Below are 56651 nucleotides of genomic sequence, written 5' to 3' on the forward strand. Positions count from 1 at the left end.
TGAAAAAGTCGTAGAGATTGGTTGCACAACAACCTGAATATACTTAACACTACTGACTGTATGCTTAGAAATAGTTAAGACAATAAATTGTATATGTTTTTTATCACAATTACAAATTTTAAAAAACTCATTAAAAATTTTAAGTAATACATGCTCACAGCGAAAGACTTACAGAGACAAAGGGAACGAGCTAAAGAGTAAATGTTCACCTTCCCTCCCTCCCGGGCCCCCCAGAGGCAGCCATCCTTGATAGCACCTTCCGTATGCTTTCAAAGTGTTCTCTGACGCTACGAGCGAGTAAGTATTTACATCTATATTGACTTCAACTTCAGTATAGATTTCAGTTTAGTTTTTTACAAAATATAGCATCCCACTAAACAGTTGTTCAATTAGTCTGTCTCAGAGAGTTTTCCAAATCAATACATATGGATCTGGCGCGTTATTTTCAACAGTTATATCAGAGCCCATTTAGTGGACATTTATAATTTATTTAGTCCTCTATTGATGCACATTTAGTAGTTTCCACTTTTTCATAATCAAAAAGCTGCAGTGAAATAGCCTCGTACACATGCTTTGCTCACATACGCAAATGTTTTGCCTTGATACATAGAATTTAACTGGGTTAAAAGATATGCATATTTACTAAGACATTGCTGTTTGTCTTTCAAGAAATCTGATAACTCACTCTCCCACCTACAGTGGGTGAGAGCACCCCACATTCTTGACAACCCTGGGTCAATGAACATTTTTAACCTTAGCTAATCTGATGGGTGAAAAGTAAATCTTATAAGCATGTTTCCTATAGTTGTTGACCATGTGTATTTATTTTTTCTTTGAACATCCTGCTAATAACATTCTTTGCCCATTTTTTCTTTGGGGTTGTTCATCTTTTGATGAACAAAAATATCAAAATTATATATAATTTTAAAAATGTTTTCTACTAAGGAAATCATTCCTTTGATACATGTGTTATTTGATTTTGTTTTGATATCTTTTTGCCATTCATAAGTTTTCATCTGCATGTGTTCAGTTCTATGGGGATTTTTTCCTTCTTAAAATTACTCACTGCAAAATTATAAACAGAAACTCAGAAGACAATGGAACCTTTGCAGTTACAGGTCCATTTTGTGTCTCTCATCTTTCCTGATCTTGGACTTGCTGCCTGCCCTTCCCTGAATCTTCTCTTCATGAGACCCATAGAATGTTCTGGAATTGTCTACCAGCTTCCTCATTCTGCCTTTTTAGGAAACGCAACATTCTTCTAAATGCTTTTCAGCCTTCTAAAACTCATCCCCCTATTTGATAACCAGGAAAATCTCCTGTTCCTCCAAGGTTTTGAAGGGATGTGTCCCAATCATGAATCCCTGTGTCTTCTGCATAACCTCATCAGATTTTTTTTCAAACTCTCCTCAGTTTGTAATGTGAAAACTTACGCATTTTTTCATTTTCCCAATAAAAATGATACCTACTTGTTTTTTTCAAAGGAAACCTACCTCAAGATTCTAACACACTTACTACCTCAAATTTACCCCTATCCTACCCTGAGTTGAGAAGTACTTTGCAGGTAAACTTCACTGTTTAAAAAATTTAAGCAGAATGACATTAAAATATTTTTTAAATGACTGACTTGGGAAAACAATCTAGAGGCAATTTCTTTTGAGTAACACATCCCTCCCTAAAGATAGATTTCAAACCTCATAACACCCAACAAAACCTTTTAAAGACTAGGGTGAAGAGAGTGAGTTGGAAAATTATCTTTCTTTTACTTCTTTGTCCCCTGTCCAGAAAATTTCCATTCCTCCCTTTTTTCCTTCTAGAACTATAGACTCCTCTCTATTCTTTCAACAATTAATTAAAGCTAAGAGACAGTCTCTTCTTCCACTCCCGGAAAGTTGATTTCTAAGCCTGGAAGAGAACCAGTGGCTGGAGACCAGATCTCTGGTCTCAGGAAGCGAATGGAATGGAGAAGAGCTGGAACCGGCTTCCGCCGCCAGAGCGAACGCGGTTTCGGACAGCTGCTCCAGGGCGCTGTAAGTGCTCTCTGCAGAGAGTGCTGAAACGTTACATGGAGAAGCAGTGGGCTCCACAAAGAAGCAGTCCAACACGCAGCTCTGTCTTCCTGAAGCCACACTCAAAGACTGGTTAACTGGCAGCTTTAGTGATGGTGGGAAGGCTGAGCCAGAGAGACAGCAAGGCATCTTTCTTTCAAGAGAGGGAGACAGGTACTCAGAGGCATCACAGACTAGAAATTCAGCATTGGGGCTATGACTTACACATTCTTATATTCCTAGTTGCTGGCACTTTGTAGGTCCTCAATAAGTGTTTAATACATGAATGAATAAATAAGCCAACTAACGTACTAGGGTTGAGAACAGTGAGAGATATATATCATCAACCTTTAACAAGACACCTTAGTTGGGCCATCGCCCTATCAGGCAGAGGCAGATACAGGCACAAGCGCAAGAACATCAGAATTTCCTCTTAATGTTTCTGGTAAACAGTAAAAATACCAGTTTAGATCTATACAAATTCAGGATTTGAATGGATTCTGACACAGGCTGGACTAAAGTTTTACCTGCCGTTAACTAGTAAGGAAACTTTGAGTGAATCGCTTAATGTCTCGGAAGTCAGTTTCCTTATTTATAAAATGGGGATAATACTGCATTTTTCAAATATAAGGTGTCATATTGCAAAACATGCCTTCTTTATGTGAATGTTAAATACATATCGATACATAACAAATTACCCTCAAACTCAGATGCTTAAAATATTTATCTTACGCAATTTCTGAGAGTCGAGAATCTGGGCGCGGCTTGCCTGGGTGGTCCTCCCTCAGGGCTTCTCATGAGGCTGCAGTGATCCTGGGCAGGCCTGGAAGATCCCATTCCAAACTCTCACTCACATGGCCATTGGCAGGAAGCCTCAGTTCCTCACTAAACAGGTCTCTCCAGAAGGTCATCTGAGCGTCTTTACGACATGGCAGCTGGTTTCCCCTAGGTGAATGATTCAAGGAAGGGAGCAAGGTGGGTGCAGAAGCCCAGCCTTAAAATGTCTTCGATAACCTAGCCTTGAACATGACACACCATCACTTCCACTGTGTTTCATTGGTCACAGACACCAATCCTGATACATAAGAGCACGAACCTAGGAGGTGGGATCGTTGTGAGCCATCTTGGAGGCTGGCTACCACAACGTGTCACTAACGAAAAAGAACCCAGATAATTAAACCATGACAATGCTTTTTTTTACTTGGAATTACTATTTTATATTGTATTAGCCATGCCTTTTACTTTCTGTTGCTTTGACATCCTGGGGCCTTGCTGAGCCTGTAGGGACTAGCCCCTCCCAGGGTTAACTAATTCCTAGAGACGGCAAACAGCTCGCCTGGGAGGGCACCTTCATGTGCAACAAGCCAATCCAGAGCCAACACCCCACCCACCTCCTTTATGGGAGTCTCACACTCTGGGCCACTATCCAGTTGCCCTAATCCCCCGAGAGCCAGGGATCAGACAAGTAGGGACAGCCCCTATGTCTCAGAGCCCACCAAAATTATTGAAATTAGTCAGTCCCAAGCCTATGCCCCCTGCCCTCCCTGCTCCTTGTAGAGACAATAAAGGCTCTTCCCACACTTGCCCTCACTCCCTCTGCCTCTGCATTGACCCAGGTGCTTTCTCGCGTGGCCCTGCGTGGCTTGCTGTGCCTCCTACTGCTCGAGACTGGTGAGTACAACAAACTTCTTTCTTCATGACACTCATTTCCTTGTCTGTGTCTTACCATGTCCAGTTAAAACAAATCCCAGTATCCTTAAAACATATACTTATCCAAAAAGCACTTTACACCTTTTCTAGATTCAGAGGCATTTGAGGCATGTTTTGGGGGGGGTTGTTTTGTTTTGTATTGTTTTGCTGAGGAAGATTCACTCTGAACTAATATCGGTGCCAATCTTCCTCTACTTTTTAAGATGTGGGCCACCAGTATAGCATGGCCGCTAATAGAGCAGTGTAGGTCCGTGTCCAGGAACTGAAGCCGGGCCAGCGAAGCGGAGCACGCTGAACTTAACCGCTGGGCCGCAGGGGCTGGCCCTGAGGCACGCTGAAGAGCACCCAGTTGCATCAGCATTTCCATTTGGACTTCAATTCGAGTTCCATTTTTTTCCTGTATTGAATCACATCTCCCTGGAAGTTAATCAGCTTCTGTTCAAAGTCAGCATGGAGTCCCTGGCCAACTGGTTCCCGCCTTCACGATTAGTCCTGTGCTCCGCATTGGTCACACTAGGCCTCTCACTGCATTAAAACTTCTTCCATCTATGCCAAGGGATGCGACAATTTCCTCTTCATTCATTGGTCTCGTTTGGGGTTTGATAGGCAATCCTTTTGCACGAACTTCAGTATGTTGGTAAAACTTCATTTACTAGTGAGGGTCTTGCTTTCCTAGTTCTGAAAAGCACTTGGTTGCTGCTTTGCAAACAATATGGCCTCATGTTCATTCCTCCAGTGGCAAACGTTTGCTTCACTCATACCAAAATTAACCCCCACTCTGCTTCTTTGCCTTTCTAAGTACAAAATAACCTTTCATTACAATACTGAACCATAGTATAATCTTTTCGAAGACATCGTAAACAGCATGTACATTTAACGTGGTATCAACAGTGCATATTGCTCAACAGAAATGATGACAATGTGAAGAGCGTGTTCAATTTGCACATGCACAAGCGATGACAGCAGTGATGTCACAACTGCTGCGTGGCTGACACTGACGCCAATTTTAGATACACTACAATTTTGAAAAATGCTTCTCAGAATTGATGAGCTGACGGAAGTATCTTCCTACCTAAGGTGCTTAGCATAGCTTCTGGCCCATAGGAAGCTCTTAATAAATGTTCATAATCAACAATAACAAACTCTCAGCAAACAAAGCTCCTTTTAGCCAACGCATTTGGCTGCAAAGAGGGTTAGGAATGTTCTAGTCTACTCAGACCCGGGTATGAGAGGACAGAGACTATGGCAGCAGAACGGCACCACCTGGGATGCCACTGGTCTCCAGTGGGTAAGCAGGGGCTTGCCTGGAGAAGGGGCCAGCTTTTGCTGCTTGGTCAGCAGAGAATGAAGAGGTACTACCAGGGCTGGTTGTAGTCTCTGTGACACTAAAGAGGTAAGAGAGCCTCCGGCACAGGCCAAGAGACCTAGAGGAGAAGGGGCCAGCTTTTCTCAAGTACTTACTGGATTAAGAGCTTTAATTAATAGTCACTTAGTGTTCAAATCAACCCTGCAGAGTAGAAATTACCCCCATTTTACAGAGGAGAAACTGAGACAGTAAAGTTCTTATTATCCTAGCTAGTGGGTGACAGAGCCAGGCTTTGCACCGGGCCTCGTTTGCAAGCCTGAGCTGTTCCCACAATCCTGTCAGGCACCCGTAGGTAAAGAATCTGAGTCCTACTATGCCTCCCTCTCCTCCTGCATTATTTCTGCCTCTGCTAATCAAATGTTGTAGGATGGAGGGAGCCTTCAGAATTCTTTTTAAACAACAGAGGGTTACGGCTATAAAGGGTATACACTGAACAGATTAATGTTTTAAACAAAATTGCCCCCAGAACATCAAAATCACTTAATATGCTCAACTGCTTTCGAAGCACGCTTTGCAGAGAACATTATGCTGATTACCAATAATTATAATCTACTCATTAAGGAAAGTCCCGAAGGGCTTCTACAAAGGAACACTTCACGGCGGAGATGGAGTTACTCTGTGTACTTGAACATAATGAAGCTACTGTTCTTTTAAAAATTATCTAATTTAGGCCTTACACTCATTTATGCTGTGCTTCTCTGCAAGGACTCTGAATGAAAGGGTTTTGCTAAATCTAAATGGAGCCTTTCTCTCAAAGGTCCAGAGCAGCTTCCCGCGGATGGCTGACATGTCAGCTTCCTGCAGAGGAGGGAGGTGAGGAGACAGGCTCAGGAAAGAATTTAGATCGGAAAGATAGATCCCCTGAAGTCCCTATTTTTCTTAAACATTTTGGTTCCAAAGAACTTGTTTTTCCAAAGATTCTTGAGATTCACTGGACATTTGTGGAGAGAAGACTCTAGATTTACTGAGAGAAGCCTTAAATCCTTTAGAAACAAAGTTAATATAAACAAACACATAGGGGTTGAGAAAGTAACATGGGTCAAGTACTCAATGGGCTGAGTTCTTTTACCTCCCATTTTAGTTATATCCTTTTAGTTACAAGAAACTGTCAGGCCAGCTCAGGTATGCTGCGAGGGCTATAGGAGAGCCAGGAATCTTATAGAAATCCAAGAATAGGAATCATAGGGTCTCATGGAAACTGGAACTGAATCTAAGAAGGTTCCCAGCCATCAGGAATTTCACGACTCTCCACAGGGGACCTGCCTTTCTCTTTGCATCTATAAATTTGCTTTCAACTGCAAGAAATAGATAATCCAATTCAAAGTGGCTTAAATAGTAAGGATACGGTCTCACAGAACTGGAAATCCAGGTGCAGGGTGGGTTTCAGCATTGTGTGATCTAGTCAACCAACTACGTCATATACAATCCAGGTTCTTTCCTCTTCCTTCTGCCATCCAGAAGGTCAGCTTCATCCTAAGGCTGATTCTTTTTGAGTGTGATCATAGGGTGCTGGAAAGTGGAAATGTGAGCTACATGTTTCCTGACTGACATTTTCAAAAGGGAAATGTTCCCCTGGAAGCCCCAGAAACCTTTACCTCATAGTATCATTGACCTGAATTAAGTCACATGATATACCTAAACTAATCCCTTCTAGTTCTAGTCACAAGCAAGGAGTATAGGCTATTGTGATTGGTTCAGACTGCTCAGGACACATCCTCAGAGCAAAATCAGATATGTGGGTGGTGGAAGGAAAGGAGGGGGACAGAAAAAAAGAGAAAGAATAATTACTAAGTTTTTGGCTCAAGTAAACAGGTAGATCCAGAAGCCATATGGGAAATCTCAGAGGAAAAACAGGTTGGAGGTGGGGGTGGGAATCAGGAGCAATGTTTTGAACACGCTAGTTTCAAAATGCCTATGAGATACCCAAACAAAGACGCCATGTAAGCCATGGGATAGATGAATTTGGAGCTCAAGGAAGGGGTCAGGGCTGAAGTTATAACTTTGAGAAACATCAGCATATAGCTAGGATCTAAAACCAGGGGAATGGATGAAATAACTAAAGAGAGAATATATAGAGAAAAAGAGGTGAGGATCCAAGGCTGAGGGCTGGGGCACTCCAACACAGAAAGGTAGAGTAGAGGAGAAGAAGCCAGCAAAGGAAACCAAGAAGTAACAATCACTAAGGAGGAAGAAAACCAGAAACATGCACTGTCCTGGAAATCAGGAGAAGCAAGTGTTTCTTGATATATAGAGAAATCAGTTACATCCAATGTTGGGAGGCTAAGTAAGAGGGACAAGAGGTGAGCACTGTATTGGCAACAAGGACTCACTGGTGATCTAGACAGCTGCAGTTTCAGTGAAGTGATGGGGACAGAAACCTATCTGGAGTGGATTTGGGGAAGTGAAAACATTTAATTTAGACAAGTCTTTCAAGAAGTTTTTCTGTGAAGAACAGCAGAGAAATGGGCAGTAACTCAAGGGGAAATTGGAGTCAAAGCAGTTTTTAAAGAAAGAAGATCACAGAGCTTATCGATATGCCAATGGAAATGGCCCATCAAAAGAAAGATGATGTAGGAGAGAAAATAATCACAGAAGCAAAGACCGCAAGAAGCGAGAAAGACACAGGCTTCAGTGAACAGGTGGAGAAGCTGGCCTTTTATAGAAGCAGAGACATCTCATTCAGAAGGGCAGAGAAGGAGCACAGATGCAGTCATGTGGCTGATGGGGGAAGGTGAGGGGATTCCCACCCGATGGTTTCACTTCTGCCACGAAGCAGGTGGCAGGTGATGGGTGAGAAATGGGAGGAGGGGTTTTGAAGGGAGGTAAAAGTGTAAAACAGCAAGTTCAGGGAATGGGAAAGGAAACAAACAAGGAAAGGATATGAGGATTGCCCAGCAGTCTTGAGTGTCCACTTTAGGCTTGTGGTCCTGAACTGAAGAACAGACGTGGGTTTTCTGCAGCAATTTCCAGCTGTTCAGACACAGACACGTGTAGAGTTGCAGTTTTTCTAAATTAGCATGGAGGAGGTGGAGCAACAAGGAAGTTAAGGGCAATTGCGACACACTGACTACAGCGATAGACGATATACAACCCGGGCTGAATAAGGAAAGAGGAGAGGACCTGAGGGGAGGCGACAGCCAGCTGTCCACCAAACTCATTCCCCCGCATGTGAACACGAGAGGACTCCTGGCACCTGGCAGGCCAGGCACACATTTCCCAGGTTCTCTAGTTTGTTCTAAGTGGCCAAGTGATTACGATCCCTCCAACATGAGCGGCAGCGATGTGTGCCCCTAATGGACAGGGGCATTAAGACCAGGCAGAGCCTCCTCCACACCCTTCCACCACCCTCTCCCCAGCTCAATCCAGGAGGATGCCACAGGACTCGGGTCCCTGAAGGGCTGTGTGTGGCAGAAGCACTCACTGACTGTGCACATCTGCCCTGTGCTGTTCCCTGAGAGAGAAACTGCTATGTTGGTCAAGCCACTGCGTTGTGGGGTGTTTCAGCTGGAGCAGTTTAACTTCCCTACTGGTCCAGATTGGGCAGGGGGTGGAGGCTTCAGTGAGGTCAAAGACCGTCTGTGGAGGTAGTAAAGCAAGGTGAGGTGGGTCAGAGGGGAGTGTACTAAATTGAGACTTCAGGGATGGTAGTTAGAGGTGAAGAAAAGACCTAAGATACGACCAAGGGAATGTATGACTAACGGGGAGGGAAGCACATATTAGCCTCAGAAACGCTAGGAAATCAGCCCACAGTCACACAGCTAATGAGCCGCAGGGCCAGGCTTCACACTGAGGCCTGAGCAACTTCACCCTCCAGGCTCCTTCCACTCTGCCAAGTCTTCAGGTCCCATCAAGCAACCTGTGACAAAGAGAGAGCTGCAGGTAAACCGCTTCTCCAAGAAAAGGGTGGTTCAGCCCCCCAAACACGTGACTGCTTTGGGTCCTTGATTTTGTCACAGCCTACTTAGAATCTAGGAGAACACCTACTGTTTCATTCCCCCAGATGCCCAGTGATGCCCCTTCGTATTCCCACTGCTGACTTGCCTGGGCCCCCTCTCTCTCATCTTGATTCCCTCCAAGTGATCTTCAGACTGCTGAAAGTTACCTTTGTGGAATTCTCTTATCCCTTCCATGTGTAAAACCCTAGCACCATGCCCAAGACTTCTCCTCATGATTCAGTCACATTTCCCTGCCCCTCCCAGCTCCTGCTGAGGCCATATCAGACTGCCGCTCACAACCTCAACAGCCCTGTACATGCCTCTACGTCCTTGCACATGCTGGGTCTCTCCTTGGAATGTCCTCTGCCCTGGGTCACACAACACACTGCCATTTATCCAGTTCCACTGTCCCTTCCCCAGTGGAGCTTTCCTTCTCTGCCTTTCCTTCATCCCTCTCCACCGTTCCCAAACTTATACTTTTGGAGCTTTTACCGTTTTGCATTATAATTCTCTTTATTTCATTTCTTTCCTCATCCTTCACATCGTGGCACAGCATCTACCGGACTCATAGTAGGTGCTCAAATCCTGTGTTGAATGAGAATGGATTTAGCTGTTCAATATTGAAGATGATAAAATGAGCTGAACTGTTTTTGTTGGGGCTTGGTGTCTCATGTCACATTTCTATGTTCCCAAAGGAAGCCAAGTCTGGACATTAGAGGGATATAGGATCCAGCTGAGTGCACCCATGGCTCCTTTCACAGCCTGCTCTGAAACCCAACATTTCAAAGCTACCTTCAAAGTCAGATGTTACTAACCAAGCTCACTACATAAATGGTGGGGATATTATGAAGATGAAACATAAACAGCCTGACAAGCCCTCTGGAGGGGACGAGCTGAGGATGTGACAGAGGTTGCTCGCTGGGGGCCAGCAGGTGTTTGCAGAAGAGCAGTGATGGCTCAGCCACCCAGGAACAGCCAGTCTGATCTCTTTCGGGACACCTGGAGCTTGCCAGCTCCCACTACCCAAATTACAGTACGTGCTACACAGTGTTTATTTCTGCTCTGGCCACAGAGAACTGCTCACTCTTCCTCCTGCACAACATAGACAGGGCAGATGGGAGCATGCTTCCACATGAGCATGTGCAATTATGCCCCGCTCCTCCAGCTGGAACAATTTCCAGGAGAAAACCCGAGGGAAGGAAACAATCCTGGCAGCTAACTGTCTGCCACTCTGGCACAGACCACTCAGTTCTCCCAAGAGCAGCTGCTGGATCCATGGCCTCTGGTCCCTTTCAGAGTCCTTCCTGGAACCCATGGATTTGGTGAGATCAGAACATAAGGCAGTCATCCAACAGGATATATTTAAGTAAGAAAATACCAAGGCTTTATTTTTTTTCTTATAAAGATAGCCCTGCTTGTTGGCTAAGTGCACAGGACGTACACAGTTCTCATTGAGTAAACAAGATTTACCTGCTTCAGGCTGCAGCCCATAATGCCAAAGAAGTGACAGGAAGTGGGTAAAGGCATAATGCTCTCATCTTCATGGCAATAAAATGCAAAATAAAACAAAAACTAAATGGACTTAATTAATGCTGGGCATTCCCAGAGGAAAAAGCAAGAGGCCTCTCAGTCAACCAGTAGTTTTTCGTATACAATAAAAAACTCCATTAGCTGAGCCACCCTCGCTCCTCTCTCCGGCTCTCCCACCTGAGGTTTACGAGTCTGGAACCACACAGCTGGTAGTGAGGAGCTTTTGCTTGGCAGTCCACTGAGATATGAAGGGGGCGAAGTCCTGGAAGCCCAGATAGCCTGGCTCTGGTGAGGCACCTACGTGCAGCAGTGTCGCATGTGGAAGTTGACAACATACTCAGCATTAGTCCTCTGCACGGAAATAGCAAAAGGCTCGAAAGGATGGAAGGTGAAGGCAACAAGGCGTCGCACGGCGTGGTTGATGGGGCGGCCCAGCAAGCCCGCCTGGATCTCAAACTTGAGTAGACCAGAGTCCCGGGCATAGAACCTAAACAGAGCAAGGGGAGAAAGAGGACGGTACAGACATTCATCACCATCTTGAAATCTGAACATCAGGGAAATGTGGCAACTCATCTTCATCCTTACTAATGAAAGCCCCTCTCACACCAGCACCAGGTTATCAGAACTAGAAAATCACCTTTGTCTGCACAGCTCATTTTACAGGCAGGGTGATTATGAATTGTACTCTGCTGTCCTGAGTCACTTCTCTCCCAAGATGACCCTTAGTTACAGCCTTAACCACAGCCTCCCCTTTTCCAGAAGCTACCCACCACAAGATTGTCAAGGCCAGGGCTAGAAAAGAAAAGTAAGCAACAAGTGTAATTTTAAATTTTCAAGTAGCCACATTAAAAAGGTAAAAAGAAAAAGGTGAAATTAATTTTAATAATATGTTTTATTTAACCCAATATTGGCATCCAAAATATTAGCATTTCAACCTATAATCATCATAAAGATATGGAGATACTTCACATTCTTTTTTTGTACTAAGCCTTTGAAACCTGAGGTGTATTTGACACTTGAGCACATCTCAGCTTGGACGAGTCACACTGTAAGTGCTCAACAGCCACTGGTGGCTCATGGCCTCCACAGAGGACAGTGCAGATCTAGGCCCAATTTTAGTTTTTCTTTTTTTTGTGAGGAAGACTGCCGCTGAGCTAACATCTGTGCCAATCCTCCTCTATTTTATGTGGGACACCGCCACAGCACAGCTTGATGAGCAGTGCTAGGTCTGCACCCAGGATCCGAACCTGCGAACACCAAGCCACCAAAGCTGAGCGTGCGAATTTAACCACTCCACCCCCGGGCCGCCTCAGTTTATCATTTTTAAGAATAAAGTCTTTTGGAAGGTTCTTCTTTTTCACACACAAAAACAAAACATTAAGAAGTTTTTAACTTTTCATTTAATACCGTAAGACTAAAGATGCTTCCATCCATCCCAGTACTTCAATACCTCTTCCCATACACAAAATAAGTGCCCTGTGGTATTGGGAACTAGAGATGATCAGCAGGGTTGGGGCTAAATTGGGGAAGTTCTAGCAAATGAAGAGCTCTATAATTTCTCTTTTGCAAAGCAAATATATAGTAGATATAAAGATATTCACAATCCTTTGACTCAATAATCCCGTTTCCAAGAATTTATATCCTCAGAATTTATCTTAAATCAAGTAAATAGTGATATGAATAACGATGGCTACTACAGCATTAGCTCTAATGTAAAAATCCAGAAAGACAATAAATGCTTAGTAATAGGAGAATGGTTAAACAAATTAGGTACATCTACTGGATGGAATAATATGCTGTCATTAGGACTCTAACTATGAGGACTATGTAACAATGTGTTTATAAAATAAAAGCAGATGACACAGTATTACCCTAACCATGATTACAACCATGTAAATGTAAACATGCATATCGACAAAGACTAGAATGGAATATACAATAAAAGTGTTAGAGTAATGGCATTAGCTCTTCAAATCCCTTTAATATCCTTACATCTCCTATTTTAAATTAAAAATAAATACAAATTACAAGAAAAACCCCTTTAGTCGGGACAATGGCATTTACAGATTTTGTTACTTAGATGAATCGTTTCAAATGAGAAAGGCAGGGAAGTCAGAAAGGAGAGAAACGTATCTCATGCTACTTTATTATGATATCAAATGAGGCCCATTACATGCTTTTATGTGTGAAAATCACATTCACCTTACTACGTGGTCCCCAACGCACAAAGGGCCTGTGACTTACAGGGAGCCTTTGAGCTTCTAAATCTACCTACCAGTTTACAGGAGATACTGGGGAATGAGGAAGGTGGTAAATGCCACTCCAAGAGTGCAAGGGCAAGATCTAGAATGTGGGGAACGCTACAGGACCAATGACCCGGTTTCTTCAACAATTTCATTGCAAGGAAAATAAGAGAGAAGCAGAATCTACAGAATAAAAAAGACTTATGGGAATAGTAACCAAATGCAACATATGAACCTTATTTAGATCCTGACTGGAACAAACTAAAAAGAATATTTACAAGACAATAGGGAAATGTGAAAACTGACTAGATATTTTGTGGTCTTAATAAATTGCTAATTTTCTTAAGACAGCATAATGGTACCGAGTTGTATTTTTTAAGTCTTTATCTTTTAGAAATTCAGACTAAAATACGTACAAGCAAAATTTGGTGTACCTGGGATTTGCTTCCAAGTGATCCCGGATGGCAATCAGAATGGAGGGAGTAGTGGCAGTGGAAAGAGATGCCACAACACTGACCATGAGCTGGTAACTGTTGAAGCGGGGTGATGGGTACACTGAGGTTCGTTACGTCTTCCATGTTTTATATGTTTAAAACTTTCCATAATAAAAACATTTTAACTGGTTTTTGGAACTTGAGTGCAATTTCCCAAAGGCAATATTATGAATGGTGATTAACTGTACAAAACATGTTACCTAAGCCTATTTACTACACAACGAAGCTGGACTATGAAACACTACCTACTACTGTTTCTATATGAAAAAGACCTTCCACACTCCGGCTCAGGGCTCCAGGAACACATCTCCCTTGAAATAACCCCACCAGTGACAGTCCCGCCAGTGCCCGTGACAACACATAGAACAACACAGGCTCCCGACACGGAGAGACAGGCAGGTCTGTGGACCGGACATCTGCAAGGGAGAGACTGCTTGTGAGAGGGGAGTTTCAAGCTTCTAGCAATAATACAGTCATCTCCATTCCAAACGCCCCAAGAGAGGAAGCATGAGTTTCTCCAAAACCTGCCTGTTCCCCAAATTCTCCGTGCTGTCTTTTCTACTAGGTAACATGGGGGGAGAAAATAGTTTGAGCTAGAGAAAACTGAAGTCTCAACTATAAACACTAGCTTGAATTGGTATTAGATCATTAAATGGAAAAGAACAGTTTCCTTTCCTGGATACCTTTAAAAGGGAACAATACTTATCTGAATTGGTGTTGTGATGAGAAGCACAGAGAACTAGTTAATTTATCAGACTAGTGCCCACAGGAAAGCACTCAGCACATGAGAGAAGCAGCCTTCCCTTTCCCTCCTCTCCCTGAGCCCAAGTGGACGCAGTCACAGTGAAGTGACCTCCAAGAGGCAGAGAGAGAGAAGGCAGCCACCGTCAGGCCGGAGGTGGCTCGCGGCTGAAGCAGGGCCAGTACCTGATGGGGTGGTCTCCACAAGTCTTGGGCCGCTCCATGACCGACACCCACTTGTCATCGTAGCTGAAGAGGGACAAGTCGAGGTAGGGGCTGCCGCTGTAAGACTGGGCGCTGATGGGGAGCTGGCCGAGCAGCCGGCGCACGGCCTCGGTGTGCCCTCCGTACTTGGCATTCACAATAGTGTCTTTAAACCTACAATAAAGCACCGGTGAGGAAGGTGCTGTTAGCAGGCATACAGAGCCGCCCTGGGTTTAAATTCACAAACATACGTCTAAAAACAACTCACTCTGTACACAGAAATGGAGACACTGAATGAAGTCAGCACTCTCACACATCACAAGTCTGCCTAGCTACAAATACTCTCAAAAAGCAGAAAACAGAATTAGCAATGGGGAACATTAAGTTACCACAGCAAAGTTAACAATGACTCCACAAACAAGTTTAAAATAAATATAAGCAATCTGTGACAGCTATTTCTTCTCAAACTTACTTTCCCAAATTAACAGCCTTAGACGCATTAGAAAAGTTATGGAGAGCAGAGAACTCTCAGAAGCAGCCTCTCTCTGACTCTTCTTGGGATCAGTTATGAGCCAACTTTAAACCTTTTGACAAATTATTCATTCTTTATTTAAATAAAGTTTGAGAGCTCGCTACTATATTCCTGCAGAAACATTAGTATCTAGAAGAAGAGTAACTCGGACACAAGTCACATACCTTTTTTTTTTTTTTTGAGGAAGATTAGCCCTAAGCTAACATCTGCCACCAATCCTCCTCTTTTTGCTGAGGAAGACTGGCCCTGAGCTAACATCTGTGCCCACCTCCCTCTACTTTATATGCGGGACGCCTACCACAGCATAGCTTCACAAGCTGGTCCATGTCCACACCCGGGATCCGAACCCGCGAACCCCGGGCTGTTGAAGCAGAACATGCCCACTTAAACGCTGCGCCACCAGGCCGGCCCCTGACTTATCTTTAATAATGAAGCAGTTATTTCTCACAATTGTAACAAATACTAAATTTAATATCCTTTGACCAAGTACTTCTATTCTGGCAATTTACCCTAAGGAAGCAATCCTATATGCAGAAAAGTCTCTGTGCACATTCAATACAGCATTGTTTATGACAATGAAAAACTGACAGAAAAATTAAAAACCTAATGGAAAACTATAATTTTCAAAGATTATATGGTAAGAGAGGAAACGTTTATCATAATGGTAAGTAAAAGAAGTAGGCTACATTCTACCTATATGGCATGATTAAACACACAAACAAAAAAGTATATGCCTATAAGACAGACAGGTAGAAATACATCAAAATGGTAATCGTTGTGTTTCCATAATAACATTTTGGATTCTTCTTCTTTTTTTCACTTTCCTATAGTTTCTTAGAAAGAATGTCAACTCTCAGTGTATATTTTTAAAAATCTCTATATCACAGCCTATCATATGGTTTAACAATCAAAGCGAAAATAATTTTTTTTTTAGTTAAGAGGGGAAAATATGACCTAACATCTCATCCCTGGAACTAATGGAATAAAAACTAATAAAGTTAAAAACCTGCCTGATCCTAACTGTGATGGGACTGAAAGACAGATTCCATGGGTTTTGATTTTTGTTCTCACTGTCGACCTGGGCTGCTCAGCAGACATTAACACTTAGCCCCCAGAAGAAAGCCTGGCCGTCAACACTGCTTTTCCATTACTCCTCTTGACATTAATTTTCACAGCCTCAGCGTAAATCACAAAATTAAACCTTAGGCCAAATAGAACTGATTTCTTTCCCTTTCATTTGAGCTGGAATCAAACATCCCAGGCTCTTCGATTTTCAGCCCTTTTTCAGCCAAGATCTAGTACTCCATCTCATGACATACCCTCCAACCCTGCCGGCTCACTGGCTTCAAAAGGTGGTTTCAAATGATGGGGGCTGGCCCGCAGCTCTGTGATGATCACAAACCAAAGCCTCCATGACAACCTGTATGTTGAACCAGTTCCTCTTCCCCAGCAGCACCCACCACCTCCCCTCTCCATGCTCCCTACTGACTACAAGATAAAGAAGCCATCCCTCTGATGGCTTCATCCATTTAATTCTGGCTCATTGACACTCTGTCCAGCCAAGCCTCTCTTCATTACTGGTGATTTCAAAATTCTTGGATGATCCTTCCAACACCATGACCTCCTAGTTCCTGCACCTCCTCTCAGCCTCTGCCACTCATTCCCACAGTCACATTCTCAATCTCACCATTACCAATGACTGCAACCCCTGTGTAATCCCAGGGTGGAGGGCCACACTCTCCAACTACCTTCTCTCTTATTTTTCCAGCTCAGCCCCTCTACTCATCCCAGCTTCAACAACCCTTCAAACCCCAAGGGGACCTACAATCCATTGACTCTCCCAACTTCTTGCCATCCTACACCCCCATCATGTCCTTCCTTTTTTCCTTAGCCAGCTTAAACTCCACAGTCAGTCACGAAAATCACTCCATTGCACTCATCCTCAGCAACCTTGTCTGCTCTGCTCTGTGGTACTTACTTGGAAAAACTACAACTCTAGGTAAGCTCAACTCTTCCTATTCCATGCCTGTATCCACTCAGTTTTCTCTATGGCTGGAGAAAAACATACAAAAATGCTCACTTTAAATTTACAACCATCAGCCTCGTGTGGGCCCTTAATGTTGCAGGGCACTCAGACTACATTTCCACAGTCAGTGAGTCTCCCACTCTCTTTGATGACCATTTCACCCCACCCCCATACTCACCATCCCCTAATGGCACTGTTACTTTGTTACTGAAAAATAGAAGCAATGAGAAGAGATCTTTGCAAAGCTCCTATCAGCACATCTGTACCTGTATAGCTGTGTGTGCCACCTTGTAAAGCCAATCCCTCCACTTGGGTACTAGGTCCCACCCCCTCCCATTTACTTAACCCATTCTCCCCACCTCCTTTTCCCAGACCATCAATTTCCCCCATCTACAGGATCAGTCCCATCTGCACACCAACATGCCATTTTTCCTCCCATTCAAAATAACAAAAACAAAAACAAAAACTTAACACCGCTTGCCCTTCCAGCTAATGCACAATTTTTCAGCTCTACTTTACAATAAAACTCTTCAAAACACTTTACGTACTGTCTCTAATTCTTCTCTTCCCATTCTTTCTTATACCCACCCAAACAGGCTTTCACCCCCACCATCTCACTGAAATTACTCTCACCAAGGTCACCAATGGTCTCCATGTTGCTAACTCCAATAGCTGGTTATCAGTCCTCATCACACTTGACCTGTCAGGAGAGCTGACACTCCTCCCTCAGAGAAACAACTACCCTCTCCAAAGAACTTCTCATCTTCTCCCCGAACCTGCTCCGCCGACAAGCTTCGCCATCACAGTTGCATGGTAACTCTCTCTTGCAAGTTGATTAAGCCAAAAATGTTAGAATCATCTTTGACTTTGCTCTTTCACAGCCCATTTCCCAGCCTCCTCTAATCTTTTGGGCTCCATCTCCAAACTACATTAAGAATACAATAACTCACTGCCCCCAGTGTTACTACCCTGATCCAAGCACCATTACCCAACCAACAAATAATTACTAAGGCCTAGTATGTGCCAGGCCATCTTCCAAGTGCCGAGGATATCATAAGCGAACAAAAAAGAACCGAAATCCTAGTGGCAGGAAACAGAACCCAATCATTTTATTTATGGATCATTGCAACAGTCTACTAACTGGTGTCCCTGCTGCCACCCTACCCTCCTAGAGTCTATTATTAACACAACAGCCAGAGTAATTCTGTTGGAACCTAAGGGAGATCACGCCACTCCTCTGCTCAAACACTACAAAATCACCCCCAGGGCTAAAGCCAAAGCTTTGCTCTGCCTCCCGCTCACTCCAGCCCAGCAACTCTGACCTCCCTGGGCTTCCTCAGATGCACGAGATCTATCTCAGGACCTTTCGATTTGATCCTCCCTTTGCTTGGTGTATTCTTCCCCCGTTCCACATGACTTGCTCCCTGATCGCCTTCAAAAGATTTGCTCAAATATCACCTTCTCAGTGAGGCCAATGCTGACAACCCTGCTAGAACAGAACTGACAATTTCGTCTTCCTTTGGTTTTTTTGGTGAGGGAGATTCGCGCTAACATAGCATCTGCTGCCAATTTTCTTCTTTTTTGGCTTGAGGAAGATTAGCCTTGAGCAAACATCTGTGCCAATCTTCCTCTATTTTGTAGGTGGGTCATCACCATGGCACAGCTGACAAGTGGTGTACGTCCACGCCAAGGATCCAAACCTGCGAACCTGGGCTGCCAAAGCAGAGCACGCTTAACTTAACCACTATGCACGGGGCCAGGCCTGACAATCTCTTCTTAATACACTCAAACCCACCAGATTTTAATATTTAATGATTAAATTTTTAATTAATATTTAATAATGTAATGATTTTACTATTTCCTTGGATACATCCCTCTCGGAAACCTGTGCCCTCTTGCTTCCCCCCATCTAACTGGTGGTCTGTCATCCCAGAACCTTCCTTCACCATCATCCTCGGAGTCCTCTTTGCTTCTCTCCAGTGTCAGACTCTATTTCCTGTACCATTCTTTTGGCATCCGCCAGAAGCATCTTCCAGAAGGTTCCTCAGAAAAGGGAGAATGGGGGTTAATTTTCTGAGACCTTACATGTCTGAAAATGTCTTTGTTCCACTCTACTATTTGGACGTAGAATTCTAGTTTGGAAATCATTTTTTTCACAGAATTCTGAGGGCATGATTTTAATGGCTTCAAGTTTTCAGTGTTGTTATTGCTAAGTCTGATGCCATTCTGATAACTTTTTTTATATGTGAAATGTATGTTCTTTCTGAAAGTTTTTACAATTTTCTCTTTATCCTCAATATTCTAAAATTTCATGATGATATATCTCAGAATAAGTCTTTTTCTTAATTGATTGTACTGGGTACTTAATGGAGCAAGTGATATGCTAATAAAGGTTTAACAATTATTTCTCTGAGGGGAAAAACGCCACACATACCAAGCTCGCCAATTTCTGTGGTGTAATTCCTCCTGCTGTGGTCAATTTCAAGACAGCAATGTGACATTACTGAATGTGGAGTTGTCAAGAGATGAGCAGTAGCACATCACTAAATAGTATTTTCACAATACAGACAAAATAGATGCAAATACCCTCAAGAGCATAAATAATAAAATAGGAAATAATAATTAGGAAATAATTAATTTTTAGTAATGGCCATGTTTAACAATCAGCTTGAAAAAATTCCTGAAAGTTTAACAATTGGCTCTCATGAGCCCATACAAGCCAGCTCCAGCCCATCACTGGATGGTCCTTGCCAATCTGGAAATTCATACTCGTCGGTACTGGAAAACTGTCTTACATTATTTCCTCCCCTTCGTTTTCTCCACTGCCCCTTCTGGAATTAGATAAATACTGGACATCCTGAGCAAATCCTCTAATTTTTTTTTACTCTTTCTCTCCCATTTTCCTACTCATCTTTTTATTCTACTTTCTTGCAGAGTTCCTCAACTACGCATATCTTACAAAGTTTACATTTCTAAACATATCACTATTACAGGAATGTTATTTTTATAGCTTCAATTATTTCAGTGAATGCAATGTTGTCTCTTTATTCTTTATACTGTCTGTTTCATTTTGGTCTCTATCTTTCAAGATAAAGGCTTTCCTTAAGTGACTCGTGATCCTTGGTTTCCTTTTTTTCCCTTAAACATTTATTCTAACCTATACTGGATCCATTTTTATTTATTTTACCGAAAGATTATTAGAGACTGTAAAATTGAGCATTTAGAGCCATGTGTTCACAAGAAAAAAAATAATTTCAATTTATATATACATTATATTTTCAAAGCAGCAAGTATAAGATGATTAATAAAATGTTACATTAGGATATAATTCTGTGGGGAAGATGGAATAGATATATGAATTTGAGAAGAAGAAACAATGTAAAATTTCAAACAGTATAAGAATAATTTGCTCAGTACTTTTTATATCAAATATTAAATACCAAATTACTATGGTATTTAGATTCCCTCGGCTACATTCCAAAGTGTTACATTGTACACCTTATACTTACACAATGTTATATGCCAATTATATCTCAATAAAGCTGGAAAAAAACAAGTGTTGTAATACTTTTATTTTTAAATGTCAAAGTTTACTATACAACGAAAATTGCATCCTCTGCCATTACTTAGTAAAAAAATTTAAAGATCAACTTAATTAATGTGAGGCTATCTACAGTTTTCCAAAATCTCTGGTGGTATAAAGCAAAACGTTGAGGATCACAAAGCTGGAAGACCACCTTTCTCTTCAACCTCTATTTTCTCCTCCTGGGGCTTCCTACAATCTCTGAAGTTATGTTTAGAAAACATAGCTTCCTCTAATTCCTGGATGACTTCATTCACCCAACACATACCTAGTGAGTTCCTCCCAGATGAAAGCCACTGGCCTAGGTGCTGTGGCTATGACAGTGAATACAACAGACACAAATCCTTGACCCCTGGGAGCCTACCTTCTAGTGACTTCTTTGATGTTTTGACTGAGTACACCCAGCTTTTGTTATTAGTTGATAATGAATCATCTGCTTAATTTTAAAGCTAGGTTTAAAAAAAGCAAATTCATTCCAAAATGAAAAAAGCAAAATCTGATCCATGTTCTGGTTCCAAAAATTCTTCCATGCTAATAAGAAATACTAATAAGGCAGAAAACTTGCGTGAACCAGAGAAAAAGGAAAAGGCAAGTTAGTTGTCTGAAAATCAATATCTATCTATTTCTAAGTGAGCACTATCCTTTTGTATAAATATGCTGCCACTGCATTAAGATACCTGCTTTGCTCATTGTTCCCAGCAGCAGCAACGCTTATTCTGATTCATCCACTCACTCTGGTCTGATCTATCTTGGGACCTAAAGCAGATACTTTCCATAACTGGCTCAGGTTGGGGAACAATTCAGTATGCAGAAACCTACATACTAGGGGCTGGCCCCGTGGCCGAGTGGTTGAGTTCGCATGCTCCACTGCAGGCAGCCCAGTGTTTCGTTGGTTCGAATCCTGGGCGCGGACATGGCACTGCTCATCAAACCATGCTGAGGCGGTGTCCCACATGCTACAACTAGAAGGACCCACAACGAAGAACACACAACTATGTATCAGGGGGCTTTGGGGAGAAAAAGGGAAAAAAAATAAAATCTTTTAAAAAAAAAAACCTACATACTACAATTTAGTATGTAGATGAGGCACTGACTGACTAGAGTAGGATTTGCTTGGGCCCTGGGCCCAAAGTAATGATTCATTTCACAATAATGTCCTCGGATAATTATTAGAAGTTCTGTTTTAGAGGAAGACCTTGCTGACTGGTGGGTATCAATTTGGGGTGACCTGGTGTTTTGTGAAGGGACTCCAAGTGTCAAGACCTGAAGGTCTCTTCTTTGGGTTGGTCACTTTCTCTAGGGAAAAATCTCTAACCTCCTGCCTGGCGAGTACAAGCCTGGATGTCATACCTGACAAGGGGGACAGGAGTCTTACCCTTCAGTATGTCAATTTTCACTTAATTCTTGTTTGCAGCATGGCAAATCTCAGCCCTACTCTCAGCTATGCCTCTTGAAGGTGGAGCCAGAGCCTGCAGGGTTCACCTTCTCTGGAGGACACACCTCCAGCCGTCTGCTAAGGTGGGAAGAGACGGTTATTTGGGGGAGCAGGCTTAGAGAAGGGAGCTGGAGGGTCTAATTTCTCCTTTCAAGAACTTCACTCAGTCCTCCTGGTTTCAGCCTAGCTCAGAGGTTAACTTCAGAGGTAGTGAGGGCCTCCATTTCTCTGACCCTTTCCAGAGTTCTCTGTACAAGGCAACTTGTTTCTTGATGGCTAAGCTCTGCAGTCTTTTTTTGTTCTCTGAGATACGCCAAGTCAGTTATCACTCATCCACTGGCTTTTCAGCTTCCAAAACTCAGTTGACATCTCCTGTCTCCAGTCACGTCCTGTCTCCACTGTCTGCTCTCCCATTCTCTTTGTTCTTATAAGTTTATACCTCTTATTCCTTTATTCTCACTTTAATGGGGTTTGGGGACAGACCAGAGATAAAATGCGTGTGTTCAACACACCATGTTTAACCAAAAGTGCTAAAGTTATTTCTTTAGTCATTCATTCAACAAATACATAAGTGCTTGGCAGTGTACCACTGAGGATACAACAATAACAAAAACACAGTCTAGGAGGAATCACAGACAATACACAAGAAATTCCACAGGAGCTGCAAGGCAGAAAGGAGAAGTTCAGGATGATGCAAGGGGTTACAACAGGCAGACCCAACCAGTGCTGGGTGAGCAGGGAGAATAGGGGCAGGTTTCCTAGGGGATACGACTATTGGCCTAACACCAGGGAATTTAAAAAAAAAAAAAAAAATTAAGCCTGTTAAGCCTGGTGGAACAGCTTACCTGCGCTGGATCTGTCTTGCAAAATTGTTGCTGGAAGCTGAGCAGGGAAACTGGACTTCACTGTGCAGGGTGGCATTACGGAAGAGGTCACAGAAGTTCTCAAAGAGCTCTAAGAGTTCATCTGATGTATTCTCAAACACAGCAATCACCTCCGTTGTCACCATATTATACACCACAAAGAAAGATGCCTGCAGAGGAAAAGAGAGAGCTATGGGACAGCTGGGTATACTGCCAGGCCTTGGAAACTTATCACATGGCTGAAAATCCAAGTTACCCAAGTAAAACAAGCAAACACCTCTGCTCCAGCACCAGGGCAGAAACATGGCTCCAGGGGATTCTGGGAAAAGAGGAAGCCCCAGGGGGTTTCATCAATCAAGGGCCTCGGTACTGCCAGACTTCCCACTCTATCTGTGCTGCCAGAATTACTGAGCTGGCCAGCATATATGTATAAAAGGTTTTCAATCTTTCATTCCAGATTGTGCAAATTCAATATTTTTCCTTCTAAGTGTTTATTCCTTACCTGCTCCCCAAACCAGCCTGAGATAAAAACACTTTTCTAAAATGCCAGATTTAATTTTCCTGCCTGCTGAGAAAGCGATTTGAAGCCTGGAGCTGCCTATTGGCAAATTATTTTCTCTTGTATATGTACAGCTGAAAGTTCAATTTAGGGGCATTTATTTCCCCTCCTAACATTTCTAATATGCAGAGAGATGCCTTAAGCACATTGTGTCCTAAGACTGCCCAGGCAAGTTGTAACCAAGCAGGGTACTGCTGCCGAACAAACGAAAAACAGGCATTTTCCATTTCTTTCTTCACAAATATTCTTTCAGCCAAGAGCAATTATAAGACACATTTGAGATTTGTAGCAATTAAGATCCGAGGGAGAACCTGAAAAGCATTCAAATGCCATAGGTGGCGGAGTCCCTGCTTTTTCTGAATGGGCCCCTGGGTGACTAGCCCTCTTCCTTTAAACCTCCAGTGCTCTGCTTGGCCTAACAAGGAAGCTCCAGGAACCCATGGTTTTTGTCACAGTGAATGTGGCAGTGTGAACCAATCTGCAAGCTTCCGAGAGGACTCTAGGAGTTTTTAGAGCACCAGGATTAGTATTCCCCTTCTCTGATTGAGTTTAAATCTTCATTACCAACTTCTGGAGCCATTCGGCCCACCTGTTTTACTAGTAATTAGTCCTTCCCAGAGCTTGTATTACAAGACTTTTGCGGTCACCTGGAAATTAAATTTGGCTGTAAATTAAAGAGGCTGGAGGGTAACCTGAGAATAATATCCATAATATTAGCAAGGCTTTGTGTCTGGATGCACTTTTCACTCATTAACCTTATTGGAACCTATCAAATTAAACTGGGGAAGGAGAGAGGAGGACAACTAGGGCAGAGAGACTGGGTGTAAAGTTACAAACTCTGTAAGCAAAGCAGAGCCCTCGTAACGTTTCTAGCTTATTGTGGCTACTAAAAAGAAGTGGGGCATGTTTTAGCAAAGGGAAAAAGGATAATCTCAAGTGTGGCAATCACAGACAACTTATTCCCTCCAAAGTAAAAAGGTAATTATAGCTCAAGCCTAAATAAAAGACTGGCTCATGTCCTTTCTATAGACCTGGACAACACTTTGATCATATCAGGGCTTCACCAGGATCCATCCTAATTATGTGACTATAGAATTACACAAACATGTACTAGCCTTTCCTCCAACGCTGACTTGGAAACACAGGAGAGGAGGGCACAGAAGTCAAGGACTTCACCCCCAATCTCCTATGGCACATAAGGTGAACTAGATGCTCACCTATGATGGCTCAATGGGTGACCGCATCATTGATGGGGAAGAAAAAGAATCCAGAAAAAATGATCTCAAATTATATTACTCCCTCCTTTTTTTTTTTCCTTGTAATACACAAGCGATGATTCGCAAGAAAAATGTTAGAAAACGTTCACCATGGCTGGTACAGTCTTAGGAGACAATGCCCTGTACAGTCTCTCTTAAGGGTAGAATCAGAAGCAAGTCAACGGGAGACACCAGACTCAGCTGACTTCAGGGTTTACTGATTTGCTCTTTGTTTTGAATTTCGACTAGAATCTAAGGAGACAATCTGAAAACAGGAGAATCGAGGAGCAAAGGCACAGCTAAGAAGGTCTCTTACCTGGTCAACCCTGAAGTGGAGAGCTTCTCAGAGGGAAACACCCAAGTTACTCTGAATTTCAACATGGTGTTTCAAGCCAAGAGGCTGAGAGCTTCTGTGCTCTTAACAGCACCTCATTCCCATTTGAGAAATGCCAGTCTTCCCTACCAAACTTCCCTACCCAAACTGAAAAAGTCTCAGGCCCTGCAGTCCTGACAATTCGCTTGGGCGATCAGAAATTCTGGCTTCCTTCTGATCTTTTCACCGCTCTACAGCCTATGTTCCAGATGTGGGCAAGGTCAAGGTAAAGTCCACAACTTAAAACTCTGTCAAACGAACTCACCTACTAGTAGTCTTCTAAAGAAGACTGGTGAAGAAGGATATTGACATTAACCATCTGGCAGGAAAGACAGGCTACATTCTTAGAGGATTTTTTTTGTATGGTGGGCTCATTCTCACTGCCAGAACTAAAGCAGTCAGCCCAACAAGCACAGTCGTACAGAATCAAGGCAGCATCATCCACTGGCAGTCCCAGCCTTGACCGTGTAGCATTTGGGCTTCCACCTCAAGGGTAACGAGAATGTTCTGCAGAAGAAGTGGGGCAACAATCACAGAGTTGACTAGCTACAGGTCAATGGCTTGAGATTTAGCTTCCACTTGTCCAAACACAAATACGTGGCCAGAGAAAAACGGAGCTGTCTTAAGTCTGAGCCCTCCCAGAGCAAAAAATCAAGACTGTCTAAAATGTGTACTTCTGAGAGGCTGGCTAGAGCCGAGAGAGAAACCTGCCCATTTCGCCAAGGAGTTGGAGGGGTCGAGGGCAGGAGTGCACCACCCACCTGTGATGGGTCTGTGACCCGCAGGGTTACTACGTCCTCACTGGTGTACTTGATAAACAGATGGTTTTCATCCAGAAGCTGCATCTTCCACATGCGCAGCTGCCGCAGTTGGTCAAAATACTGGAAGAAGCGCCTCTTGGCCATTGCGCTGCCATCCTGTTCTGCCCGGCGCCACAAGTAGACAAGCAGCCGGTGCTTCAGGGAGTTGATGAAGGGATCTCTGAAAGGATTGGCCATGCCTGTCTGACTGTCCCGCTGCACCTCAGGGAAAACCGCTGACACAGTGAGGAGGTCATCCTCATAGCAGAAGCGGCCAATGGTCCTCACATCAATGAAAGTGCCTTCAGGAGTCACCTGGAAGACATGGATGGTCTGCTGCTGCACCGACAAGATGGCCAGGATGTTTTTGTACAAGTACAGCCCTTGGTTGTGTGACAGGACCACTTTATCACACTTGAAGGTGCGTGTGTCACATAAGCGGCCAGTGTGAAGGTCAATGATGTGGAGGGAATAGTCCTCCAGAGGGGACCGCGGGTTGGGGGTCACAGATTCACTGTTCCGATAGACCTCATAGAAAGGAGGGTGTGGCTCGTCGGGAAGGTAGGCTGCAGAGCCCACGATGACACACCGGCAGTCGTCAGTGAAGAGGCTGCACTCCCGGTTCAGGTGCTCGCCATTGGCCGCTACGTTGGTAATGTGCAGCAGGACAAAGAAGCGCTCAAAGAGCCGGCCGCGGATGTTGACTGACCGCTGGTCATTGCCATTGGACAAGATCTCCCCCTCATAGCCCTGCAGTAGGTCCTCGGCAGCCTGGCAGCCCTGGTACTCATAGATTTCGAGAGATGTCTGGTCTGAGGAGAAAGCAATAAAGTAGCGTCCATCAGGTGAGAATTTACGCAAGAAACAAGGAGGCTTTTCAACGTTGACGACTGTGAAGTTGGGGAAGACATTCTGGTGGAACTCTCGGACCTGATGCCAGTGGGTGCCCACCTTGCCTGAACTGATCCGCCGGCGTTCCAAGCGGTGAATGACGTTTTGGTTTTGGATTCTTCGAGGTTTGATGGTGGAAACATGATGATCCATCATCACATCTCTGCCTGGAAAGGTAAAGCAGAAGTCAAGAAAATAAAAGAAAATTTACCAAAACATAAATATACACAAGTCAAACAGATTTCTCTCTTATATTCTGGACCTATGAGCTCCCAAGATGACAATGATCAGCATTTCTCCTTCCCAGATTATAGTCAGCAAGGGATCCTGACATTTCTGAATCTAGAAACAGGTTTGAGGGAAGGACCTAATCCACTAGGAAGACCTTCAAAGCTTAGCTGTTGGGAATATTCAACAGAATAAACCTAGAACTGCACCCAGTTCGCTCAGTGCAAGAGTCATATTCAATGCACGTTCATTAAAAAAGATATTTATTGGGCTGTTAAGATGTCCATACCACCCCAAACAATCTATAAATTCAATGTAATCCCTATCAAAATCACAACAGCATTTTTTGCAAAAATAGAAAAAAATCAACCTAAAATGCACATGTAATCTCAAGGGACCCCCGAACAGCCAAAATAATTTTGTAAACGAAGAACAAAGTTGGAGGACTCAGACTTCCTGATTTCAAAACATAGTACAAAGCCATAGTAACCAAGAAGGTGTGGTACTGGCATAAAGACAGACAATACAGCAATGGAATAGAACAGAGAGCCCAGAAATAAACCCTCATTTACGTAACCTGAGATTCAAGAAGTTCAGAGAACCCCAAACATGATAAATCCAAAAATATCCATCCCCAGACACATCATAGTCAAACTGAGAAAAAGTAAAACTCCTGAAAGCAACCAGGTAAACGACATATTACCTACAGAGGAACAACCATTCAGATGACTGTGGATTTTCATGAGAAACTGGAGGCCAGAAGGAAGCGGAACAATGGTTTTAAAGTGCCAAAAGAGCTGCCTCTTTTTCATTATTCAAATCTCAGCTAAAATAGCAACTCTTCAGAATTTTTCCCTATCTTACCTAAAGTAGTGCCTTTTTCCATCCACATCAATCTATCATTTTATCCTATTTTATTTTCTTCAGCCCTTTCTGAACTTATCTAACTTACTGGTCTACCTTTTCAGTATCTGTCTCCCCATTCCAGACCCCAGGGACTTTGTCTAACTCCTTGCTGAAACCCCAGGACCTAGGGAAGTGCTCATATGTTAAATAGATGAATGGAGCAACATTTGACATGGGCCTTGAAGGATAAAAAATTTACTAGACAAAGTAAAAGAGGAACATTCCAGAAAGAATACAGCTTAAAAAATACACTTGGAAAGAGCATGGCACGGCACACTTGGGAAACAGGATAATTCCAAGTGGTTAGAGCACAGGAAGCACAGAGTGACTGACACAAGAGAGCCTAGAAGAGCAGACGGGAGCCAGACTGGAAAATGCTTTGTACACTACCTCACACAAGCCACCACAGGTTTTAACCAAAGGAGTGACTGATTCAGTCTATATTTTAGAAATAAAAGCATACATACAATGTGTATTTATTTATATTCTGTCTCCTTCTAAAAGGGATTTGAAAGGCCTTATATAAGTATAGATATTATTGAATCAAGTTACAGATGTGCACACCTCTATGACTGGGCAAATCAAGTTTCTCAAACTGTTAGTCACACTCATTAATGGGGCCTTGAAATCAATTTAGTGGATATACTAATGGACATTTTAAAAACTGGAATCAAACAGAAAATACCAAACTGTATCACACATAGTAAGGGCAAGCACTGTTCTGTGACACTTTTGTTTCAGTTACACATATGAGTTATATGTATTGGGTGAGGCTATAAAATATATGTCTACTGATCTAGACTGGAGCGAGAGACTGCAAACTACTGCCCTCAGGCCAAATCCAGCCTACCTGCCTGTTTCTGTAAATAAGTTTTTATCGGAACACAGCCAGATCCATTCATTTACCCATTGCCAATGGCTGCTTTTGCCCCACTAAGGCATAGTTGATTAGTTGAGACCAAAGACCACGTGGCCCACAAGCCTAACAAATTTACTATCTGGCCCTTTGCAGAAAAAGTCTGCCAACCTCTAATCTTGGGCACTGGTTCCCAGCTGGGGCAAGTTTGTAATATCTGGAGACATTTTTGGTTGTCATAACTCGGGAAGGAGGGGTGCTACGGGTGTCTGGCAAATAGAAGCCAGGGATGCTGCCAAACATCCTACAGTAAGCAGGACAGGCCCTCACATCTGGCCCAAAATGTCAACAGTGCTAAAGTTGAAAAACCCTGATCTGGAAAAAAGTCTGCACATATTTAACAAGAATGTCTGTAGCAGGACTGTTAGCAACAGCAAAAACTGACAACACTGCAAATGCCCATCAAGAGTAGACCAGATAAACTCATCCAGGCATATTCACATCGTGGAATCTTAGGAGCAATGAATTAATGCAATACAGTTACAAACAACAACACAGAGGAATCTCAGAGCACAATAGTGAACGAAGAAAGCAAGCTGCAGAATACACACAGTGTGATTCCCCTTACACAAGCTACAAACAATTTCTAGTTTAAGGATATGAATATATACGGTATACAATTACAAAAAGCAAAGGAATTATAAACATAAAATTCAGAATAGTGGTTACCTCTGAGGAAGTCAGAAATGCAATGGGAATCTGGGGACACAATGGCAACTCCAAGGGTACATTTTTTCTTAAACCAGCATTCATTGTACTGTCATCCTTTAAATTACATATATGTTTAAAGTATTATTTGTAAACAATCATTGTGAAGGGCAAACAAAGACAGGACAGTAAGATGAAGCCAGAGGTACACAGAAATGCACAGCATGAGGACCTGCAGAACCGGCAAGCCTGTCATTTGGACCTGACTTTCTCAGCATACAGAACAAAGAGAGAAATGTCATCAGTTACAGAAACTGCACTGCAAATAAAATAAAAAACTTAACCGTTGCCTGGAAGAAGCAAGGCGCTTCCGAGCACTGCAGTTTAAAGGAAATCTCTCTCCGGAGCTCTCTCAAAGGACCTCTGCATGATTAGTGAGCAATTTCCTCCACATCTGAACAACAAATACAGCACTGAGTTTCACACAGCTACTCCTTGTAACAGTGACATTCTTGATGTGGCTATTTTGATACAGCCTAAAAAACACACTGTTAGAGTTTAAGCATTTTAAAATACCAAATAACATACAAAACGCCTCACTCAATCCCTGCCCAGGACGGCTCTGCAAGTGGCACCCAGCCACCAACTGAAGATGGGGGCTAGAGTCACAAAGGAAACCAGATTGCGAGGAAAGAAGCAGAGAAGGCCCAGCAACGGGAGAAAGAAGAGGCATTAGACCCCATCTAACAGACTACCCGCATACAACTGAGTTGGATAAAGTTTACTACAGCTGTCCAATCAGAAAGAGCCACTGACCGTTTTAAGCAAGGTAGATGCTTAATTCTAAGAAAATTCATGTACATTTTGAACAGTCCCATCTTTCATTCTGATTTGCCTTTTTAAGGGAAAGACACCAGTACTGGGGTGGAGTGAGAGGAGGAGTGGGATGAACAGAGATGAAGGCCTGTTAGCTTCAGCTCCAAACTGTACAGATAGTCTTCACTGAACTTCCCAACACTTCCCTCAGTGTGTTCTCTCTCCCTCTCCATTCATACATATATACACACACACACACAATATTTTATATCACACAATTTTAGTTTTTAGAAATGGTGGAATTCTAAAAGTCTTTTTCAACTTGTTCTGTTATTGTTCTGATTATATAAATAATACATGCTCATAAAAATTCAAATATAGAAAAAGTACGTCATGAAAGTCCATTCTAGTCAGGGTAAGTATAAAAAGAGAGTTAGAGTAACTTAATCTTCCCCAAAAGCTGGCCCTCTACCAGTTTCCCCAGTCCAGTGAATGTCCCAGCTACTCACCTGCTAACAGGAACCAAAAATCTGAGACACCTTTCCCTCAGCCCCTACACCTGATCGGCCACCAAACTGGAGATTTTATCTCCCAAACAGTCCACTAATCCTCCACTTCTTTCCATCACGACCTGCCAGCACTCTTATCCAAAGTTTTATAATTTCACATCTGCATTACTGCAACAGCTTCCTACCTGGTCTCCCTAACTTCACTCCTGTCCACCTCCAAAGCACTCAACAGCCAGAGGGATCTTCCCAAAATGCTTTTGTCATGATGTCCTTTCCCCTATGGACTAAAACAGATCATTATCGTCCCTTTGCTCTTAATGATATGGATCAAGATCCTTAACGTGGCAACCAGGTGCTCAAAGGTCTCCACTCAGCCTCTCCAGCCTCTTTTCCCACTGAACTCTAACCATTTCTTCAAGAGGCATCCTACCTCCTGGCCCAGAAGCTTTGCACTTGCACTTGCTGTTAACTTCAACCTAAGAAAGCTGTTCTCACTTTGCTGAGTTAAGTCCTATTTCAGATATCAGCCTAATCATGGGGTCCTAGAGAAGTCTTCCTTCACCTCCCCATTAGACAAAATACCAACTTATTAGCACACCTGTCCTTCATACTACTTTTGACACTTGCAACTTTGTCTCTGCATTTTAGTTATGCCTATGGCACCCGATGGTGAGCTCCTACACAAACATGACATTCTGTATGCCCATCACTGTATTTGCCCACCCTCCCTGAACTTGGACCTGCCTCATGCCAAATTCGTTGCCAACTCAGGCATCCTGTACCTAGAATGCATTTCCCTTGGCCCTGCATAACTTCTCAAGGTGCGGCTTCCTTGAGGAAGTCTTCCCCGACCGTTCCATCCAAAACAGAGCTCCCCACTATTTCTTCTGTCTGACTTCTCCATAGTAACGGTCACAATGTGAATATGTACGTTTCCTTGCATGGTGATGCGTTTAACGACTGACTCCCTGACCGAAGCGTACTCTGCAGACACGAAGGAATCATGTCAACATCGGTCACCTCGGTGTTCTCAGAGCCCAGATCGGGGGCTGGCCCACCGTGCGCCTTCAGCACGTTATGCACGGAACGAAAGAAGAAAGCCCGGCTGCATGGGGCCACTAGCTCACTGTGGGCTACTAAGCAAGCCCTTTTCCCTTGGCTGGGTCTCAGTTTCCCCGCGGGAGCAGGTGCACACATGCCTCAACTCCTTGCCACGGCTTCCAAAACGGGAAGGGGAGACCAAGGGGCGGGCACAGACGCCCAAGGGGGCGCCCCCGGAAAGAAAAGCCCCATTGGGGCGGGGCCTCCATGGGAAGAGAATTCGGAGTGAGGGCGGGGGCTGGGGGCCCTCGGCGTCATGCGGGGAGGGGGCAGCCCCATGGCGGTCTCCCGAGGAGGCCTCGGGGAAGGCCTGACGGGCTTGGAGGCTGGGCCAAGGAAGGAGACGTCCTCACCTGTCCGGTCCGGGCTCACATGGCTGGGGAAAGGGTCCCCCAGGCCTGCTCCGCGCGCGCCTACCCCGGCCCCGCCCCCGCCATGCCTCAGGACCCGGCGCCGGCGGCCGCAGGCCCCCGCTTCCGCTAGGCACCGGAAGTGCGGCGCAGCGAGACGGGAAGTGAGGAGAGCGCGGCGCCGACCAGCCGGCCCTGAGAGACGGTGCAGCGTACCCTGGTGCCCGGAAGGGAATCGGAGCCCCAGTGGCTGAAAGGAAAAATCAACGCGGCGGCGAAACCTGGGCGCCTCCGTGATCTCCTTATGGCAGTGTCTCAGCACCTGCTGGGCACTTTTGCAAAAACGAATAAGAACTAATTTTTCACTCTTGATTAGATGCGCCATTTCATCAGCTGAGAAACTATCGGCTTCCTGCTGTCTCCTCCTAGACTGTGAGCGCTTTGAGTACCGGGCTGTATTCATCTCTAAACACTCGCCTAAAACATTTGCCGACACAGTGGATGCACAGCAAAAGCTGCTTGCGCCGAATTAATCCCACAACCCTTATTTGCTTGACTTCCACTTCTGTGATCTCATTCAGTTCTTACAAGCTGGTTCCTCCTTGAAAGCCTTTGCTTTGTCTTATCTCTGAGCAGCCTGCCCCCAAGTTTTCCCGCCTCAAACTCTTTGGGATCGTTAAGGTCTCAGCGCAAATGTCACCTCTCCAGAGGACTTCCCTGACCCTTCTCATCCCACGCCATCACCCTATTTCTCATAGCGCTCATCGCTATCTGATACTACCCGGGGTTTTGTGTGTGTGGTGCGTGTGTTCAAATTTCTTCCTTTGTTCTGTTGCCCTTCCCCCTACTAGAATGTAAACCCCGAAAAAGCAGGGGTTTTGTCTTGTTATCCTCACCAAGAACAGGGTTTGTCAATAAAGATTCAATCCGTGAGTGAATGGCTCTGCCCATAGGGTTCACAGCAACTCTGTGAGGAAGGAATGTTTATTAGCTTTTACAGATGAGCAAACTGAGTTCAGGAAGGATAGTGACTTGGAGACATAGCATGGCTAAGAGGAAACAGCGTGGGTCCTTGGCCCAGCCTTGACATTTCCAGACTCAGCGTTCTCAGGTACTGACTTAGTGTCTCCATGTCCTCCTCTGGGAAATGGAGATTGTACGTGCCTTGTAAGGTTATTGAAAGAATGAGAGGTATTTACTTAAAGTGCAAAGCACGGAGCCTGGAATGTGGTAGATGCTCAGTAAATTGTTGGTGTTATAATAACCCGAGATCAACTCCCTTACTACGATGATGAGATTGAGACCCCCAGGAGGGACATGACTTGTGGCAAGTTCATGCTTGTACAAGCGGCAGAGCTGAGACTATGACCCAGGATTTCCATCTGCCCTTTTCCAGGGTTCTCTCCTCCATGTTCAAATTCTGACTCTACCCTTTGGGTTCCTACATGATTTTAGGCAATTCACCCACCCTCTCCAAGTCTGTTTTCCCTTATCTAAAATTGGGCAACGTTCTGACTTGGTTATTGGAGAGATGAGATGGGAGAATGTCATTTAAATTATCAAATGCTGCCCAAATGGAAATGTTTGAGGCCTGCCACCTCTGTGCTAGGACTGGGAATCGAAACGTGGGGTGTCATCAGTGCCAGTTATTGAAGAATAAGCAGTACAATATCATTCCAGTGTGGTTGTGGTGTTGGTCAAGAGACAAAGAGAAAGGAACCAGCTTCAGAAAGAAGCTCTACCCTATCTCACATCACATACAAAAAATTAATTCAAAATGGATCAAAGGCTTAAATATAAAGGCTAACCTGTAAAACTTTCAGAATAAAACGAGCTTAATTATTTGTGACCTTGGATGGGGCAATGGTTTCTTAAACATAACACCAGAATGACAAGCAACCAAAGGAAAAAACAGATAAGTTGAACATCATCAAAATTAAAAAACTGTTGTGTAAAAAGACACTTAAGAGAAAGTGAAAAGATAACCCACAGAATGGGAGAAAAATAACTGCAAATCCTATATCTGGTAAGAGTCTAGTATCAAGAATAGAAAAAGAACTCTTACAACTCAACAACAAAAAGACAACCCAGTTGAAAAATGGCCAAAGGATATGAATAGACGTTTCTCCAAAGATATACAAATGGCCAATAAACACACGAAAAAACATCATTAGTCATGAAGGAAATGCAAATCTAAACGACAACAAGATACCACTTCACAGCCCGTAGGGTGGCTATAATCTAAAAAGAAAAAAAAGTGAAATATGTGGTGAGGATGTGGAGAAATCGGAATTCTCATACGTCACTGGCGGGTGGCATAGTGCAGTCACTGTGGAAAACCGTTTAGCAGTTCTGTGCTTAACATAGAGTTACCGTATGACCTAGAAATACCACCTTTAGGTACATAATCAAGAGAAATGAAAACATGTCCACATAAAAACTTGTACACAGATGTTCATAGCAGTATTATAATATCTAGGAAGTGGACACAACCCAAATGTCCATCGATGGGTGAATGGTTAAACAAAAGTTGTATATCCCTATGATGGAACGTTAGTCTGTCGTAAAAAGGAAGGGAGTGCTGATATGTGCTGTACCATTAACGGACCTTGAAAATATTATGCTAAGTGAAAGAAGCAAGACATAAAAGGCCACATGTTGTATGACTCCATTTACATGAAACATCCAGAATCCATAGAAACAGAAGCAGCTTGGTGGTTGCCAGGAGCTGAGGGAAAAGAGGAATAGAGAACGATTGCTAATGGGTACAGGGTATCTTTTTGCAGTGATGAAAAGGTACTGGAATTAGGTAATGGTGATGCTTGCACACTTCCACGAATATGCTAAAAGCCACTGAATTGTACCCCCCCCTTTTTTTTTTGGTGAGGAAGATTGGCCCTGAGGTAACATCTATTGCCAATCTTCCTCTTTTTGCTTGAGGAAGGTTGTTTCTGAGCTAACATCTGTGCCAGTCTCCCACTATCTTGTAAATGGGATGCCGCCACAGCACAGCTTGATGAGCCCTGCGAGGTCCACGCTAGGGATCCAAACCTGCAAACCGTGGGCTGCCAAAGTGGAGTGCACAAACTTAACTACTATACCACCAGGCTGGCCCCATGAACTGTACATTTTTAAATGGCAAATTTTATCATATGCAGATTATATCTCAAGTACAAAAAAGGAAGGAGCTCTAAATTTCAGGTTGTCCCCAGCTCCACGGCTGGGGTGGTCTGTGGCGCCAGGTCTGGGTGGGTTGCAGGCTTCCCTTCTCTGTTCAGCAGGTCGGATGCTGCCCCTCTTAACAGGGCTTAGTCTAACACACTCTCGCCCTGTCCACAGCCCTCCATTACCCACTCCTGCCCATCATGGGGAGGCAGGACTTTCTCCAGCTCCTCTGATTTCTTCCAGGAGAGCCTTCCCCATGGAGTGGAGTGGTTTAGACCAAAAGCATTCTGGGACATTGCGTGCATCATACTTTTCTCTCTACTTTTGTATATGTTTGAAATTTTCCATAACAACAACAACAACAAAAGCTGAAATTCCCCTGCAGCCTGTGGGGCACCCAAGCAGCTCGTGTATCACTTCACTGATAAGCTCGCTCTCATGCTAGCCCTACGAGAAGAGAGAGCAATGGGGGGAACTCCCTCCCCTGGGGTGTAGACCATACTTCCCAGTTCCTGGCATGCCACTGCATGGGATAACAGGAGAATGGGGGCTGTGACTTCCCTTCTCTCCTGACCCTTGGCTTGTGAGTTTTCTCCAAGTGCCCATTCCTTAATAAAAGGAGGAGGTTTGCCATGAGACTGGGTTAGTTCAGCCTCCAATATTTCCTACCAACAAGTTACTTAACCTATCTGTACCCCAGTTTCACCATCTGTAAAATGGAGCTAATAATTGCAGCACCTATAGCAAAGAGTCAGTGGGGAATAAAATTAGTTCTTGCAGAGCCAGCCCTGATGGCCTAGTGGGTAAAGTTCGGCATGCTCCACTTTGGCAACCCAGGTTTGGTTCCCGAGCATGGAACCACACCACTGTCAGTAGCCATGCTGTGGCGACAGCTCACATAGAAGAACTAGAAGGACTTACAATCAGAATATACAACTATGTGCTCGAGCTTTGGAGAGGAAAAAAAAAAAAGAGAGAGGAAGATTGGCAACAGACGTTAGCTCAGGGCGAATTTTTCCCAGAAAAAAAATTAGTTATTGCATGTAAACCTCTTAACATTTTCTGGCACATACTTAGCCTCAATAAATGTTAACTCTTAATTTGGTTCTTATCATGCTGGACCACCTTGTCCTGGAATCTTGCAGGTTTGTCTCCTCAATGAGACGTACATTCAGGATGAAGACTCTGTTTCACACGCCCATGTTCCCACCCCAGGCTCACAGATCTAAATTCTCCATGAACATCAGCTCCATCCTGCATTCCTGCCACTGGCTTGTTGTGTGGCCTTGGCAAGTCATTTTTCTGTCTGCTTTCCCATCTGTGGAATAGGTACACTGCAAGGTTGGGGAGCCGTGGTGTTTGCGAAAGACCTGTTTTACGCAAATTTGTAAATTAAATAAATATTCTATGAATACGGTTATGCACAACTTTTAATTACACAAATAATACATGAACACAGTACCCTTGGAAAACTGCAAATAATATAGAAATAGAGTAAAAAGTGGATCGTTCACATCCTCAACCCCACCCCTCTCACTGTAGCAATTGTCTTTCTATGCATTATTGACATAAACGAGTGAACACACACAGAGATTTATAGATAGGCTTTTGCTTCACTTTTTTCTTGACCCATGAATGAATATTGACTTACATATTGTTCTACAACCTGCTCTGTCCATTTATCAATGTATTTTGGAGACTCTTCTATGTTAGCACGTAGAGCTCTAACTCATCCCCACTATTCCCCATGAATGTCCCAGGATTTAACTATATGCCTATTTATGGGCACGTGGCTGTCTTCTAATTTTCACCTTTACAAGCTGCCTCTATGAATAATCTGCTATATACATCTTAGGGCACAAGTATAAACATATGTCATATATTTAACAGTTAAATTACTAGGTCAAAAGTTAGGCACTTAAAAGTTTTAACAGATAATGCTAATTAATAGAGAATGCTAATTACAAAAAGATTGTACCAACTTGCACTCTTATGTCTCCACATCCTTGCCCTCACTATATATCATCCATCTGTCTTATTTTTGCAGGTTGCTAACAAAAGATGCTATTTCATTGTTTTAATTTGGATTTTCCTGATCACTAATAAGATTGACTTTTCTTTTTCAGATGTTTATTAGCCACTTTCATATTTACTATGTGTTGCTTTTACATATCCTTTGCCCATTTTTTTTTTTAAGATTTTATTTTTTTCCTTTTTCTCCCCAAAGCCCCCCGGTACATAGTTGTATATTCTTCATTGTGGGTCCTTCTAGTTGTGACATGTGGGACGCTGCCACAGCGTGGTCTGATGAGCAGTGCCATGTCCGCGCCCAGGATTTGAACCAACGAAACACTGGGCCCCCTGCAGCAGAGTGCATGAACTTAACCACTCGGCCACAGGGCCAGCCCCCTTTGCCCATTTTTTTACTGGGATATTTTTTCTTATTGATTTATAGGAGCTTTCTAAATATTCTGGACATGGATCCTTTGTTAGGACTGCAAACATTTTCTCCCTGTGTGAGGCTTGTCTTTAATTTTTAACTTTATTTACAGTGATGTCTTTAAAATGCTCTGACTTCCCATTCCTGTTCTTGTTATTTGTCGATTTAATGTCCAGCGTGGGGAGGCCGTCATACTGTGCTTCTTGGAAAATCTGCTAGTGGTAAAGGAGGATTAAGGTACTCTCCCTCCCTGCCTTTTCCAGGAAGCGGGTTTCATTTCATTCTTCCAGCTGTTACTGCTCTCAGAGTGTGATGGGGTTAAAAAGGCAGCCAGAAGCAAGACCATGTCTGCCTTGCAGATCTTTGCAAGGACTTTGCCTTCAATTCAGAGTGAAATAAAAAGCCATGGGAAGGCTTTGAGCAGAGGACTGGCATAAGCAGCCTTATGTTTTAGAAGCTTCACTCTGGCTGCCAGAGGGAGAGGGAACATTGAGAGACTAGCCAGGAGACTGTAAGAGTCCAGGCAAGAGATGATGGCAGCCTGGATTGGCGTGATAGAGGTGGAGGTGGTAACAAGTGGTCAGATTTGGGATATGTATTGAAGACAGAGTTAAATGGATTAGATAAGTGGTGTGAGAGGGAAAAAGGGAAGACACAAGGATGTCCCTAGGTATTTAGCCTAAGTAATTGTGAACGCTTTCACTCAGAAAGTAATAGAGGGGCAAGCCCAGTGGCTGAGTGGTGAAGTTCACGCGCTCCCCTGTGGCGGCCCAGGGTTTCGCCAGTTTGGATCCTGGGCGCGGACATGGCACCACTCATCAGGCCACACTGAGGTGGCATCCCACATTCCACAACTAGAAGGACCCACAACTAAAAATATACAACTATGTGCTGGAGGGAATTGGGGAGAAAAAAAGCAGAAAAAGAAAGAAGATTGGCAACCATTGTTAGCTCAGGTGACAATCTTTAAAAAAAAAAAGAAAGTAATAGAATATTTGGATTGGGCTATGTTTGAAGTCAGTTCCATGAGGACAGGGACCATTTCTGGTTTGCAACTACTGATCCCTGAAGCCTAATACAGTGCCAGGCACACAGCCCCTCAATAAAGATGTGTTGAATGCTGTGTGCACGCAAGGCAGTGCCTCAGTGGGGCAGTCTCCAAGCAGGTTTTATATCCATGGCTCTTCAGCCTGCCTCTCCCAGACATTCCATCTTCTAATTCCCCACCACTCCCTCCCATCATTCTCTCACCCTGGGAAGAGCACTAGGTCATGGGCCCCCGCTGCACCCCCATGCTCCTGCCTCCTTTGTCCCTCTCAGGAGTCCCTGTGCATACAGGGTCCCCAAGGGAGTAATAGGGAGGAGGCCTGAAGGACGTGAGAGCTTTCTCTCCACTCGCTCTAGTCCTCCTGCGGCTCTTCTGCCAAGGCTTTTAGCAGCTCTGCTCACTACCTGCATTAGCCACGAGAGGAAAAGAGGGGAACAAAAGCAGGATGAGAAGCTCTTGTTCTTTCTCCCTTGCTAGAAGAGGCTAGCAGACCTCTTTTCACCTCTATTTTCAGTGGCAGACATGTCTTCCCCTCAGTATTATACCACCACCTCATCACCATCATCAATCCTTTCATCAAAATAATTTCAATTGCCATTAAGTACCTATTTACTGAATGCCAGACCCCATGTCAATCATTTTGCCTACATTATCTCATCCGTTCCCTGGACGGCCCTGTGAGTTAGGCATTATTATTCCCACCTGCCAGACGCGGAAACCGAGGCTCGGTTTTACTTGACCCTCTTTTGGATCCCCCACTCTATTCTTGCTTTCCGAGGCTCACTCCATAATAAGTTCTTTATTTCTACTTGCAGGAAATGCTCCATTTTTGCTTGTAGTTCCTCAGCCCTCAGATTTCAAATCCAAATCCTTAACCACTGTCTGGAGATATATCTTCCCTCCATGCTCTTGGTTACATTCTTCCTGCCCCAAGAGTGGTTTTTCTTTCTCTTTGGTGACCCTGCAACCTTCAGTCTTTCCCAGACAATCTTCCCACTGGCCTCTGGCACCTGTAACTTAGTGCTCGGGCAATGGGATGAGTTTTTTTCTGCTTGGTTTGGGGGAAAAGAATAAATTCCAGAGGAAGAACATGGCAGCAGCTGTTCGAAGCTTTTAGGATTTTACCCATTTCTTGCCAAAAATCACACACACACACACGCGCAGCTTTCTCTTGGCTTGGAAATGTTTAGGGAGAATTGCTCTTGTTCACATGGCAGAGAAGAAAAGTATGGGCTTCAGACTGAGACTGACTTGGGTTTGAACAGGCCATCCCTTGCTGTGCTGAGCTGGGATGCCCGGGGAGCAAGAATGAGCCTAAAATCTAGTTCTTGCTGGCTCGGCCAAGCCTTGGAGCCCTGGCTTGGGGCTGCACAAGCCGGAGAAGGAGTTTACCCAGAGGAGTTGCCTTTTTTGCAGTAATTCACTCAGCAAGGGAGCCTTGTCCTAATTCACACAAAGGTGCCTTATGGTGGCAGCAGCCGTGACTCAAATCTCGAGTACGCCCTATGCTAGCAGTGCGACAGGAGACAGATAACTCCACCTCTCTGTTCTGTTCAGCCAAATCCTTTTAGAACGCTGGATCTGTGCCAGGCGCTGTGCTGGGCGTGGCAGGACCAGTGTAGATAAGCCATGATTCCTGCCTCAGAGAAGCCTTCCGTCTGGCTGGAAAGACCCTCACAAACAGCTAACTTTGATACAAAGTGGTGAGCTCAGTTGGAGGTCTGTGCAGGGAGGGTGGATGGGCACTTAACCCAGCACTTCAAGAACAGACGCTACAGAAGATGCTGACCGGAAGCTGGGGACGGTGCTCCAGGCAGTAGGAACCATAGGAACCGCCCCGGCCAGGTATGAGATAAAAAACAGCAGCGTCTACAGGGAACAAAGGGCAGTTTGGTGTTATGGAAGTGCAAAGAGTAAGGTGGCAGTGGCAGGAGAGAGGGATAAAGGCTCTGCGGCTTACTTTTCTCATCTCTAAAGCAGGGATAACAGTATTATCTCAAACAGTGCTAGATCCAATCAGGTATTCAGTCAACAATCACTTCCATGCCCAAGTAGACTGGAAATTTCTCAAAGGTAGCTCCCTTGTCTTAAAATTGCATCTACAGCCACGCCTCGCCTGGGCACTGTGCTGAGAATAAAGTCTGTGTTAAATAAGTAGTTTTTGATTGTCGTGTGCCTAGTACGTAGTAGAGGCCTAAAAAGCGTTTGTTGAAAGAGTGAATGAATGAATGAAGCCAGACCTGAAGTCTGGTGCCCTCCTCCTGCTAGATGTGCCTGGGATGGTGGGCTGGAGGGAGGTCTTCGGAGAGCAGGGAGACACAGCGGCACCTTCTTCCCAGAGGTAGAAGCTGCTTCGACCACAGAGCAAAGCCCTATAGAGCATGCCCCTTAAACCGGGGTCCCCGGGTGCCTCGGGGCTGTCCTGTTCCGCCCTCCACTCTCAGGGGCTGGACAAGGAAGGATGGCTGAGGTGCAAGCGGCTGGAGTAGGGGTGCAGGCAGAGCTCCTGGAAAACGATTGCTCATGTCGCTTGCTGGAGAAGAAAGGAAGAGCTGGGGGCCCAGGGGGCAAAGCCCAGGGAACATAAAAGTCTTCACTGCAGGAAAAAGCACTCTTCTTCCCGTGAAGGCAATGAAATTAGAGGTAATTGTGAGACACAGAGATTCGATCAAACCTAGAGAGGCTATCAGGTGAGGGGGGCCAGGACCGGCTGGGGAGATGGAACAGCTGGTCCTCCCCTCCAGCGCCGGTAATCGCCCCTCTGTTATGACGATTAAACAAACAGTCCTTTGTGGCCCCACACCAGCTCTGCCCTGTAATGGGGGCAGCTGGGACGGCTGGAGGAGTGGGGGTGGCCTGGCCACCCACAAGGCATGAGCCTCCTCCCAACCACCACCCCACGCCTGGGGTCTGGGAGTCCAAGAACTGTGGAGTTGGGACCTGCTTGGAGGCAGAAGGCTAACAGGGGTGGCTAAGCTAGGATTGACCTCCTGTCCACCTGTAGGCCACAGGCCACCAGAGGGCCTGGGAGGAGCCTGGAGGCAATCCGTGGGGAAGGGACACGATGGTCTCTCCTTCCCTTTCCCCCTATTGTCCTTCCTTTCACCCACGGAGGATCCAGGGTGAGTAACTCACACTGTAAAACAGAGAATGGTGTGTGGAAGGGGATGGTTAGGGAAGCCCAGGGCCCTGTGGATACACACAGCAGGTGGCAGCTAGCCCAAGTGTTCCTTAGTTAGGGACTTCAAGAAAAAGTGATGTCCAACTAGGTCTGGTGCACGGCTGTGGGGGAGGAGACAGCAGAAAGAGATGGTAGGCAGGAAAAAGCCCAAAGCAAGAGACGCCTTCCAGAACATGTGTTTCACTTGGGGAGGCAGGTTTTGAAGGAGGTTGATGAAGCTGCAGAACCAAGGATAAGCAACTTGGAGGAGAGACCAGGAATTACAATGAGAACCATCCGTACCAAAATGTTCATTCCAATAAGAATGCTTCACAGCGGGGGAATAACTAAGAAACTCCGTACAGCCCACCAGGAATATTAGGCAGCTTCCAAAGCCAATGGTAATGACAACTACATCATAACGTTTTATAAGCCGATGATGAACCAAGTGACAAAGTAGGACCCAAATTGCATATACACCAAATCTGAAAGGTTTTAACAAAAACGTATGTGAGGAACAATGCCTAGAAGGAAATATGACAAACGGTTGTGTCTGGGTAAGAGATAATGGGTGGTGTTTCTTTGCTCACATTTTTTTTTCATGAATTATTTTTATGATTTTCACAAACTAAAAATGTTAGAGGTGAAGTTGGGAACAACATAACCATCTTCCAGGAGAGCACTGGTTAAATAAATGAAGGAGGAGCATCAGGCAGTGATTAAAAGTCTGCCATGAGTCTTTGTGTCGACTGGAAAGAATATTCATGACTGTTGTCAACTGCAAGCAGAATGCAGAGTGTGGACTCATTTTAGGGGGAGAAAATGTTTACATGGATAATAAAAAGTCAGCAAGTTTATCCATTGATCTGTTGACAACGGTTATTCCTGGGAAGAGTAACAAACAGAGATTCGCTTTCTACCTTATACACATCTCTGTTTTTTAATTTATAACGAGCATTTTTATTTTAATAATCGGCAAAACCAGTATAGATATTTATACTTAAAGTATTTGAAATAAAACACAAATAACAGCAAAAAAATGGTAGGTTGATAAAAATGCTGAGTTTTCAAGCTGCTTATAACCCCCTTTTCCCTCAGAATAATCCCGTCGTGGCCCGAGCATCTCAGCAAGGACCAATTATGTTTCTTCGTCCTACAGCCGGGAGACACTGCGTTCTGCTAACTCAGTTCAGCTCGATGAGCTCTTACGTGAGTGTCTTCCATGCACAAGTCACCCAACTAGGCACTGTGGGTGGGGCTCATGGGGAGGAGACACAAAAAGAACAAGATGAGGGGGCTGGCCCAGTGGCGCAGCAGTTAAGTTCAAGGGCTCCGCTTGGGTGGCCCGGGGTTCGCAGGTTTGGATCTTGGGCACGGACCTATGCTCCGCTTATCAAGCCATGCTGTGGCAGGCATCCCACATATAAATCAGAGGAAGATGGTCACAGATGTTAGCTTGGGGCCAGTCTGCCTCAGTGAAAAGAGGAAGATTGGCAGCAGATGAGTCCCTGTCCTCAGTTTGACTAGAGTCTGGGGCTGGGAGAGGAAATTCTGCTGGAAAGAATAGCTTGGGGACCTTCTGGAGTCTCCGCTGCCTGGCCTTGGTCTGCAGGGACATGAGTGATGGGAGAGGCTGGACCATCCTTCCAGGTGATGAAGGCCCAGGCCAGGAGGTGTATCCAGGGAGACCCCTCCCCTTGACCCCCAGACCTCTCTTAAGGGTGGCAGGCAGGGAGCAGGCTGGTTGACCCCTCCCCTGATGCCCAAAAGAAGAATGTCCTCTTGACCAAGTAGTTCTCAACCACAGCTGCCCAATGAATGCAACCAGGGAGCTTTAGAAATTCGGAGCCCTGAGTCCCATCCCCAAATATTCCGACTTAATTGATCGGGGGTATGGCTGGTGGCATGGGGACATTTCGGAACTTTCAGGGGGTCCTAAAGTGTCGTGGAGTTTGAGAACCACTGCTCTAGAGCACCATCAAACACAGCAGGAGCCCCAGGGCCTGTACCCAGACAAGCTGTCCCACCTCCTTCTGGAATAGATGCCAAGCAGCTGGCCACTCTCTTTATCAGACTCTGAGTTTGGAGCTTTTCTGGGAAGTGACAACCTCGTCCTCTGCAGCATCGAGAGTATTCAGCAACTTCTTCTCAGTATTACCATCACTTTCTACCCTCCGGAAATTTGTTAATCACTTAATCCACTGTTGATCCCTCTTCCTGTTTTCCTCGTCGTTATGAGTCTATTTCCTGCTGTGCATTGCGGCCGTCACCATGGGACTTTGAGAGGGCAGGAGGAAGACACGTGTTCAGAGAGCCACCTCCACCTGGCGGCTCCTTTCTGTCTTTTATGGAGCAGAGGTGCTGGGAAGGCTTGTGACCCTGGGACATCCAGCCTCCCTAGTTCCCAGTAATTGAATCTAGGAAAAGGACATTATTGTAGGTATATGCAGAGAAGCTGGGTTCTATCCCAAGACGGCTGGGGTGGGCATTTGGAATAGGAAGTTGATATTTGCCACATGTAACCAATAACCACAGAAGCTGGATGTGAAGTTTGTCCACTCCTTCCGTGGGTGAGGCCACCCAGAGTTACTGTCTTCTTCCTTCCACCCCTCCGACAAAAACTAAAGGCTGGAAGCCTGGGCCCAGGGCAGGAGGGCGGAGCTGTTGGCCTGTGGCATCTGGGGATGCCAAAGCCCTATAGTGTGACTGCAGTAAGATGTCACCCTCCTCTCGAACAGGAATCTCTCCACGTGGCCAGCCAGGGCATTTGCCATGGTCCATTCCCCTGACAGTCCACAAATAGTGAGTCAGGGAGACAGCCAAGGTCCTTCTACGGGCCTGGCCAGCGGCCTCTGCTGGGATCTGGTATGGTCGGGACAGAGTGACAGTCAGAAGCCAAGAACCATTGGATGGCCTTCTGGCCAACATGGGGCAGGTTGAAGAGATGGGAGGAGGGAAAGGAGGACTGGCAATGCCTTCCTCTGCCGCCTTCACAAAACATTACTGTCTGCTGGGGGCTGGGCCCCTCAGGGCATCTGATAAGGTTGTTAAGTGAGCGGGAACACCTGCCCCGCCATCTGGCACTTTCATCCTGCAGACAGGGCCACCCAGGCCTCCTTGCCCACCTCCTTGAAGCTGGTAGGCTGCAGGGGTTCTAAACACCTGCCAGGGATAATGAAACCCCCTAAGCCCAAGGGCCGTAAAGGCAGTGTTCTGGGTTCCCAGGGAACACTTCTGAAATACTCTGTGGCTTTGTTAGGAGATGTGTCTCTAAGAATGAGGCTCCAGGGCTGGGGGCCCTTTCTAAGGCTCCGGGTAATTTAAACGTGGGTTGATTCTGACCTTGCTGAGATAACAGAGCAGTGAGGGGCAGGGGCTGAAACAGAGTTTAAACAAGGCTGCCCTCTCTCTCCATCAGACTGAACTCGAGCCCGTGGCCCAGGGACCATTAATCATTTCAAATGCTGGCCTTCAGGATCTTATCTGCTCTACAATCACCTCATCCCCTCTCTTTCTGGGCTCTGGAAACCATAGCATTTGGGGAGAAAACACAGTACCTGTGTCAGCAGATCTTGTTAGGCTCCCTCCGGTAGCACATGACCTGGTAATGTATATATTTAGCTGTTCCAATAGAGTTCGGATTTGTGTTAAGAAAAACACAATGGGGCTGCTGGACGTGTTCTGTATCCCGGCCTGCATGATGATTATACAGGTGTATGCATTCGAAAAACATCATCTAGCTGGATGCTTAAGTGTCCTTTCACATGTGCTCTCTCTGTTATTCCTCTACTTATAAATTTAAAAGAAAAATATCTATTAAAAGAAAAAGAGAAATGCACAACCGAGTGATGCTAAAGTCTCAGGTTTAACACTCCCAGGAACTAAGGGGCCCAGGCTGTGTGGGCACACCTGTAGCCTCCGTGCCTGGACCCCCACCTGCAGGGTGGGGGGTGTGGAGCAGCAAGGTGGACAGAGGTGGGATTCGGAGGAGGCACATCTGAATTTAAATCTGGACTCTGCTGTTTCTTAAGTCACTCTGGGCAAGTCACCTGGCCTCTCTGAGCCTCAGTTTCCTCACCTGTGAAGCGGGGATAATATTCCCCGCCTTACCCATTATGGTGATCAAAGACAACTCAGGGGAGAGCACCACGCACATAGCAGACACACACTAAATGGCAGCGCTGGTCACTGTGTAAGAGCTGGTCCCTGGGAGACTGCCTCTCCTGCTCACCTGTCCTTCCCTTAGCTTGACACACCCAACATCTGAAATGAACTTCCACATGACTTAGCACCAAATTTGCCCCCTCCATCTCCTCTCAGGCACTCCAGAGTTTTCTGGTCCCTATTCCAATGCAGAAGTCCTGCTTACAGCCCTTGACCTGTCCCCTGCTCATGCAAGAGTGGGTCAGCCCTTTCTTCTGTCCATCCTGCCTGAGCACTGCCCCCCGCCCCCTCCCCCCATGCTCAGTGCCCCCAGCAGCAGCCCCCACCACACCAACCATGGCCCCCACCCTACCTGTGGGTTCAGGAAACCTCGGGCTGGGATTCCTGTGCTGTAGGAAGAGAACATCAACAGCCTATGCAGCGCTTGCCAACGGAGACCCAAGGGTGGCCATTTCTCAGGACCCAGGGTATAGGTGGTACAGACTCAGTGCCCACACATGAGCTATTTACGTCCAGTCAGGAAAGCAGAGCTGTCCAAGGTGAGGTGTCATAGATGTGGATGGACACATCAAAGGCATCAGTGCCCACCTGTGCCCATCCTTCCCTCAGCACGCATGTCCCCTCCCCAAGACAAACTCTTTCCTCTGTGAACCACTTACAGTTTTCAACACCATTCCCTCATGATGGGCCCGCATTTGCTCCCCTTCCTACCAACTAGACCCAGACTAATTCCTTTTCTGTACTCTCAGCCTCCAAATATTTAAAGACGGCCATGTCTCCCATCCTCAAAAGGAGTCTTTTCCAGGTTAAAGATCCCCTATTCCGTCAATCATAGCTCAGACAAGAGCCTAAAAAGTTCCACACTTGCTATGCCCTGCCCGGGTTCCGTCATGGAGGCCGTAATGGTGAAATTAAGAAATGATGGCTATTTTCACACCGGCTCCCGAGTGCTCATTCCAGGCCCTCCTCTGTGCTCTTCACACCCTTTCCACCAACCTGTACCACCGTTCCCAGCCCCTTCCATGATTGATTCCCGGTTCACACTAATTAGGCCTTGCTTGCACTGTGACAGGAACGAGAGCTTTGCCATTTTCTTTAAGGAAACCATGTGAGAGGCCGACCTGCTGGTGGTTGCCAGGCAACCTTGATGATCCTACAGGAAAGACAAACTCGAGAGAGAGACAAGGCCAGAGAGCCTAGTTAGCAGCTACTGAATATGAGTCTCTGCTCCACTGAGAGGTGAGAGAAAGGCCTGGCTGGTGTTGGCTTCCATTGCTCCAGCTGTCTTTGTAAATGGAGAGTGCGTGCGTGTGTGTGTGTGTGTTGGGGTACATATACTTTATTCTGGGAAAGAATAAAGTAGTGTCAGTCGTTATGGTGGAATCATAATAACAGACACCGTGGCAGGATAATTTATGAAAAATCACGCTTTATCTGTTTTCCCTTTAATTTTCCTTCCTGCCTCCTCAATTCTGGAAGCCGAGAAGGACTTGCAATTCCTTACCTCCGAACAAGACCAAAAGCAGAAACAGCCTGTTGGCAAAGGACTTTCCCCTCTTGTAAAACATTAAGCCGTAGAAGGAGGGATGACGTGAGGAGTCTTGGCAGGGGCAGGGGGAGAAGTGTGATGTTGGCGGAGAGGGATTCCCGGGGTCCAGGAAGGAGACAGAAGTCGATGTGACTTTCCTGTTCAAGGACCTGGACACACTCCCCAGCAGTGCCCCTCAGGGGATGGTAAGATTTCAGGTGGGTCTGAGCACCTGGGATCCCAACATCACCAAATGCTTCCTTGACCCCAGTTGGCACAGAGCCTCCTGACAAGAAGGAACTACACCGCGGCTGACGCAATGCATGGCTCCCAGGAACCCATGGCAACTGGGAGAAACAGAGGGGCCGCCTGATGCCTTAGCATATCCAACAACCCAGGACCTTTGCACAACCCTGACCGGAGGGAGAGAAAAGAATGACTTAGATTGCTTTTCTCCCACACAAAGGCCAGTTGGGAGCTCAGAGTAGAGTGGGTTTGATATAGAGCAATCAAAGCTTTCCAAGTGGACGATTTGGTAGTAGCGACCAAATTTTTAAATGCCACGCTCGGTAATTTCACTTGTAATAATGTTACTGATTTTTAAAAATTTTACCAATCCAATTGTTGGGAAATGGCATCTTGTTGTTTTCTTAATGTATATAACATTGAGTGATGGTTTTTCACTTCTATTTCTGTATTGTTTGCATTTTAACAATGGGAATATGTTTGTGTATTAACTTATGTATAAAATCAAAGTAAATAAAAATCATGATTCCTTATGCACTTAAGAGCACGGCTTTGAAAGATATAGAGCAAAAATGGATAGAAAAATAAGATGAAATTAGCAGAAGATTTTTACTATATCTATCAGATATTAGGCAAAAATAAACAAAAACTTGATAACATAATTAAACTTGATCATATATAAATGTATATATATTTATATATACACACACATATATACACACAAAATCCAATAAAATTATACACACACACAGCATACAAGGAAGAGTCTTAAAAAATTGACCCTGCCTTAGGGTACAAAGGAAAACTGGGCAAATTCTAAAAATCAGCAATCAAAAAGAGGTGACAATCTTTGAACACGGTGGAATAATGTTCAAGATTAATAATTTTAAAAGAATAGCCAAAATATTATCTGCTTAGAAAAGTAATTGAAATATTCTCCTAAATAACTCTTAGATTCAGAAAAATAAAATTACAATTTATTTAGAAATGAAAGACAACCAATTGGTCAGTCTGAAGATTTAAATGTAAACAAAAACTAGATAAATTATGGGTAATTTAAAAAAATAATCTTGGCATATGAAAGGCCTTTCTAAATATGACACGAACCTCAGAAATCCAAAAGACTAATACATTGAACCATTTAAAAATAAAAAAAATGAGGGGCTGGCCCCATGGCTGATTGGTTAAGTTCCCACATTCTGCGTTGGCGGCCTGGGGTTTGCCGGTTCAGATCCTGGGTGTGGACATGGCACCACCCATCAAACCATGCTGTGGCAGCATCCCACATACCACAACTAGAAGAACCTACAGCTAGGGTATACAACTATGTGCTGGGGCTTTAGGGAGAAAAAGAAGAAGAAGACTGGCAACAGATGTTAGCTCAGGGCCAATCTTCCTCACCAAAATAATTAATTAATTAATTGATTAGAATTTAAAAATTCTATGTGGCAAAAACCACAATAGGCAAAAGCAAATTATAAACTGGGAAAAAATATTTGTGACGTATCATAGACAAAGGGCTAGTTTCCTAATATGTAAAGATCTGCTATAAACCAATAAGAATAAAGACTAACAGCTGGAGAGAAACATGGCCAAAGCATATGAACAGAGTTCATAGAAAAGAGAATTGAAGAAATGAGTCTTAAAACATATGACACGATATCCCATTGCACCCATAATAAAATTTAATTGCAAAATAAGACTACACTGAGATATTAAGTTAAAGAAGAGGACACACTGGATGATGATATTTACCTAAAGTTCAAAAACAGGCAAAACTAATTCAAAGTGTTAAAAGTTAGGGTACTGGTTATCTTCGGGGGTAGGAAGTGGGGGATATGAGGGAGCTGATGAGATTCTATTTCTTGATCTGGGTGCTGTTATAGATGAATTCACTGTGAAAATGAATGGAGCGGTCCACTTATGGTCTGTACACATTTCTGCATGTATGTTATATGTCAGTAAAATTTACTTTAAAATACCATATTGGGATATCATTCTTCACCTATCAGGCTGGCAAAGATCAAGTCGTTTGATGAGGCATTATGTTCATAAGGGTGTGGGGAAAGGGGCTCTCTCATGTATTGCCGATGGGAGTGCAAATTGCTAAATCCTTGATAGGGAGATGATTTATTAATACTCTGGAAGTTATCGATGCACAGGCCCTCTACCTAGCATTTCCAGCTCCAGGAATTTACTTTATAAAGAATATTTGCACCCATATAAAAATACAATGCATTGCCACATCGTTGAGAGATCAAAAGATCAAAAGCTACCTAAACTTCCATCAATGGGAGCCTAATTAAGTAGTTCTTACGATGAAACCCTTACAATGAAAGGCTCTGCCATCATTAGCTCTGGTGAAGAGACATTTTATGTACTAATATGGAAAAATCTCCAAGGCATATTTTAAGTAAAAATATCAATGAAGGTGCAGAACTGCTTGTAAGTTTTTACACAAACTACCACTTGTGTAAAAAAAAAAGGGAAAGATATAAATAGTGATCATATATGCATAAATATCCCTGAATGGATGGTCAAGGAACTGATAGCATTTGCTGCCTTCAGAGACAACAAGTGGTGTCTGAAGAGCAGGAATAGGATGGAGATTTTTCTTGATACACGGTCGTGTGTTGCTTAATGATGGGGATACATTCTGAGACATGCATCGTTTGGTGATTTCCTCCTGTGTGAAATTCAGAGAGCGTAGTGAAGGGGAACAAAACTCGCCACCCCAAAATGTGTCTCTTTAGCATGAGGATTATTTTAGTCTTATTATTAAGAAAGAAGAGACTTAGGAAGTTTTTGTTACCTCCCTCTTTACTGCCTAAAAGAATTCAGATTAAAAAAGCTGTCTCAGGAAGCAAGCTATCACCTTAGTATAACACGAACTAGGTGGTGGACAGGAAGGAACCTAGAAAAGCCTGTTTGTTGGGCTCCCCTCTGTGTTCTTCTGTTTCTGTGTGCCCAAACACTTACTTTCCTAAAGTCTGCTCCTTTTCACCTTCCCGTGAATTCCTTCCTTCCCTTTGAAGTCCCTGACTCTCCCCATCCCAACATCTTCTTTTATCTTTAGCTGAAGATGGTATTTAAGGTGAGGGCTTTAGCCATTTTGGTGAGTTACTCAGTTTTCCCAGGTTTCTTTTGTGTATACATGTTATTAAACTTTTGCTTGTTTTTCTCCCGTTAATTTCTCATGTCAATTTAACTCTTAGACCAGACGGAAGAACCTAGAAGGGTAAATACTCCCCTACAGTATTTACACAAACCTAGATGGTATAGCCTACTACACACCTAGGCTCTATGGTACTCACCTCACGGGACCACTGACATACATGCAGTCCATCATTGACCAAAACGGCACTATGCAGCACACATGACTGTGTGTATGAAAAGAACTGGACAGACACCATTGAACAGACATTACCTCTGGGTTGGAAGTGGTACTGCATGGCAAGGGTGAAGGGGAACTTTTAAAGTTATACTCTGTAAACTGAATACGAGAGTATATTCATGTATTTCAAAGGTAATTTAACAAATTGTTTTAAGGAATAATCTGTCTGCAGTAATACTTGTTGCAGACAAGATGAAGGCTAAAATCAGGGTAAAAAAGTTGGGGGAGAAACAGATATTAGCACCATCTCTAAGTATCTCTCCTAAGATATTTATTAATTACAAAGGGAAAAATAACTTTATAGTAGAGAAACGTGGCATGCACTGCTTTAACCAACTGGGCAGGGCTAACATCACCAGTAATAAGATGACAACGTCATATGCCCCCAGTACAATGCGCTGAGGACACAATATCTCTCATGTAGTAGTCTTCCCAGTAATGCACGGCCTCAATCTAATCGATGAGAAAACACCACACAAACTCAAATTGAGAGACGTTCTACAAAGTTATTGAACAATGCTCTTCAAGTGTCAATGTCATGAAAGACAAGGAAAGAATGAAGAACTGCCACAGATTGGAGGAGACTAAAGAGATATGACAACCAAATGCAATGTGAGGTCCTGGCACAGAGAAAGGGGCATTAGGAGGAAAACTGGTGAAATCTGAATAAGGTCTGTAGTTTCACTAACAGTATTGTAAACTGTTGATTTTCTGGTTTTGATAATTGCCCTATGGTTACATAAGTAGTTGACATTAGGGGAAGCTGAATGAGAGATATACATGAATTATCTCTATTTTTGCAACTTTTCTGTAAGTCTGAAATTATTTAAAAATGAAAGGAAGGGAGGTAGGAAGGAAGGAAGAGCCCAACAGAAGGGCCATTGATAAAACATAAAAAAGAAGAAAGGAAAAGAGTTGGAAAAGCAACATTTGACAGTGCCATGTAAATCAAAACTACAATAAGATATCGCCTCACACCAGTCAGAATGGCTATTATTAAAAAGACAAGAAATAACAAGTGTCTGAGAGGATGTGGAGAAAAGAGAACACTCACACACTGCAGGTGGGAATGCAAACTGGTGCAGCCACTATGGAAAACAGTATGGAGCTTCCTCAAAAAATTAAAAACAGAAATATCATATGATCCAACTATTTCACTTCTGGGTAGTTACCCAAAGAACATGAAATCAACAATTTGAAGAGATTTACACATCCCTGTATTCATCGCAGCATTATTCACAATAGCCAAGACATGGAAGCAAACCAAGTGTCCATCAGTGGATGAATGGATAAAGAAGATGTGATATATATATATAGTGTAATACTACTCAGCCATAAAAAAAGACAAAATCATGCCACCTGCGACAACACGAATGGATCTTGAAGGTATTATGCTAAGTGAAGTAAGTCAGACAGAGAAAGACAAATACTATATGACTTCATTCGTATGTGGGAGATAAACAAACATACACACACAGAAGGGGAACAGATTGGTGACTACCAGAGGGGAAGGAGGTGCGGGGAGGGCAAAAGGGGTAAGGGGCACATATATATGGTGACAGATAAAAACTGGACTGTTGATGGTGAACACAATGCAGTCTATACAGGAGCCAAAATATAATGATGTACATCTGAAATTTATACAATGTTATAAACCAATGAGACCCCAATAAAATAATTTTAAAAAATTGACGGTGCCTTAGGTGTCTCTGTCTGGTGAGCAATGTCCTAATTTCAGGAAATGACTCAGCCCACTGGGAGTTTTATTCTATTGTGGAGATAGATGTTCAGGCTACTGAATGTTGGCTGCTTTATGGACAGCTCTAGCCGTTACTCAAAACTTGCCAACTAACCATAGGAACCCATATATAGGGAAAGATTGCACTCAACTGGAAGATCTCCATGCCCAGTCTCCTTGGAAGTTTTACTTGTCATAAATCCATACACTGTCGTTGGCTTCTAGGAGCTCGGTTAACGTGTGACCACATCTGAGGTCTGGTGTGATCTACTTGCTATATGCCAACAAGTCAGGGTTCTGAACCTGTATCACTAAGGGAATAACTGCGTTGCTGTGAAGTCTTTGTAGAGCCCCAAACCCTGTTCATTCAGCATCCAACAAACATTTATCAGCACACGCTATGCGCCAGGCACTGATATGTGCTGGCAACACAACATTGAACAAAACAGACAGAATCCCTGACTTCATGCTGGCTTCCGTCCAGGGGGACACAGACTAGGACACAGGAAAATTAAACATCATAGGCCCACGTTGAAGAAAATTCCCTGGTACCATGGGAATAGATGGCAGGAAGACCTAACTCAGACCCGGGGATGAGGGAAAGCAAAACCGGTCTTTCCATTTGAACCTCAACAGTTCTCCATTCCCAGGGTATGGGAAAAGGCAATTGAGCTTGGGATGGGAATAAGGAAGCCAATCCTTTGTGAAAGGTAAGGTCCAGAGTGCTTCCTGCTGGGAACATAATGTCAATCCAAGAACATACCTGGTTGGGGCAGAAGTGATGTCAGGGTAGATTGATTGTCTTGAGGTGGGTCCAACAGAAACCATAACATTGGGAGGCTTTATGAGTAGAGAATGTATGATTTGCCTCTACAAAGAAGGAATTGAGAGGAAAGGTGGGTAACAGGGTGGGTCCTCATGGCTCCAGATTGATTGCCATTTTCCCTCAGTGTACCTCTAAGCCCTAGCCCCCATCACTTACCTGTTTTGGTCTCTCCATCCCTATACCTATGCCCCCCCATATAAGACCCAAAGTTTTGGGATGTGGCGCAGCTCTCAACCAATCTTCCACAAGTAGGAGTTGCCCCGAGATTTTGGAGGCACAATCTTTATCACATTGCTTTGGCCTGGGCATGACTTAGAACTCAGAAAATTCTATTTTGAATTGTATCTCTGCCAGTAGCTAGCCTTGTACTTTGGGCACATTTCCTTACCACTCCACTTTGGATGCTAGATCAGTAAAATAGGAGGAAATAGTAGACACCTCATAGGGTTGTTGTGGGAATTTAGTGAGATTTATTCAATAAACACTTATTGAACACTTATTATGACAGCGTGCAAGGCACAGTAAATGCTCAATAAATGCTATTTCCCCCCCTCTGCCCAGGTGCAAGAGGACATCCCATTTCTTATAGGGCCCAGAAAACCTATAATCAAGTCTGGCTTCATCGGCATGTGGCTTGTTCAGTCACACAGGGCTCTAAATTTGGTTTAATGCTCTGCTCTTGCTGTCTTTAAAGTCTTAATTCTTTAACAAAAGCCTTATTTTCATTTTTCACTGGGCCCCACAAATTTGTAGCCAGTTATATCCCCCATAACTTCTCTGACACTGAGGTCATAGATGATTTTAAGGGGCTATTACTATCAAACAAAACTGGTAGCAATGATATTAGTCAAGAGGAGTTAAAACAAGATTTAGAGCCCAGCTGGGTTTGCTGGTGAATTGTACCAAAAATTTAAGGAAGAAATGATACTAATTTTCTACAATCTCTCTCATAAGATAGAATCAGAGGAATACTTCCTAACTCATTCTATGAGGCCAGCATTACCCTAATACCAAAATCAAAGACATTGTAAAAAAAACTACAGACCAATACCTCTCACGAACATAGATTCAAAAATCCTGACCAAAATGTTAACAAATTGAATTCAACAACACACAAAAAGAATTATACACCAAGACCAAGTTGGATTTATCCCAGGTATGCAAGGCTGGTTCAACATTCAAAAATCAACTAATGTAATCCATCACATCAACAGGCTAAAGAAGAAAAATCACATACTCATATCAATAGATGCAGAAAAACATTTGACAAAATCCAACACCCATTCATTCATGATAAAGTGAGAATAGTGGGGAACTTTGTTACTGGATAAAGAACATCTACAAAAAAAAAATACAGCCTTCATCATACTTAATGGTGAGAAACTAGAAGCTTTCTCACTAAGATTAAAAATAAGGCAAAGATGTCTCCTCTCACCATTTCTTTTCAACTTCATACTAGAAGTTCTAGCTAATGCAAGAAGACAAGAAAAGGAAATAAAAAGTATACATATTGGGTAGGAAGAAATAAAACTACCTTTGTTCATAGATCACATGATTGTTTATGTAAAAAATCCAAAAAGAACTGACCAAAAATGTCCTGGAATTAATAAGTGATTATAGCAATGTTGCAGGACACAAAGTTAATATCCAAAAGTCCATCACTTTCCTATATGCCAGCAATGAACAAGTGGAATTTGCCATTGAAAACCCAATACCACTTACATTAGCACCCCCCAAAATGAAATACTTAGCTATAAATCTAACAAAATATGCATAAGATCTATATGAGGAAAACTACAAAATTCTGATAAAAGAAATAAAAGAAGCAGCAAATAAATGAAGAGGTATTCCATGTTCATGGAGAGGAAAATGTAACATTGTCATGATGTCAGTTATTCCCAACTTGATCTATAAATTCAACATAATGTCAATCAAAATCCCAGCAAGTTATTTTGTGGATATTGACAAACTGATTATGAAGTTTTACGGAGAGGCAAAAGACCCAGAATAGCCAACACAATACTAAAGAAGAACAAAGTTGGAGGACTGATACTACCCAACTTCAACACTTACTATAAAGCCACAGTAATCAAGACAGTGTAGTATGGATGAAAGAAAAGACAAATAGATCAAAGGAACAGAATACAGGGCTCAGAAGTAGACCCACATAAATATAGCCAACTGATCTCTAACAAAGGAGCACAGGCGATACAATGGAATGATAGTGTTGTCAATAAATGGTGCTGGAACACTGAATATCCACATGCAAAAAAAGTGAATCTAGAAACAGACTTATATGCTTCACAAAAATTAACTAAAAAACGGATCATAGACTTAAACATAAAATGCAAAACTATAAAACTCCTAGATTATAACATAGGAGAAAACCTAGATAACCTTAGGCATAGTGATGACATTTTAGAAACAACACCAAAGGCATGGTCCCTATAAGAAATAAGTGATAGGTTGAACTTCATGAAAATTAAAAATTTCTGCTCCGCAAAAAACACTGTCAAGAGAATGAGAAGAGAAGCCACAAACTGGGAGAAAATACTTGTAAAAATAAATATCTGATAAAGAACCATATCCAAAATATATCTAAAAAAACTCTTAAAACTCAAAAGTAAAATAAAAAACCTGATTAAAAAGTGGGTCAAAGACCTAAACAGACACCTCTCCAAAGAAGATATACAGATAGCCAATAAGCATATGAAAATATGGTCCACATTGTCAGGGAAATGCAAATTAAAACAAAACTAAGATACCACTATCTTATTTTGGCCATACAAATGGCCAAAATCCAGAACATTGATGCCATCAAACTCTGGGAAGGATGTGGGGAGCAACAGGAACTCTCATTCATTGCTGGTGGGAATGCA

General features: G+C 43.9%; 1 protein-coding gene across 9 annotated transcripts; it reads right to left on the reverse strand.

Annotated features, from left to right (window-relative positions):
- Nucleotides 1-263: 263 nt before the first annotated feature.
- Nucleotides 264-32180, reverse strand: DET1 (DET1 partner of COP1 E3 ubiquitin ligase). Of its 9 annotated transcripts, none has more exons than XR_006887582.1 (9): nt 32067-32180; nt 25660-26756; nt 22693-22880; nt 14254-14445; nt 10530-11076; nt 9552-9644; nt 5802-8980; nt 2781-2993; nt 267-2198 (listed from the first exon to the last, which is right to left on the reverse strand). XR_006887582.1 is itself a non-coding variant. In XM_046654343.1 (6 exons), exons 3-6 carry the CDS (start codon nt 26743-26745, stop codon nt 10887-10889), a joined length of 1656 nt encoding a protein of 551 aa, XP_046510299.1. In that variant the 5' UTR covers nt 26746-26756; nt 30798-30896; nt 32067-32175; the 3' UTR covers nt 10417-10886. The 9 variants fall into 9 exon arrangements, 4 of the variants coding, with proteins under 4 accessions (XP_046510299.1, XP_046510300.1, XP_046510298.1 ...); XR_006887583.1 differs by having other exon boundaries at nt 267-2202; XR_006887584.1 differs by having other exon boundaries at nt 264-2993; nt 10767-11076.
- Nucleotides 32181-56651: the final 24471 nt, after the last annotated feature.

This window comes from Equus quagga, chromosome 2, assembly GCF_021613505.1.
Source record: "Equus quagga isolate Etosha38 chromosome 2, UCLA_HA_Equagga_1.0, whole genome shotgun sequence".
In the NCBI taxonomy this organism is placed as follows: Eukaryota; Metazoa; Chordata; class Mammalia; order Perissodactyla; family Equidae; genus Equus; species Equus quagga.

Excerpts from the sequence above, each read along its gene's own strand:
- DET1 (XM_046654342.1), bottom strand. The coding sequence starts at position 26,745 with ATGATGGATCATCATGTTTCCACCATCAAACCTCGAAGAATCCAAAAC. Across the intron at positions 22,881-25,659 it reads GGGTCACAGACCCATCACAG|GCATCTTTCTTTGTGGTGTA; the intron begins GTGGGTGGTGCA and ends TTTCCTCTGCAG. Across the intron at positions 11,077-14,253 it reads TGTGGAGACCACCCCATCAG|GTTCTATGCCCGGGACTCTG; the intron begins GTACTGGCCCTG and ends TGCTCTGTTTAG.